This window comes from Polyodon spathula, chromosome 2, assembly GCF_017654505.1.
Source record: "Polyodon spathula isolate WHYD16114869_AA chromosome 2, ASM1765450v1, whole genome shotgun sequence".
Lineage (NCBI taxonomy): Eukaryota > Metazoa > Chordata > Actinopteri > Acipenseriformes > Polyodontidae > Polyodon > Polyodon spathula.
The window spans coordinates 52,701,625-52,773,713 of NC_054535.1; the positions used below are offsets into that span (position 1 = coordinate 52,701,625).

Here is a 72,089-nt window from a genome sequence, read left to right on the forward strand (position 1 = left end):
TCGCCCGGCCACGCAGCTTTTGAATGGCTGCACAAAATGTGACAATAAGTGGATTTGTGAGATGATAACACTGTGTAATAATTTTTTTTTTTGGTTCCTGGTTAGTAAGTGTTATTTCTTAATTGCTTATGCCTCAAAAGTATAGAAAATGGCTATTATTCCCCACAAACTTTGCTTTTGTGACAAGGACAGTGATATTTTGAAATGTACCTACTTTCCAGAACATTCCAGATAGATTCAGTGCCGAGTAAACTTGCAGTAACTTCTAGAACATTCTAGAACTTTCCAGTAATATAAATAGTAGTATAAATACAGGGGCCTTAAGCCCACCAGTTCAGTTTAGTTCCATCTGCTTAAGTGGATACATATCTGCATTTTTCTGAGATGGCATCAAGAGGCTGCAAGCATCCGGCAGATGCATTTTGCTATGTCTGCGGCCAATTTATTAAGACAAGAGCGAAAAAGTACTCCATGGAATCATCTGCTAAGATGTGTGAGGCCTACAAGGCATATTTCGGCATGCCTGTCGGGGATCAAGACAAACCCTGGGCACCTCGTTTCACCTGCGAGCACTGCAAAAAAACTCTGGAAGGTAAGATGGACAATTGTTGCTCGGAATTTTATGTTATAAAATTTGTTAAAATTTTTTAAATTGTAAAAGTTTTTAATTTTAAAATGTTTTACAATTTTCAATGTTACTGAAAAAATACATCATATATGAAAAATGTTGCGAGAATCTCTTACACATTAGTCATGGGTGAAATAAATGTATTTTTGTAGGATGGTACAGAGGGGAAAAGAGAGCCATGAAGTTCGCTATCCCAAGAATTTGGTGGGAACCCACTGACCACTCAAGCAACTGCTACTTCTCAATGGTGGACCCTTCCAAACGTCGGACTGGCAAGAATGCACCTGCTATCATGTATCCGAACCTTCCTTCATCCATCGCCCCGGTGCCACACTGCCATGAGCTCCTCGTACCCACTCCTCCGGAGAGAGAGCAGCCGTCTTTAGAAGAGAGCAGCAAGTCAGAGAGCGAGGAAGACGTTGTAGATCCAGATGACAATTTCAGAGGTGGAGCTGAGGAGAGAAACCCATACTACCCCAACCAAAAAGACCTCAACGACTTGATTAGAGATCTTGGTCTCACCAAGTCCAATGTCGAGCTTTTGACGTCTAGGCTCAAGCAGTGGAACTTGTTGGATGAAAGTGTGCAAGTCGCAGATCAGAGGAAGCGTCATCAATCTTTTTCCAGCTTCTTCACCCGTGAAGATGGGCTCTGTTTCTGCCACAATGTGACCAGTCTGTTTGAGGCAATTGGAATCGCCTGTAACCAGAATGAGTGGCACCTCTTCATTGACAGCTCATCCAGGAGCCTCAAAGCCGTGCTGCTCCATAATGGTAACAAGTACCTGTCTCTTCCCCTGGCTCACTCGGTGCACCTCAAAGAGGATTACAACAGCATCAAGACCTTGCTGGACGCCTTGAAGTATGAAGTACGGCTGGGAGGTCATAGGAGACTTCAAAATGGTGGCATTCCTGATGGGTCTCCAAGGCGGTTTTACCAAGTTTCCCTGCTATCTTTGCCTTTGGAACAGCAGGGACACCAAGGCGCATTACCACAGGCGGGACTGGCCACAGCGGACCGAGTTCTCTGTGGGGAGGAACAACGTCAAGTGGGAGCCACTGGTGGACCCCTGGAAGGTGCCGATGCCACCACATCACATCAAATTGGGCCTTATGAAACAATTTGTCAGAGCTCTAGATAAGGAGTCGTCAGCCTTCAAGTACCTTCAAGACTTCTTCCCTAAGCTGTCTGAGGCAAAGGTCAAAGCTGGTGTCTTTGTCGGACCACGGATAAAGAAGATCCTGGAGTGCAATAAATTCCCCAAGAAGCTCACTAGTAAGGAGAAAGATGCTTGGAACAGCTTTGTCACAGTGGTTGAGACTCTAGTGAAGAACTACAGGTTGAGACTCTAGTGAAGAACTACAGCACAATGGGCTGTAGGATGTCCCTCCAAGTCCATATCCTTGATGCTCATCTTGATAAATTCAAGGAGAACATGGGAGCGTACTCGAAGGAGCGAGGCGAGCACTTCCACCAGGATATACTGGACTTTGAACGTCGCTACCAAGGACAGTATAACGAGAACATGGTGGGAGACTACATTTGGGGGCTGATTCGTGAAAGTGATTTACAGTATAATCGTAAATCTCGAAAAACTACTCACTTCTAAATCTTTTGTAGTCATTTTTGTATTACTTTAGTATAAATACATGTTAATTTGGATTCATATGTTGTTTTTTTCTGAACGTAAAGACACAAATTCGCCCGTTTTCTCATTGGAAATAGGGAAATTTCAAATATCACTGTCCTGGTCACAAAAGCAAAGTTTGTGGGGAATAATAGCCATTTTCTGTACTTTTGAGGCATAAACAATTAGGAAATAACACTTACTACCCAGGAACAAAAATTGTGTTACATAGTGTAATGAGAGGTAATTTCTCAAAGAACCTATGGTGCATGGCAAGTGGTTTTTGTGATAATAAATGTGGTATGATATTAAGCAAGGTGAAATAAAATGGGTTCACCTGTATGTGAATTAAGCTTTGATGTATGTACTTCTACCACCTTTTTGCAGTCTGCTTAGAGATCCTGCTGGTGACATATGGTTACTGTCACAGTTCCTAACCTGACTGTGAGTCACCAATTAGCAACCGCTCCTGAAACAGTCCAGGTGCAGCAACGGTAGTCAGATGTTTTCTTATGTGTCTTTATTTTGATTATTTGGAGACGTTTATGAAAATCAGATATAAAGTGATTTTAGTGACAGACAGCAACACCCAGAATTTATTTTTTAAAATGTATAATAATAATAAATCATATTTTTTAAAACAACCAATTCTGACCCCTTTCCCCAAGTTAAAAAATTATCAGTATATGACAGATGCAAAATGTTATGAGGATTTCAAATATCTTCTACTATTGAGGAGCTACAAGATTTTGTCTGAGCCATGGTCTGTGTGCCAAAATTCCCCATGACATCCCAATTTTCAGAACTGTCAGCGATAGTAAAATATCACAAAGTACATTGCCAAATAAAATGTAAAACCTTTTATCATGGTAATGTATGAAAAAAAAAACAAGGGAAAATGAAGTAGTTTTTAAATTAGACCATTTATTACCTATCAAAAATGAACTGTGGGACAAATTAACAGTATAACTAAACATTTATAGCAACTATTTTATATAGCATCTTACCATATCTGCAAAGAAAATAAAAAACAAGATTAAAAACATGAATTAAAACACTGTGGTGGATACCTACTGTGTTTCATAAACAAGCCCAACTAACTTATCTTGGCTGTCTATTTCTTTTCATCACAATCCATCTCCTGCTGTTTTTTTTTTTTGATGATGTGTTAGCACTGTGATGTTTATCAGCATCCGAACAGTGCCAAATTTAGAAGCAAGACCGTTCGCGAATTATACATATTGATTTTCCGTTGCATTTGACAGTGAAAATGCAACAAATGTCTTATGTTCTATTTTAGTCGTTTGGTAACAAAACCAGCAGTTCTTATGCTTCTCTAGGTAGCAAGGATCATGTAACATTTGGAACAATGAGCGATACTGACTTAATTTGGCTGTTGGCTCATATAGCGGTACGTCATCATATATATCTATTCCCGCTAGCTGCCAGCAAAGATTTTCTCTAAAATGAAGATGAGAATATTTTCTACATCTTTCAAAGCCAACTCTTGGAAGAGAAGGAAACTACTGGTGATCGCTATGTCAGTGAAGTGGTTTATTATTATTATTATTATTATTATTATTATTATTATTATTATTATTATTATTATTATTATTATTATTATTTGGCTGATAAAGATTAAAACATGTGGCTTTTAGGTGATTGAGGAGGTAGCACAGTTTGCATAACTGATCAGTGTTATTTTCAGTAGCGGGATTGACGATATGTTGCACAGCAATTATCGTCCTAAATCGATCGCGTGTCATGAATGCCCCAGCCCATAAGTCGTGATGTAAAGAAGCCGTGCTCCAATACCAGTGAATGTCAGGTAACCGTACAATGCCCATGTAAATTATGCGGCCAATAAACCGCATTAACTCCTCTAGGGTAACTTCGTTGCAACCGCTTTGAATATTACCATAGCTAGGTTTTTTCTACAACTAAATGCCATCCATGGCACATTTGTAGATGTGCAGATATCAGCAATGTGTGAAAAAGAGGAGGAAAAAATCTATTTTGTGGGTAAACTTAGCTGTGGTGGATCGAAGAGCACGGGTAACCATAGGGATGTCAACTCCTACAGGAAGACTAGGTCTGAAAGGAACTGGTCTTGATGCCTCGTGGTCTGCGTCTTCATATGTGAAGAAACCTGGCTCTGAGTCCCTCTCCATCGACAAAGTGGACTGGAGCTGCTTCCACAGAAGCATCAGGTGTGGAGGCAGTAGTGTGGGCAAGTGTGTAGCGAGTGGGTGTATAGTGACCAGGTGCAGACCTGCCCGGTGACCAGCGATCCAGTGCGTTGCGACTATGTGTACTGCAGTGTTTGGTGGGCGAGGAGTGTGCACAGTCTGCATCTGTGGTAGCCATACTATAAAGAAAGAAAGACAAATAATTAGGAATACATAAAAATCAATTAGGAATACATACAAGGCTATTTGAATATGCAAAAACATATATCAAACATTGACTACTGTAAACAGTGCACTTACTTGACAGTGGAAGTGCTGGGCTGGGGCTCATCTGGAACGGCTTCTTCATCTCTATCATCTTCCATCATCAGCTCCTCATCCAGCTGGTCCTCCTCTAGAGGATCGATCCCCTCGTGGTCCTCAAGGAAAAGGGTGTTGATATAGTGAGAGCAAAGGGATTTCTGGTGGTCTTCAGAGATTCCATTAGTTTCTTGTAGCTTCTTCCAGCCATCTTTCCAACCTGAAGATTCCACACCCACACACACATAAAACAATTCAACAATCAATCTACCAATATATTTTTATATAGCACCTTCCATGCCAAAACACTTTACAGGAACAATACAAAAAATACAAATTACAACATCATAACAAAAACAAAAAACAGGATTACAAAATTACTTAAATATTAAAAAATTCAAATGAGGACACATTTCATTTTTGACATATAAATATATGTACTGTATATTACCGGACTTTCAATAATTTGGTATCATGGAGAAAATATTTATTTACAAAAGTTATAGAAGTCAGCAGCAGCGGAATAAATAAATAAAAAATAGTCTATAGAAAAACGAACGACATGGTGATAAAGCAGAGGTATCATGGAGTGTCTGATATGGTCATAAAGCAGTAAATGTAAAAATGCAATTAATGTGGCAACCACTTTTACCAAGCAAACAAATAAATAAAAAACAAATGAATAAATAAAGGTGTGTGCATACCGACAACAGCACAGACCTCTTGTCCTTTTCAAGCATCTGAAGAAAAAAAATGAAATACTATTCAAGTTCTTATTTTAGATATTAAATCTAAATGTGTTTTGAATTATAATTTCAGAGACAATTACCTTAAAAAGGGCCGTAGATCAGGCACCTGTTCTATTGTGGTTGGAGTTGTGTGACTCAATGAAAACTTCAAAATATGTGCTGGTAGACACGTTTCCTGTGCGTCACTTTGTTGACGTGTATCATGCAAATCTGCATGTAGGGATACAGTTTTTTTTTTCTTAGTACCTAGCCTTATTCAATGAAAAGGCTCAGAAACACTGATTTGTTTCTGGGAAACTAACTGATAGGAGAACTTAAATGTGGTTGCATATGTCCTTAGAATGTGGAATGAACTAATAAGGAATAAGAAGATGTCCGTGTTGGTTCATGAGATCTTGGCAAAGGCCCAACAGGCACAAAAAGCATGGTATGACAGAGCTGCCCGGGCTCTGACTTTTCAGCCAGAACAGAAAGTGTTGCTGCTGTTAACAACGACAGAAAACAAACTGCTTGCAAAGTGTCAGGGACCTTACAATGTCGTGAAAATGGGACCCCTCACCTATGAAACCGCCATGCCTGATTGGAGGAAGCTGTTGTGTGAAATTTAATTACTTTAAATTTAAAAGGAAATTGATGTGGAAGTAAATAAGGCAATTACTTCACAGAGTAATTTTAAAAGGTCCTTTATTATTTCACACACACACACACACGCAGTTACATACACAGATGCTATACTGCGAATAACGATATCCCTAATGGGACACAACCCAACAAGGTTACATACAAAGATTATATTAATCACAGAGCAATACAATCCATGAGACGCAACTGAACTAATTCTTACCCTTCCAAGCGGATCGGGAGAGCCCTTCGACCCTGGTAAGAGAAAGCAGCTGTCTCCAAGAAATTACCGAGCAGGACTGCGCGCTAATCCTCGCGGCTGACTCTCATCAGAGCAGAGGAGAACCCCGTCCTTTATAACTTACCAAGTTAGGCTTTTGCATGCGAGAGAGTAATTGGCCAGATCACTCCCTCGAGGCTCGGCCCTCTGAATAAACTATTCCTTTCCCTAGAACATTCTAACCAAAACAAGTTATATAAACGTGACAAAAACAAGTTATAAAAGATATGGGGTTATTATAGGGCAAGGGCAAAGATGAACTCGAACGCATTTCTAGAACTTTCTAAAACACACTTTTTTTTATTACAGAAGCCTAAACAGATATTCTATGTTAGTCTGCTTAAAGAATGGAGTCAATGGAAAGAGAGCACCAGACAGCAGCTATATGTGCAAGCTATAGATGAGGATGAGGAGACCCCTTTCCCTGTGACAATACCACTGGAAGTCTGGACTTGAGCCATCTTCCTAGTCAAAGGCAACAGGAGCTGAGAAATGTCTTGCCACAAGGATTATTTCAAGAAAAACCTGGCCGTAATGCTATCATGAAGCACTGCATCCAACTCAAATACGGCAATCCAGTGCGGCAAAGGCTATATCGAATTCCTGAAAGACTCCTGCCAGTGCTACGGGAGGAGACCAAGGTGATGCTAGCGATGGGTGTCATCGAGACCTCCTGTAGTGAATGGTGTAGCCCAGTGGTTTTAGTACTAAAGAAGGATGGTAGTAGCCACTTTTGTATTGCCTTTCGGGGTATTAACGGCAGGTCCAAATTTGACCCCCTCAGCTGGATAACTTAATAGAATGAGTGGGAGATGCACGATACATTACTACTCTCGACTTATGTAAAGGATACTGACAGGTTCATGTGATGGATAAATATCAAGAATACACAGCGTTCAGGACACATTGTGGTCTTTACCAGTTCACCGTGATGCCATTTGGACTCCATGGAGCATCAGTGACATTCCAAAGGTTAATGGACCGAGTGCTACAGTGGACTGAAGGTTTTGCATATTTGGATGACATAGTCATCGATAGTGAGTCCTGGGAAAAGCATTTTCAGCACTTAAATTGTGCTGGGGAAGATTAAAGCTGCAGGCCTCACTATCAATCCAAAAAAGTGTTCACTGGCCAAATACAAGACAAAGTATCTAGGATATATCCTGGGTTATGGGAAAATTCAACCTCAAAAGGATAAGGTGGAGGCCATATGGACTTGTCCTAGACCAATTACCAAGAAACAAGTAAGATCCTTTCTCGGTTTGATGGGGTGGTACCAACGATTCATACCGGCATTTGCAACTAAGGCAGCCCCATTAAGTGACTTAACAAGGAAATCTCGGCTCAATAAAGTATGCTGGACAGATTACTGTGAAGAAGCTTTTAAAGTTTTAAAGGAAGCTATGTGCCAGGAACTGGTCCTTTGTAGTCCTGACTTGAAAGAGACATTTGTGGTGCAAACTGATGCACCCAGAGTGGGTCTTGGCACACAGTTGCAGCCGGTGGCGTACATCACCCAGAAACTGTTTCCTAGTGAGACCAGATACTCAACAGTGGAAAAGGAATGTTTAGCCATTAAGTGGGCGTTAGACTCCTTCCAATACTACCTGCTGGGAAGAGAGTTCAGCCTGGAGACTGATCACCATGCATTGCAGTAGTTGAGGAAAATGCGGGACGCGAATGCGAGGATCACTTGTTGGTTCTTCGCTGTTTTACCATTCAGTATCAGGCTGGCAGTCAGAATAAAACAGGGGACTTCCTTTCTCACGTCTACGATAGCGGAGGGAAATGTGATGCAGAGAAACTCATTCTCCGTCACTAATCCTGAGCCCTGACATTTGAAATATGCGCATGACTTTCCTGTTCAAATGAAAGCTGATGATGTTAAAATATATTTGCCAGTGTTTTTAAATTAAAAAGCAAAACAAATAAAAGAAAAGAGAAAATTAATCACAGATATAGGTAGACATTGGTGTTTATTTTACAGAGTAGGTGCACATATTTTGTGATATAACTCGTTAGTCTATTGTAGCAACAGTGGTACCAGTTCTAAAATAACAAAACTAAAAGTAAAATAGAAAATGGTTACCTTTTCTCTAGCAGTTTGTTGGTGATTTTTGTTTTGGCTGGGTATGGGTGCCCGCATTTTGAAGTCACACGCACTACCATCAGTGACTAATGAATGCACTTAGTTTTGGTCAATGGGGGTAGCACAAATAGAGCTGGGATTGAAACTACTTAGCCCTATAAATACTTAATATGGCAAAAATAAGTTGAATATAACTATGCAAAAGTTAAAAGCATTTGTGGTAGTGAGTAACTCAGAGGTGAGAAAGTTACCAGGTGAGTGGGTTTGTTACCCCATCTTTTCTTTTTAGAAGCATCCAGGGAGGAGGGGCTAAATGATTTAAGATTATAAAAATGGGGAGGTAGCGCATATGTGAGAGAGAGACAGAATGAGCAAGGGTAGCAGTGTACCCACATTGTTAATAGCAATTAAAAGCAGGCTAACAATAAGGATAGCTGAGTATCCTGTGAATTCGGATTTTGTTTGAATTTATTTTTGTTTTTGTTATATTTTCTGTTCCTGTTCATTGTTAGTTTGAATTATTTTGCAAAATTTAAACAATAAATAAATAAATAAATAATCTGTTGTTTTTTCACATTACTTGGCTTCATCACTGCTTCTTGCGGAACACATTACCCTGACCCACCAAAAGGAACAATGTCATTTTGTGTTTTTTTCTTAGTACTGAATCACTGAGCTTTTTCATGGAGCACAGTAAAAGGGGTACTATCTTAGACTTTAAAATATCTTTCTTTACCTCATTAGCATAATAACATTTGTTTTTCTAGACTTTATTTTTACTTTCTGATGAAGTGATGAAGCCAATTATTAATAAAACGAAATTATCTATATTGATATTATAAGCAGCCTGCAAGAATGTTGTTATGCTAATATAGACAATGTTTTAAAGCCTTGGTCAGTACCACTTTAACTAGTCTCACCGATATATAACAGAAACCACAGGAGGAAGCTTGAAAACATTTAAAAAATACTAGTATATATTTTTATGTTTTAATTTACAGCTTTATTTTAAAATACTAGGAGTAATTTTCTTTTTCATTACCAGTAACTCAGTAAACAAAAGTTATCAGGGCCAGTTAAAATTACTTGCTAAAATGACACAACTGCAGTAGACCACAACATACTGCCATAAAAGATCTTTTGGATAAAATGCAATTCCCTAAATGTGTTGCATAAAACGTTGAGTCTAAATTCACTCCATTGTCATTACAGGTTTATATTAAACTGATAGACTGGTGTTGACTTGTGCAAATAATCATGGGGAGTGGTCAAGTGGTCAACCCCTTGCCCTAAGAGCAAGTCACTTGAAGATAGGCTGATGTGTTTATCTTAGTACTGTGCCAGTTGGGTGCCAGATGTAGACGCAGCTGAGGAAATTGTTTATTTAACCTTCTGATCCTCAAAAGTTGTTTGAAGAGGGTAGAAATCATGCTGTCTCAGCATTGACCTTTGTTCTATTCTATGTGACAGAGAAATTAAGAACTTGAACCAACTATAAATAAACATCCAATGAGGTCTAAGCAGATCATGTAAACCACTACAGGATCCCAGCTAGATTCAACACACACTGACTCAACACTCATGTACTGAACAAATAAATATGTCTTTCTCATCTATAGCTGTCACAATCTGGAATTAACTGGCTGCCAGTTTTAGAACCATCCCCACAGTCCAGTGTTAAACTTTTTGTTTGCAGTTGCATATAGAATTTCATTCCCTGACTTTTCAGTTATTTAAAGAAGTCACTGTTGTATGATACGTGGTCATTTACTGATTAGGTAAATCAGAATTATTTTACATGCTTGTGACTTTCATATACTCTTCATGCAACAGGTAGAAACAGAGGCATTGCTACATAATTCAGTGACATTTAAGGAAGAATTTTGTGAAAGTTGTCAGTAAGGTCCCTGAATTCAAAATGATGTTTCAAACATGTTTCAAATGCTATTCAAACACGGTATAGCATAAATGTATTTTAAGTTTAAATTTAAAGGCAACTCTCAGTTTCTATGCCTTTTTCTTGGGCTATCTGTTTGCACTTGTACTCCCTGGGTCATTTGGCTTCAACAGTGTCTTCAGGGTGAAAGCATGTTACTGGCTGAAAGCATGTCAGTAAATAGGGGGAAGCAGCTGAATGGTTATTGACAGGAAAGAAGCCAGTGAGGGTGTGGGGACAATTTCACTCACCAGGTGAAATGACCCAGAACAAACAGCATGGCTTCCAAACAGAGGTGTGTTCAATCAAGCGCAGTACCAGATACCATGTTTTGAAATGACAAAACCGTATAACAGGAAATTTTGGCAGGGAATTTATTTTGGCTTTATTGGTGGTTTTGATTGGCACGCCAATAATTCTTCCACCAATCAGAGGATTGCATACAGGGAGTGATACCAGCCTCTAACAGACTGGTATGCAGCACAGGTTAAAGAAGCGCTGGAATGTGTTGGATGTCAAAGTGAATATGAGAATAGCAGAGAGTGATGAAGCCAATTTGCCTGAAAAAATTAAAAACAGACCGAACATTTACATCAATGGATTTATGATGCGATCAGGAACTCCGAGAAAGTGTAAACTGCACCTGCTACAGTGGTATCTGTACGACTGTTCTTTTTATGTTAAGCAGTTTTGTTTGTTTGTTTGTTTGTTTTTTTTTTACAAGGGGTTAATTAAGTACTGTACCAGCCAAAATAGTTTATTCCAGATTTGTTAGAAAGTCTGTGACAAATGCAAATTTGCTTTGGATTGTTATTGTCGATTCGTTGTAGATATTACTATTAAGACACCCACTGTGCAGGTATCAGAACGTCCCTAAACAATATGCTAAAATAAATTACTTCTGCACCGTAGAATTGATTTTGCCAGTGCTTGCTAGTCTATTAACCAGTTTAAAATGTAAAGCGTTTTTGTTTCGGCTTTATTGTTAAAGTTTTCACACGTGGCAATACTGCCCTACAATTACTAAATTATATTGTAAATATTCCACTGTGTTATATTAGTAAACAAGAACTACGTTTTAAAACTGAGAGTTAGCAAATGCCTATCGTTCAAGTGTACTGCAGCCACTAATCCTTTCCAATTACTGGTATCTTAAAATTAAGGACTAAATAACGATAATGCTGTAAGTCATTTTTAGAAGGCCTGCTTTTTCTTATCCAAGACGCTGCAGTGACATTGTAGATGCTATAACGAGATACTGTTTTGGAAGACAGATTTATTAAGTAAACATGTATTTGAATCATTAAGTAAACATGTATTTGAATGTTTTTGAAATTTTTCTTTGTGAATATACTAAGTGAAAAACATCAATTCAAAAACCGTCAAAATCTACCAAGCAAATCCGCCAAATTTAGTAACAGCCAAAATCTCCTGTTATATGGTACATGTTTTCTATAACATGTTTCTTTCAAAAATGCACATTTGAGACCTATATAATGAATATATGTGCATCATAACATACATTTTATTAGCAACAATTACTTTATAGCAATTTGAAGATTGATTCCTGCCAACACTGGATATTGAAAGAATACATACAATCCGTGAACTTGCATATTTGTGTACAGATTTAAAAGGTTCTGAATATGCAGAGGACTTTGTAATAAACTTGAGCTTAAAACGTGAAGGCTGATTCGTGAGTATGCTATTTGAATGCACAGGCATATGCATTTTTTCTATCCATTAGGAACCTTTAAATGTAATATGATTTAAAAGGATGGCTTTAGAATTGCTAAAATAGGATTTTGTATATTCAATGTCTGAATAGCAATATTAATATTCAAGTGATCCTACATATACCCATCTATATGTAAAATCTTGGACACTATAACTGTAGTACTGTATTAGTAATACAGTAGAAAGCATGCAAAAAATCTAATTGTTATGAATGATAGAAACATGAATAGGGTAAAAATTGTAGGTGGCAAATAATATATAATGTATTTTTATTTTAAATTGTTATTTTTTTCATAACTTGGCAGTTTTAGCAATGGTGGGTATATCAAAACATGCTGGTTCTACTGTTAGATTTAAGATTAACAGCTCCTGCAGTATGAAAACCTAAGCATAACTCCCACTGTCCCAGTGAATACTGGCAGAAGAGAAACAAAAACATTTTCTTTTGTCAGCGAGTTTCGCCAAATAACAGAAGCCTACTTCCGTCTTGTGTCAAGCTGTGGTAACACAAGGACTGTTTGGCTTATCACACAACGTCAGTTTATTTTGGTATTTGGCTGAATTGACCACTGTGCAGAGGGCTCTTTCCAGTGGCTTCATCCAGCACACTCACCCAAAGTAATTTTATACCACTGTTTAGGGATGTTAAAATCCTAGAATTAAGGTGCATATTGCTAATGGAAATCATTTGGTAAAACTATGAAATCAAACCACTGCCTCAGCACAAACCAATGTGTTATGATCCAAATGTTGTACCACCAACATGGATGAATCTTTGGATTGTAAGTAGTAAGAGTCTTTGAGGAATGTGCACGTGTTTAACCATATCCCACAAGTCCTTAATTGTATGGCTGTGGATTGGTTTTGTGTTCTAAATTTTATTTTTACTTTGATTACGGTGAAAACCATTTATCATGTCATATGATAACACCACTCTAGTGGACATGTCACATGATAACACCCCTCTAGTGGACATGTCACATGATAACACCCCTCTGTAAATGGACATGCCACATCATAATACCACTCTGTAAGTGGACATGTCGCATGATAACACCACTCTGTAAGTGGACACACTCGAAGTTTAAATCAATCAGTTCTACTTCTATCACAGGAATGGTAAGGATTGGCCAGGTATTCTGTGATCTTGAGCTGGAGGTCAAAGGCTTCCCACAATCCTTGTATATCACTTAGCTTAAATGTGTGATAGTTAGGGTGACCAGATATTCAAAGCTCAAAACTTGGACACATTGATAAATAATTGATAAGACTAATTAAACATTTGTTTTTTTTAAATATCTCACTCTCCATATTAACTTTTTTTTTAAGCCACTAGCTAATTTCAGTACACGCCTGGATGTATAATTTGTGGCTAATTAGCTTAAGTTGCCATATTGTGTTATAGTATTGTGTACGTTTATACTGAGTTCAATAATAACACTATGTAACACAATTTTTGTTCCTGGGTAGTAAGTGTTATTTCCTAATTGCTTATGCCTCAAAAGTATAGAAAATGGCTATTATTTCCCACAAACTTTGCTTTTGTGAGCAGGACAGTGATATTTCAAGATATCACTATTTCCAATGGGAAAACGGGCAAATGTGTCTTTTTGTTCACATAAAAGTCAGAAAAAAAAAAACATATGAATTCAAATTAACATGTATTTTTACTAAAGTAATACAAAGATGACTACAAAAGATTTAGAAGCGAGTAGTTTTGAGATTTACGATTATACTGTAAATGCATTTGCTCTGGGAGTGGCGGCTCCCCCTCTGGGCGACGGCAGCGGCTCCACCCCCATTTCTTTAAGGTGGGTGATCTCCCCCATGGCTATTGCCACGTATGCCAGGACCATGACGAATATTTCCTGGAGGGACACCGGGTAATGCTCTCTCTCCCACTCCTCCCACCTCTCCATCTCGATGCCACAGCGTGTTGATGGCGATGGGAAGGTCGTGGAAGAGGTCCGCTCTGGGGTGCACCAACCACTCCCAGATCTCCCGTGATAGTGGTGAAGGCGGTGTTGGTGGGGTGGCTGCTGGGGACGGGGTTGGTAGCAGCTCCTGGTCCGGGCTGTGGGGGCATCCTGCCCAGCTGTGGCCATCCAGCTCACAGCGCCCACATCAGTCAGCTAGTGGCCTATCTGGACAGGACCTCTACCAGTGGTCTTCCTTCCAACACCAGGTGCGCCATGAGAACAAGCTTGCTGGGTCCTCCCACAGGGCTTGGGTTGGTGGTGGTGGCTGCTGCTTCCTCCTCTGCCTCTGCCTTTTCCCCATTCCGCTCTCCAATGAACAGAAAGAACCTCCAAAAATCAAAAAAAAAAAAATTCAAAAATTCCCCAAAAATACTACTCTGAGCCTCTAGGTGCGCTATCCCACATTTAACACCAAGTGTGACAGGATGACAGAGGGCTGAGGCTCAGAGACAATGTAAAGGCAAAAAAAATAAAATTCTTTATTAAACAAAATAATCAAATAAACAGGCACAAGGGCCAACAGAAAGAGATTCAAACACAAATAATCAAAGTGAACTTAAAAAAATCAACAGTCAGGATCCAAGCCTTTTAAAACAAGACACTCCTTTCTTCTAAACATAAAAACTCCAACACAAAGCAAACTCCCAAACAAAAAAAAAAAAAAACACCTCCCAGCCAGGCCCTCTCCCCTGGCTTTTATCCCCTGTGGCTAGAGCCCAATTAATCAATAATTACTGATCATTCAATTAGAGCTCCAGCCACATTCTCACATTTTTTCCTGGCAGGGAGGAATTTAACCCCCTCCCTGCCAGTTCCAAACACACTCATATAGACGGGGCAGTCCCCTGTCACACCCACTTAGTTTGTGAGATGCAGAAAGTGAAGGGCAGAAAGTCTCATTCAGAATACTGCGTCTTGGTTACCGTGACTATGGAAAATTACAATTATTATTTGTAGTGATGGTTATAATCTATTAAACTGTAAGACCACTTTACCAGTAAAACTGGGATCTAACCTAGACACACGTCTAGTTCTTGGATTACAGCCACACACACACACACGGCAAGATGCACGGTATTTTCTTAGGAAGGGGTTATCTTTAGTGGAAACAAAAATAATGAGAAACTAAGGCAGGTCCTCTGGTGTGCCCAACACTGTTGGCTGCAGATCAGAGGATAACATCAACTGTGTCTAAGCTGAGGCCTACACCAGACCTCAGACCTCAAGAAAAGTTCAATGTGCTCTTGAGCAAAATTGATATCTTGGAAGATTATCCAAATCAGAACCCTTGGACTGGATCTTTTGGTCATTGTTGGCAATACATCTCTGGGTATTTCAGTACAAAATATGCAGTGCTTGTGATTGACAGTAGTGGAATACTGGAGTATTGGACTTAACCTGGGACTCCTTGAGAGACTGCCTGCAAAGGTAGCAACTATGAAGAGCTTTTGTGACAAAGAATATCATTCCATCATTTTAACAGTATAACACAATATTTTACAAATTTTAGGAGAATTAGGGAAGTAAAGAGGTGGGTGTTACAGTAGCCATGTGCACAGTACAGGGGATGTGCCTTTTACACAGTGTGCAAGTTACAATAAAATAATTAGTTATACATGTACATTACTGCTTTTCAAAAAATACATTTCTCAGTCCATACTGGTAAATTTCCGTCAAACTGTAGTGTGGATGTCAAAGTATCATGAGGTTGTGGCAGTGTCAGTTTAGTGGTGGCTGCGTCAAACCAGAAGGCGGCACAGAATAAGACCAATAGACCACTGTTGGGGGTGAGGGGATGTACAGTATGTGATTCATGATATGTTTTATCAAGTCATGACAGGTCTTGAGTTAGGATTTGAGTCTGCTGTTAGTGAAAATGTGACAAGAATGGAACAATTTGCCACTGGCAGTGCAATGGTTAAAGTTAAGCAAGTAATTTGGTTTTATGTAAATTACTTCGATGTGCAGATTAAAACTTCATTGATACATGATTTTGGCTATAACTAAATATTATAATATCCAAATATCCAGTGTTCATGTTATCACATGCCTAAAAAATGAAAGAAATGCTTACTTGCGGAATATGCTGACTGAGGATAAAATCATTTACAGAAACAGGCAGTTCATGTTAAGTAAATTTATGTAACACAAGTTTGTTTTAATGAAAATTGACTGCACATAGTAGGCAATCAACTGTGGTATTTCTATACAATGTGTAGTACAAATGCATGCAATACAACATTTCAGACAGAAAGAAAAACCATAATGGTTGATGTCTTTAGTACATGGTGACTGTACTACACACAGAAAGTGTTATCTGATTTTGAGGTAAAAAGTTTACCAGTCTCATAAATTGAACCATAAAGTTAGACTAAACTTCATGAAAACATAACAATGAATACATTGTTATTGTGTCTAAAAGTAATATAACAATAAAGCATCATGTAGAACGTATATATTTTTTTCTAATAAATAAATACAACCAATGTTAACTTTATCTTACAAATTCCATGCAACTATGCAGCAGATTTTCTAGGGTACATGCCTAAGAATTTGGTAAAGTGGGGATTTTGTATCATCTGCATTCACACATAAATGAAAGAAAAAAAACATTTGAGAAATGCATAACTTTAAACCGTGGTCTCCCACGTTAAACTATGACTCAGAACTTAGACGCAAAAGCATCTAGTTTCAGTAATACTAGAGCTACTATCACAGACAAAATTGTGTTAGTTTGCAACAAAAACAAAGCTCTCTTGGCTTCTGACAACACAAGAGACAATACTGATGTGCAACTCCATACAAGAGACAATACTGATGTGCAACTCCATACAAGAGACAATACTGATGTGCAACTCCATTAATGATTGGCAGGTAGATTACTGGGTAGCCTTTAAAATGAATATTGGTTCCTGACTACAGTGGCTGACCAAACACCTAATCACAAGCTTTGAGCATGACAGTCTTCTCAGTTCTCCATGATCACTTTGGAAAGTCGGCTTGCACATTCTCCTAGTGGACCCTTTTTTCCTTGAATCCTACCTAGGAACCAAGACATGTCTAATAATAATAATAATAATAATAATACAGCAGGGTGTCTCTGAGCCAGTTAAGTGCTAAAATTGGCAGTAGAAGGATGTTTTTTTTTTTTTTGTACAACTGGCTTAATCTTAACATGGAGCTATACTCATATCCATCAAACCACACAGATTCTCTAAAAGTGCTTTCACTGGCTATTATATGGTTGTTTCTGAATTTTTTTTTATTCAAAAACTTCTTTGTATTTTACACAGGTGAGACTGAGTACAGCCTCTATATTACTTTTAGTTGTAATGTTGTCAATAGTGTATTTGCAACACTGTACCAGAAATATGTCATTAAAGGAAAAAAAAAACAGTGTAAGCGTATTACAAAAGTAAACCCATTCCATACATAAAGTTTTAGTACCATCTTCTGTTCATGTTTGGAAGTACACTCTGCAAGTTGTACAAAGAGAAAAAGCAAGAAAACAAATAGGAAAAAAAGAACTTTAGAAAGCAGAGAAAAACATGTCAATATCACTGAAAAGTTACCTACATCACTTTAAGCGTTGCTAAAGCGATGCCTGCACGTTTAACATTAGCAGCAACAGCAGTGTGTGTAACGTATTGCATTTGCGTAATGGGGTCTACTTGTATGCTCTAACAGTAACAGAGCTCATTTATTTTCATAAACCTTTTCCAATATTAATTTCACTGTAGTTTCTTGTCTTTAGTTCCGCTGATAGGGGGTCAATAAATCACTCCTGGAGGAAACACGGGTGGGATTTCTACAATGAACTAATGTGAGATCATTATAGACCTCAATATGTTTATTCTGTAAGTAAGTTGTATGACATCAAACACTTTATATATATATATATATATAGAGAGAGAGAGAGAGAGAGAGAGAGAGAGAGAGAGAGAGAGAGAGAGAGGGGGAGAGGGGGAGATATCTTCATCCTTTTTTCAATCCACTGTTGGATGAAGGCCTCCCCATCCCTCATCCACGATGCTCCAGCGTGTTTTCTAATTTCATCTTGTCATCTGCCAGGAGGTCGTCTTCTTGGTAGCTTTATATCTCTTGGAATCCAGTCTAGTATAATCTCCTTGGTACAGCAATGGTCTGTTCTTCTTGCTACATGTCCAGCCCACTGTCATTTCAGTTTTTTCGCTCTTATAACATTGCATACTTTTGTTTACGCTCTTATCCATTCCTTCCTTTTCGTATCTCTTCGTGTTATTCCCAGCATGCGTCTTTCCATACTCTGTTGAGTCATTTGTAATTTGTGAGTCATTTTTGCATTGAAGGTCCAGGTCTCGCATCCGTAAGTTAGCACTGGCAGCACGCACTGGTCAAAGACTTTACTCTTGGGGCATATGGGTAGTTTCCCTTTCAGAACCATGCTTAATCTTCCAAAGGTAGTACAGCCCATTTTTGCTGTTCTGTTGGTTTTGTACATTTGGTTCTCCGTTGCCAAAACTAACTGTCCTAATTATAGGTAGTTAAATTGGCTTCTTCAAGCTTGATCCCATTGACTTCAATTGTCTGTGAAGTGTTATAATTTTTAAACATGACGAGTCTTCAGGTTCATTTTCAAACCCACTTTTGCCTCGTGTAGTTCTAGTTGGTGAAATTATGAAAACCTTCGCCACCTGCATGTAGCAGGAGAAAACTTGGTATAGCATAGAACATGAAACATTCATTTGATTTGACTTTATACTGTCACTTAATGTAGAGTCATATGTGTACTTATATATTAAATTGATTTCCTTCTGTTGCAATTCCCTCTTGATCCTGTGTTTTATTTATTTATTTTAAATACCATTGTAAAAACGTAATTCCTGACTGAACTTCAAATTAACGTGTAAGTAGGAACACTTAATACTGAGCTGTGCTGTGCGATGCCTGTCGGATGCCTCACGCTGAACACTCAATAAAAGCTCTCTGAATGTTTGTGTTTAGTTATTGATGCGGTTTGATTGGTTTTCTGTTTCCTTTTTTTACTGCGCTGTGTTCACAATTTCGCTGCGAAAGTCGGTAGATTTAGTCAGTCTCGGATTTATAACTTATTTCAAGATATTATCCAGTACGGATAAACTAAGAGCAATTGCCAGCGACCAGCATTAGTTCATGATTGTGATGTTCCAAAAAGGTACAGCTTTCCACTGGCTGATTGATTGATGACAGAAGCAGTGACGTGGGGTTTAGCGTTGTACCATAACTTGCAATTGTGTCCAATATTATAAATTATAGTGCAGAAAAAACACATTATTTGAAACCGTATTTATTCACGTGTACTAAAATGTGTAGGCTTCTTTTTCAAAAACTATTTTTCCCCTAAATACTGCAGTGCTGAAAACTGAAACAAAGCACTGCAATTCTAATTCAAACTGTACTTTTACTTTTTAAAGCTGGCTGCTGAAGTATAATATTAGAACTGTCTACTTCGCGGTCGCAAAGCGTAATCATTCATAGTACAAAAGGATCAGATTCAGTTTGTATAAACAGGAAATAAACAAATAAATAAATAAACAAATAAATTATCTGACAAAGCTTTAGAATGTCTACTTTCTATTAAATAAATAAATAAAGTAAAACGACTCCAAATATGTTCCAGGTTTTTAAAATGTTCTGAATTTCTGACCATTCCTCATAGATTACCTCCTGTAACTCCTTCACGGTTGAGGATGCAAATTTGCACGAAAGGCGGCCCACAGAGCCATAACATTTGATACTGCTCCTCGTGCATGAAATTTATCCACCTGCCAACTGAGATCCCACCGACTGAGGCGTTTCTACTGTGTATGCCACGTTGCCCATTCTGAATACAACGGATTTACAACAACTGTGTTATGTTTGGGAAAGTTTAGACAAATACGCGTGTTTCAGATGAGGGGTGTTTAATTTTTTGTCTTCGTCCACCAATAATAAACTATTTTGGGGAGTCTATCAAAAAATGTAAATGCCCCCCCCTTAAACAGAAAGACACAGTTGTAGTGTATCGATTTAAAGCAAATCCACCTGTGCCTAGCTGCCACATAAGTCAACAAATCTTGAACTAGCATCGCAGAATCCTTAAAGTGTGGCGTTTTGTACGAACCAGGAAACAATTCATAACTATTTAGCACCAGGCAGCAATACAGTAGTGCTGAAACTAACCAAAATATTCCATCATCTTGTTGTAACCGATCAGCTTTAGGATTTGCAATGGCTTCTCGTTTAGTTCCTTTTACAAGTCTCGACCTAACTTAAAACCAGAATCCGTGACGCAATGTGATTGACGACACACTTAACTAATCGCAGCACAGTACAGTAAGCTGTCATGCTTTTGTCTGAAAGTCAATGGCTGAAAAAATAAAGGGGGTGGGAAAAGAATTCTGATCGGCGTGTCGGAAGCAGCACGTTAGGAAGCGCAGGCAGTCCGGTTAGTTTTGAGCAGACAGAGGGGGTTAAACAGTAATGGGTATCTAGAGTAAAATATCGCTGTTCATTCCTACTTTATTGTAGCCATTTTTTTTCTAATTTTAGGACAGTATTTTAATTTTTTTTAAAAATGTTTTATAAAACTGTCAGGCATGGAGGTAATTTCGCCTTTGCCCTGCTGGTTATCTTTTTGTTGTCGGCCAGAGTCGGCGGTATTCAGGAAGACAAACCACAAGAGCAGCCTCAGCATCTGCAACAAGAGGTAAAAGCAGCCTGCACCAGACCCTTTAAAATGTGTTCAGTCACTATTATAATTGTGGCGCATCGTTTTATTGTAACGCAGAAACTGCTTCATAAGCTGAAGATGACTTCCTCCTTCTGTTACACAACCTGTGTTAACTTTCCTCATGATAAGGACTCGCGTGTCGTTTAAAGCTACAGCACAGCCTTTATTCCTTATGATTATTAATGCTGCGTCCAAATGGTGTGCAATGTTAGATTATATTCAACAGACTAGTTCAAAAGTTAAGAATTATGTACATTTGTACTAATCTAGTAAAGTAATCGTTTTTTTTTATTTATTTATTTTGGATAGTATAAACATACATAACAAATGGTTAATTCATTTGCCAGCTGTCCACATGAAACCAAAGTACAGTGTCAGGTTTGTAGTATGACCAGGAACAAACTAACCCTGGACATGCATATTGTGCCATTATGTTGTAGTGATGTGATCTGTGCCCCTACTGTTAACGCAAACTATACTGAACCCAGGGGTTCCGGTACAGATGTGATGTGACAGATTTGAAAACTGAGAGATCTATAAACTTTTTTTTTTAAATTGCTATTGACAAAACTATGATCAAGACTGGTACATATTCATCGACGTGGAAATTATGAGTGACTTCTCTGATCGTATTTCAACATATATGGCAATAAATAGTACATACCACCAGGCTTATCCAGTTCGTTCGAAATTGACTCCCATGTGTTATCTTTCATATCTGTACCTTTATAGTTGCGATAATCTTTGTCATAAAACTCTGGGTATTTTTCAACGGCAAGTATTATTTTTTCATATGTCCTTTTGGATACTGCTTCACCCTGTAGTGGGTCTAGTCACACGACAAATTGCATCCAACCCTATTTATTTTGCGTCGCTCCAGTGTCGCCTCTTGTGTAAAAGATACTTATCAAAAGTACAGGTTCTGTTCATTTTGATTTAGAAGTGAGTAGTTTTTCGAGATTTGCAATTATACTGGTGATGTGTTGTCTGGGAAAGGTACAGTATAATTGTAAATCTCGAAAAACTACTCGCTTCTAAATCTTTTGTAGTCATCTTTGTATTACTTTGGTATAAATACATGTTAATTTGGATTCATATGTTGTTTTTTTCTGACTTTATGTGAACGAAAAGACACACATTTGCCCATTTTCCCATTGGAAATAGTGATATTTTGAAATATCACTGTCCTGGTCACAAAAGCAAAGTTTGTGGGGAATAATAGCCGTTTTCTATACTTTTGAGGCATAAGCAATTAGGAAATAACACTTACTACCCAGGAACAAAAATTGTGTTACATAGTGTTATTACATTTTGGCCCATTCCAACCCCTGTCTGTCCCTTGTGTTTTTTCCATAGAAAATTTTTATAGTGTTTAAAATAAGTAGGCTTCCATTTAGATATACTGTTTTGGTTTTGTTGGTACAGTGCTATATTTTCAACAGAATGATCTTAATTAAGAACGATATGATTCTGGAAATATCACTTGCCAAAAAGAGACGACACGTGGACTGAAGTACAGTACATACTTTTAAATCCGGTACATATTGTAGCAATATGTAAAATTCCCTGTCAACGACCCAACAGCAAAATTAAATCAAAGTGTTACCCATGCCCAAAACTGCGTACAACATTAAAGCTAATGCAATTTAGAAAAAGATTTAAAAAAAAAAAAAAAAAAGTTTCCAGAATTAAAACAGTATCCAAAGTCAGTATTCAAAATTGAAGAATGTAGTGCACGATAAGGCACACGGTTCATTTGCAAATGAAAATGCACAAAAACTGCTAAAGATCAGAGATTTAAAAAAAACACATCACACTATCTAAAATGTGTTTAATGATTACCTGTTGCATTACCGTAGCTTGTCAGTATATATAAAATGGGGTTTGACAAGGGAGGTAAAACGCAACTGACGTGTATCTGGGTGGGTAATGTATTAATTTATTCCTGAAAACCCTTTCTATGGTGGCGTGAGACCTGTGTATAATAACATAACCTGTGTATAATTAAGTTGATGATAAAACTACTAACCTCAGTTTTTAAAAACAAACACACAAACACTGCCTTCAGTAAGTAGTACATGAACACAACAATGCAACAAAACACCACCAATGGCAACAATGGTCAGTGAGAAATTTGTGGGACAGAAAATTAAGCAAGTACATGAAGAAGATTCTCATTGTTTGAGCCACCCAGCTTTGGCCCTGTATGCGTGTGTATAGCCCCTGGACCACTTCTTGCTTCAAGACATTTCCCCTCCACAAAACACAGGTGCGATCTGTTTAAATGAACAGCAAGCCTGTCATTTGTGTCACTTGTCTATTTCTATTTCAAGGTGGTCATTCCATGCTAATTAAGATTTAATTTTGCCATCAGAAATGGAGTGAAGCATTGGAAGCTTGCATATCTTTACTGTCTTCTTGTCAGACTCCTCTCATTTAAATAACACCTGTTTCTTTACATTTCCACTTCTAAAGTGTCTTCTTCAGGGGTATGTGGGCGTTTTAAAGAAACAGGTATTATTGTTTACATTTACAAATCAGTCTGACAACTCTTCTTTTATGTAAATGTAATTTATGGAACTAAATAATACTAATGTGTGTCATACAAAAAAAAATCATGCAATACCCTTGAACGTAAAGTGATAATACTATCATTCAGACCCAATAATACCATCGTTGGGCTTATCATTTAAACGCATCAGAATGTGTGGCTTGTGCAGAGCCCAGCCGGCTTTCAGGTCTAGGCAGCGGTTAGCCGCGGTTCCCCGCTCGAGGAAAACCAACAACATGAAGTAGTGGCTCTCTCAAAGGAAACATAGACTGGAGTTTGTCCAAAAGCAAGAGAATCCGAACACATTCGTCTACTGCAGTCAAAAATTGGTGAGTCAAGGGCAATAGAAACTATACCCACCACATAGCTCGACAGTATAATAGCAGACTTTCTGTCAATTTCAAAAAACAAGATGGCTCTGAATACGAACCGAGATCCATATATTCCGAAAAATAATAGCTGGTTCAGTGTGTATAATCAGGGTTAATATCATCTCTATCTTCGCTCTCGAGGTTCCACTGTCTCGATGGCATTACTGTCCAGTAAACAGTAACTCCCATTCATTTCCTTACCCTTGAAAATGACACATTTCCTATTCAAAAGCCAAACTAATTTGTTTAGTAGCTAAAAAGAAGCTTCTGCGACTTTCAATTCTGTACGTTCTCCCCCCAGAACTTTAGTTTGTTTACCATTAGAACGCATCACAATGCTGTCAGTTACACCATTTTAAAAACCAAGCCTTTCATAAATGAAAAGTTTTCCTTCTAGTGGGCGAAGACAGTCCTTAGTTTAAAAGTGAAGTGCTTTTGGACCAGAAGCTAGTGCTTATACATATATTCACATCACAGCACTTACTCCGATACACTCTGATACACTAAAGCCTATATATTTAAATTGATTAAACTTACCCACGCTTGCAGCTTTATTTTTCAAACTGTATAATTGTTAATGCACTGATTCTTATAATTAAACATGTGCTATATGCGGGTCTAAAAGCTTGTTACTTTTATTTAAAGGACTATTTGCCCAGTGAAGGAAACCTTTAATTTTCTTACCGACTTTACTGTAATTATTTGTTTAATTGTAGGTAGAGGTGCCCACAAAACTGAACATTTCCTCATAATAATACATATCAAAATACAATCACAGATTACATTTGTGGATATGTGTGAAAAATAATATTTCTGACAAAGGCATGTTTCACATTGATCCCACATGAATTATTGAATGTCTTTTCACATTGTAGCACAAATATAAAAGTCTGTTTGTATTTTGGAATCCTCTCTGACATTTTGGAATGTCAAATATATTTTTTAGTTCTGTTGTCAGAGTAACAATGCCAACTTCTTCACATGCCCTGCATGGGATGTTCAGCAGTGTAGACTGATGGCCTTCAGAAAGCAGAGGCTCATAAATGACGAGGGAATCCTCCAACTCCATTCAAAAAAGCAGTGAATAATACATGTCATTTTCCAGCACTGTGTCTAATAAGGCTGTAATTCTATCTCGGGTCTCTTGTGACATTAATAAATCACTTGAGTTAGCACTCGTCATTTATGTCACCAGAAACCCTCAAAAGAATTACAGTCTTACTATGCACAGTTGGGTGTACACAATTATTATTATTATTATTATTATTATTATTATTATTATTATTCACTCTTTTCAATTACGCATCAATGCAGAGACTCAAACAGCAACATGTCCTGCAAGAGTGCCTTGTGGTGGTACTTTTAAAAGGGTTCCTCAACCTGTGGTCCGCAAACAACTTCAAAAATTCGGTTACACAGTTCTTGCAAAAACCCATTTCTACACAATCAGATCTTTTGCTACTACAACATGTATTATTTAGCAACACAACAAACTGCTTTAACCACATTATTTGTCAGGTGGTTTTGTCATAAAAACTCCTAAACTTGCAAAATTGTGACCATTTATCTACAAGGAGTTCAGATGTGAAAATATATATATTTTTTTTAAACAAAAGAAATGGGAACTTTGCCATCAGCAACTTTCAGTGTGCAAAATAAAATTCTCTGATGAACTGGTAGCGAAGATTCAAGCCCAGGAATCTCATTAAGTTAAGTACGTTATATAAATACTTTACTTTCTACATGTACTTATACATAGACACATAAACAGTTGTTTCAAAATGCTGTTGTGAAAAAAATGCGTGGTCCGTGGGAAAAATCCAAACGCCAAGGTGGACCATATATTAAAAAAGGTTGGGAAAGCACTGCTTTAAAACAGTAGATGCAATGCAATGACTCTTAAATTCTAAAGTTCTGGGTCAAGGCTGTGGTGTTATACATTAAGGGGTCAGACAGTTTACACCCACAATCCATGTCTCTTCAAATTGTCTCCCATTAATTAAGCCAAAATAAGCTGGTCCGCCTTTAAACAAATAGAAGCATCAACTTGACATCAGTCGTGAGGCTCACGGTATTAATAATAATACTGTTTGTAACTTTTCTTTGTTGTTGCTAACCTTTAGTCCTCATGGTAACGCTGTTTGTGCATAACCACTGTTTGTGTGCTTGCACTTTCCAATTATTTTCACACAGTTCGTCACCTCTGACCTTTTGTATTAGGTACCAATAGTAAATAATGCATTGGCTGGTATACATGCAGTATAGTATAGCCATGCTAGCTTTTGCATTTGTAACTGCAGTTGTAACAGTCTACATAAGGATTTATGGAAGAAATTATTTAATAGTTGTGCTTGTGTTGTTTTCTGTTAGGCTTTGTGTCTGAAACAAGCATGTTTGATGCACATTGTTATTTACGTCTTCTTTTGAGCAGCCATACAATGTTTCAAACTAAAAACACTTTCAAGGTTAGCTTGTCTTTATTTTAATAAAATTATTATTTCATGTTTGCAATGTTATACTGTGCAGTACGAATACTGCAGTACAATTTATAAATACATTTTAAGCTTAGCGAGGATTTTTAAATGTATGTGCTTATATTAAATGCAGGTTTTAGTGTAGCGTGACCTCTGAATACCACTTATTTAGCAAATCCACGCATCAATGCTGTATAATTTTTTTTAAACATTCAGTAAACATATCACATGCAATTTGATTTATCAGTGTTACTAAATTCACTTCTGGCAGAAAGTACTACCTGTCAAAATACATACAGCAAGTAAAGTGTTTTAGGCTTGTGTTCATGTTAAACCTAACCTAAACCTAAACAATATCTACAAGGGATTGAGATCATTTACCTGCCGTGGATTTCATTCAATTACCTTTTTTTAAATTAATTAATTAATTTTTTTAATTGCTAAAATTGGACAAAATCTATCTGTGACAGGATAGCGTCACGGCCCAAGCTGTTACCGGCAGGAAGAGAGACTGATGGGAGACAGAAGCTGCAGTGAAGCGCTGATGCGCACATTAACAAAAATAGAAACAAAACACGGGAACAGGCTCAAGGGCCAAAATAAAAGGTTAAACCAAACGCAGAAATGCACACAACTGCTGCAGGCTGGGCGTTCAACTTCTCCAAATAGGCCCCCAAACACAGTACACACCGATCAAAAACTCACCAAACAAAGGATTTCTGGTGCCTTTTATATATGTGGCCACTCCCCAGTTAGAAACTGTTACCTAATTGGGGAATGGCCACACCTGTGATTGCTGTCAGGGACAGATTTAACCCCATCACTGCCAACCTTGCATTCCCCCACACATATTTACAGGGGCAGGGCTGCTGCCTGTCAGTGTTAATTATTCTGTTTGTTTACTATATTATACAGGGGTGTGCAGTTTGTATCGCCCGATGCCTGGAACAACAATGTTTGTGTTATACTTTGCTCATCGGACAACTATTTTTTATTTATTTATTTTTCCTATGTTCTTTCCGTTGCTAATAAGGCACTCTGGGTATATTTATAGAGCCACGCAAGTTTCTGAAAACTTAATTGCTTCCCAACCATATCACTTCTGATTGGCTAGCTGAGGAAAAAGCTGAGCTTCTGTTGGTTACAAAAAAAACCCAGAAATGACTGCCTGAGAGCTTCTTACAGCACATAGACTAATCTTTTGATCTTAAGGTATTATTTATGTTTTTTTGTAAATTCGCTAATTGCTTTTTTAATACATGAACCTGATATTTAAATGCAGCAATCTAGTACATAATAAAAAAAAAAGGTCAAACTTTCCCTGGCAAAATCTTTTATTTATTTTCTTTCAATTTTAGTGTTGCTAACCTAGTTTGCTATTTACCATATTTATAAAAAAAAAAAAAAAAAAAACTTTTTTTTTACTAGCTTTGAACAGAACCGATATTACGTATTTATTGGACATACACAGTCCAACGATTTGTGAAACTATTAAAACATGAAGTTTGACAAATATGTTTGCAATGATATAAATTAAATGCTTATGTGAGAGTATCTGTATAATATTTTATTTTAAAATAAAATACAGACTAAATCTCATGGCAGTGTGTTTATGTATTAATTCATGTATGTATTTATTTTTCATTGAGCAGTGCAGGGAAAGAATGTTGCCCTCACGACCCACCCACTCACCCAATAAAAAAAAAAAAAAATTAAAAAAACATGAATCCAGGATCATCCTGCTGCAGCAAACCAGCTGTAAAATTTTGTGCACTGTTTAAAAAAAAACTATATAATGGAATTAAACAAAAGAAAAAATCTATTTTGTCTTGGCAGAATTTGATGGAGCCTACTGTAAATATTGTGTGTATTTTGGTAGAAAAAAAAATGCAGAGAAACTTGACCGGTTATATATAAAAAAAATCTAGGGTTCAGCAGTTATAAAATTGAAAGAACCTCAAGAAAAATCAGAATTCCACAAAGCAGCAGTAATAGTTGGCAATTATTTTGTATCTGTGATATAACAAACTAAAACACCCGTACATCAGTTGTATTCAGCTTATAGAGAGAGTGGGGAAAAAAAAAAAAAACAGGCAGAAGCTATTTTTATATTTCAATAACTCCCAAGTATTGCTTATTATAGTTGTACTCTTAGTATGTTACTTAAATTTACAAGCAAATGTGTTCCAAACTGCACTGAAAGGAACATTTCCTTAAAGTATGTTATACAATTGTTGAGGTGGGGTGGGGTCACATTGTGTATCTTCAAGAATTTAGTGAACCAGTCAAGCTACAAGGCTAGATCTACTGCTATTAATCACTAATTGATTGATTGTGTTCATTGCTAAATAAAAAGCAAACTAATACACGATATATTCTGTTTTTTTGTGTTTGATTTTTGCGACGGGGAGGGGGCAAGTAGATTTTTGTAGCAGTTTGTCCCTTTGACAACCCTTTTTTTTTTTTAATTGCACATCCGTTATATAATTTATCTAAAAAGTATTAATTATAGTGTTGATGACATGTTAACAAAATAAAACTAACACCACAGGTTGGCCCGTTTTAAAGTGCTATATAATTCCTGCAATTTCAAATGCGTTGAAAATATTTTGTATTGCTAACTGTTGAACCAGTGGAAATGTGCTCTTGTGTTTGTGCTCAACCAAGTTTCCATTTATAATAAGGAACTACTGATTAGCAAAAATAATAGTCTTCATTGTACAGTTTGCTTGGTTCTAGTTGTATTTTGCAACAAACTGTATTATTATATGTCTGTTTTATGTTTCTTTGCAGAAGTTGCCTACCCAGCGTCTTCTAGGTCCTGCAGTGGGTGAGGATGCTGCCACCAAAGGGAACCTGGGGTTTATTCATGCCTTTGTGGCTGCAATATCTGTTATCATCGTCTCCGAGCTGGGTGATAAGACCTTCTTTATTGCAGCTATCATGGCCATGCGCTACAATCGCTTGACTGTGCTGGCAGGAGCAATGCTTGCACTAGGGGTGATGACCTGTTTGTCAGGTTAGTAAAGTTTTAAGGGGGGGTGGTGTTATAGTCAAATCAGTTTTACCGGTTGTTTCAATGTGGTTTGCAGTGCGCAGATGTAGAGGTGATGTGATATTTAACAGAAGACAGACAACAAAGTTCACGGTCCAAACAGATCTTTATTATGAATCTGTGGTCGTTGCGACCGTAAATAATAATCCCATGCAATACACAGCAATGTGCATTGCACTGTTTTAAACAATGGGTTACAGTCCTAAAATACTAAACACAGTATGAACACACACACGATCACAAGTCCAGAGTGAGTGCCAACATGCAAGTGGTGAAATATTTATCTATGTACTGTTGTGAAATGCTGTCTGGGTTGTTGATGGCCTTAAGAAACAGCTCCCAGTACATGTTAACATTCTAATAACAAGAAACAAGTATAATTAGACATGACAAAACAAACAAATACTAAACATTCATGGCACGTTTTTAGTTCTCCTTTAGCGGTTCACATAAAACCATAACAAAGGAACAGATCGCTTTGCCACGACTCCCTTTGTTAGCAAGTGCAACCGTTTCTCCTCCGCAGTTGCCACATCGCTTCCCTTCTGGGGCGATGACTTGGTGTACCCCCCCCCCCCCCCCCCTTTTCTAGATGGCTGACTTCCACCATTCCCTGGAATGAATTGTCAAACTATCCAGTCAGGGGCACACTGTTCCCTTTACACGGCGCCCTCACAGGTCGGGAGGGAGATTTATAACCAAGATTCATTCTTTCTCTGTCACACAGATGCATGCAGCTTAAGGATATAAAAGCTTTACAACAGGTCAGACCAGAAAAGTTTTTTGATTTGAATTAATTGGAACACAGTGTATCTGTACTGTACAATTATACAGCACTGTGCTGATTAGCACACACAAATAAAGCATAGAGCTGTGCTTGTTGTTTAACAATCCAAAGTTCTGCAGGCTTATACTGAAAGTAATACTCTCTGTGGTGAAGTTACAGCTTCATCATGACAACTGTTATTTCTATGTATACAACTTCTCCTATAATGTAGCTTTGTTACTCTGCTTCACCCACTGCAATAATTTTAGGTGTGATTTATTTATTTTGTTTAAAAGTAGTTTTATTTAAGTAATGGTATTCCAGATTCCTTTATCATATGAAGGGCAAGTTTCCAAAAGTTTGAAAATGAAGCTGATACAGTACTCTAGTTTTATTATTAAATTGTAATGTGTTAATTATGTTCGGACATTTGGTATAATATTGAGGACAGAGCTCGCATTTGATGTAGAAAACTATTCCAAAAGCAAGAAAATTAAATATAAACATTTTTCATCAAAACATATGCCTACATTTTAAGGAGAGAAAGACACTAGCATCCGTGAATGACATACGAGAACTAATGTTTTAAAACTAATGTATTTTACAGTTCTGTTTGGGTATGCCACCACTATCATCCCCAGAATATATACCTACTACGTGTCAACAGCATTGTTTGCCATCTTTGGAATCCGGATGCTTCGAGAGGGGTATAAAATGAGTCCTGATGAAGGACAGGAAGAGCTGGAGGAAGTTCAAGCAGAAATTAAGAAAAAAGATGAAGAAGTAAGTGTGTCTAGGCTAATTGTGAGAATTCTAACATTGAGGGCCGACCTGAGATGACTTAACTCTAGAGCATGTGTCAGTCCAAATATCTACTTAAAGTATACACTATTATACATTTCTACAAAGCTGCTGCAGATTAATAAATAAATAATGATTTAATTCTGTAGTCAAGTACACCCACACTGACCTAGTTCGAATGCGACTCAAAAGTTTCTAAAGAGTGTAATTTACTGATCTACTGTAAAGTTATCAGTGGTAGCCGTACATCACAGGAAGTAGAATCTGAAATATTTTTTTAAATATCATGTATGGTCTTGATTGTATTCAAAATTGTTTGACAGGTGTGCATTTTTACCTTTTTGAGAAGTGATTGGCAGGGTTTCAGCTTATTATGTGAGTTAATATATATATATATATATATATATATATATATATATATATATATATATATATATATATATATATATATATCCATTTATAAAGCATCTCAGAGGAAAAAATCTTTCCTTTTTGAAAAGCTGAGTGTCTGGAGAACCAGGACAGACCAAGGGTTATGCTCTGACATTAAGTAATTTGCCCAACTAGAAAGCAAAACAAATGTAGAAAAAGCATGCACAGCGTTGTCATTTCTTTTATTTATTTTTTATTGCTTTAAAAATATTTTTAATTCATAACAAATATTGTCTGTATACTTATGTTCATACACAGGTTAGAATATGAATAATGCCTGAGCAACAGCAAACATTAAAAAAAAAAAAAAAAATTATAATTTTAACAACTTTTGTTTCAGAAAAATACTTAGTGCGCTTTGTCTGTAAAATTGAAAAAACAACACATTTTCAATATAAAAAATAAATACATACTAAATTATAATAACTAATTAATAGCAATACAAGTAATATACTACATTGAACCAAATTCATAAATCACAAAATGAAAAAGGACCCAATAATGTAAAAAAATTAATGAAATAAAGAGTAACACTAATAACAACATTTCATGTAACATTGTAAGCGTAACACATTAGTCTATTTATAACCCGGGCTTATTTCACATAACAAACGTCTATTGAAAACTAAACAAGCAGAACTGGAACCTTCTGAATCTTCATATCAGTGTGAAGAATTATGTAAATCAGGGGATAGTCTTCTTGTGGCATTTATTCCATCAACATTTTCTATAAAAATGTAGTCTACCGTATTTGTTTTGGATCAGTAAGCATTTTGGGTCTTGCAAAATGATTTAGAAACCCCTCTTGCGCTTTGATGCGGTGGTCTATGGTAATCTCAAGTAAACACTGCAACCATACCTACTGAAATGCTGCACTGCGTCCTCTATTGGTTAGGGGCTTTATTGAAATATATTTTGATTGGTTTGTCATGCCTGAAGTTTGTCACACAGATATTTCACTACAATACATGTTTTGTTTGTTTATAAACATGTTGGGTGATTTAGTATGCTGTCAGGTAGTTTTTTGTACTTGTAGAATGCGTTGTGGTGGCGGAATCATGAAATAAAAAATATTGATCTTGAACTACAGACCGGACTAACTGTTGTTTGTTTGGTTGATTGTCTGAAGTCTGACGAAGGTTTTTATGCTAATTTGAAAAAAAAAAAAAAAACCCACACACACACTTGTCACCGCGTAGTAAGCAATTACGTCATTGATGGAATTCAGTCGAAATTAAAATGGGCTGTCTGCAAAGGGTTAAAGGGTCATTTGTAAGTAATTTGTTACGAGAATTCTGGTAAGATTCTAATGGTGACAGCCTTTGCTTTGATACAAAATATACTGTGTTGAAGACTGGAAAGCAGTTTTGCCATTGCCAGTAGGCTTTTAAGGCGGCAGCATTTGGATAAACCACTGAAAATCCTCAAACAGTCATATTTACAAAAGTTTTACCTTTGGTAACCATTCTATTTGTCCAACACTAAAATAACACGATTGGAAAAACAGTAGCAGAAACAGTCAAGAATAATGAGTAGACTTAAACTGCGTAATGACTTTCAATCTATATAATGAAGAAATATCTGTTCTGCATTTTAGTATGTATCTCGCTTAGCCCTGTTTTTATTTTCAATTCTGTGCATGATAAATCAGGACTTAGCATCATACTTTAAAATATAGAGCAGATAAGATTAAACCTCAGGTTACAACTAGAAGATTACAAGGATTTAAATAACATGATGTGGTGATAACTTATTTGATATGTTGCAGCTCCAGAGATCCAAGTTGGTAAACAGCAGCCCAGATGTTGAAGCAGGGGCAGGAAACAAGGTGCCACAGAAGAGCTGGCACAATATCATTTCTCCAATCTTCGTTCAGGCGTTTACACTCACGTTCCTTGCAGAATGGGGAGACCGGTCTCAGCTAACAACAATTGTCCTGGCAGCAAGGGAGGCATGTGGAGTCTTCTATTTGGTTGCATGTCTGCATTTAGCTAACCAAGAACTGGACAGATGCGTGCTTGAGCATGCTTTTTCTAAGCTAATTTGGCTTTGGTGCTAAATTAAATTGTAGAATAAGTAGCTTTAAAAAAAAAAAAAAGAGTTAATTTGTTTACTGTTCCCTTACGTTTTTACGATGTTTACCATCATTTTAAGTCGTTCTTACTGCAATTACTCAGGTGCTATGTTTTATTTAATAAAAAAAAAAAAAAAAAAAAAAAAAAACACATTTAAAGTCTGAGGTGCTTTCACCTGAATTCAGGAGCTCCTCTTTAGTTTAAGCTGTCTGTCACCGATACATGTAACACAGACCAGCAAAGTGTCTTTATAGAAGTAACTGAGCACCATCTAGTGCTCTGCCACTGTGGATCAAGTCTTTTCTTATGCTGGCAGTACACTAGGGGGTGCCGTTTTAGTAATTACAATAAGAGACAGTCGGAGAAAATGCAAACACTTATGTTGCTTGGTTCCTTGCAGAAAGCAGTCCACTGCAATTTCAGCAGCTCTGCTAGGAAAAACTATTGCCTGAATCAGTGACGGCTAACTAAAGTGTGAACGGTCACAACACAAAACGTTATTGTCATTTCTATCTGTCCACTCTTAAAGCGATACACATAAACCACAGTTATGGAGAAAAAATAGTCCTATGAGAAAAAAATCGTTATTTTTTGTTTTAAAAAATGTAACAATTATATTTGCTTAATTTCCTATTGAAATATTTTACATACGTTCTTCGCCTAACTGAAAACTGTAGGTGTAATATCAGCATGATTTTTTATTTTTTTTTTACTGAAAAGATGAGGGTGTGTAGACTTGCGTAAGATGAGACTGACATGCATGTATCTAGACTAGAGATAATGTAAAATCCATATAAAAAATAAACTGCATTTGCTTTATGCTTTCATTTCAACAAACACACAAGGCACAGTCAATCAGAATCATGGATGAAAATGAAATAAACAAATCATCCCCTCCAGAAGGACCGAAAGGGTTAAATCAGGATGTCAGTGATTTGCTTTGTGAACAGGCATGTGCCAAAGCAGGAAGTCCCAGTTTACTCACTCATTCGATCGACTTTGCCATTGTGTAGTCTAGAGGCGCACTCATTCGCGTTTGTTAGTGATGGTCAGTGTTTCTAGCTGCCCGTCGCAGACCTTTTGCTGCCACTCAAACAGACGAGCGGCTTCAATCTCTGCCCGCCAACTAGCTTTTGAAACCATCTGACGGGTATTTACCAGTTAACGGAAATCCTGAATTTTCCACACTTGCAGACCATGCTCAAAACTGGAGTTGATAGGTTAGCTTGGCTATTGGATAAATCTGGAGTTTGTTACCTATACTGCTGGCTTTGTCATAGCCTGTAAATCCACAGTTTATTATGTCATAGCTGTTATAAAGCTCAAACAGATTCATATTATGAATAAAATGTTTTGTTAAAGTCTTTTACATTTCATTTGTTTCCTTAGGATCCATTTGGAGTGGCAGTTGGTGGAACACTTGGGCATTGCTTATGTACAGGACTTGCAGTGATTGGAGGAAGAATGATAGCACAGAAAATATCTGTCAGAACTGGTAGGTTATTATTATTACTATATTATTATTTGAATGGGAGTACATTAAACCATAGTTGATCATTGCAGTACCTTGATAAAAACCCTGGTAGTCTGGAAAAGGGAAACAATTTCCTGTGATATTTACAGTACCCTTTTCATCTGGAATAAACCACTAGGTATAATTATCAATTGAAGAAATCATATTTTTTTGTTTTATATAATGTGTGTGTGTGTGTGTGTGTGTGTGTGTGTGTGTGTGTGTGTGTGTGTGTGTTTATTCTTAACATTCAAAGCTTGTATGAATGTAGTACCATTTTCTTTGTATAAATATAATGTCTATATTTAACTTGCCGTTATGTTTTATTGGTATTCCAAGCCATTTCTTCTTGGAATTGTATTATGTAAGATTTTTGTGGTGTGTTTTTTTTTTTTTTTTTAATCGCTGTATATTTATTATACCATAGAAGTTAAACCTAGTAATATGACTGTAATTATGATACAAATCTTTGGCCTCCTCTGAAACCTTTATTATTATCCCATTAAGTGTCATTGTTCTCATTGGAGGTCAGGCTACTTTGCAGTTCAGAACGTTTTAGCTGGCATCTACCCTGTTTTAATGTTATCTTTAACTATGTTGTTATGACTTACTTATTTTGTTAAAGGCAAGTGTTAAGTCTAAATGTAATTTGGTACATAATGAGTTAATATGTGTAACACCGTAATGGGTATGCAGCTCTAAATGTAATGTTTGTTTCTTGTCTTTTTCAGTTACGATTATAGGTGGCATTGTGTTCTTGGCATTTGCATTCTCTGCACTTTTCATCAAACCAGATGCTGGATTTTAATCTTAAACCTTCATCCCCAATGTCTTGGGTGAATACAGAAGACAGTTAGGTAATTTTGTCTTGTATATATGTACAATTGTTCTACTCCGGAAACAGCAGGCTATACATCCTGTCAAAGGTCTGACTGTATAGTACAGTTATAGTTTCAATGTGTTTTTTGTGAGTTTGCAACCCATTCACTGAATCAGTGTGCTAATTGAGGATAACAAAAAGTAGTAGCAAAATAAATTTAGCCACCAACATTTTAAGTTTTAAACCCTGAGTACAGTATAATTTCCAGGTGTATTCCTTCAAAGCATTTTTTGTTTAAAATATTTAGACCAGTGTAAAGGATTTTTGTTTTTCTCCCAACTTGATTGTGTTTTCTTCTTTTTTTTTTTTTTTAAATTAAGTACTGCATGTCAGGGAATTTTTACATTGGTGGGTTGAAAACTTACAAGGTACAGTGACTACATTGTCAATATTTGACAAACTGCAGCAAACTAAGAAAATGATTATTGTAATCCTGCAGAAAAGATTGTACAGCCTGATCCATGTAAATAATGGTTAAAAGGCAAGTGTATCACAATAAAGTTGATGTGTTTGAATTGGTGGTATTTGCATAGCCTTTTTTTTTTTTTTACATTTTATTTTAGAAAGTAAATCTCAAACATAATTACTGTATTAAAAGATGAATACCGTAAAACCATTTTTACAGTATTTGCCAGCAGACCCGGTGCATATTGGAGACTGGCATTTATATGAGCTCTCTAGCTTGACATGCTTCATGCAGTCATTGATAAGCTGCTAACGCACAACCTTGTAGCAACATCGTAACTCAATTTAAACATTCCAGCAACTTTGTTAAAAGGTTATGTATCAGTGGGAACTAAGTAACAGTTTTGTTTTATAACAAAATAGCATTGTATTGCACACCCTCAAGTATAAAGTGAAAGTATTATTGCAGTCTTTTTATATATGCATTGGTTAACAAGTATACGCTATGCAAAACATTGGAAAATGAACAAGCAGAAGTATGAATTTATATTTAAAAACGGAATTAGAGCTACCATTGTTGTTAATAATAACAACAGTTAAATCCACTAAAACACAGCCCTGTAGATATCAGAACATAGGCGTGTAGGCTACACTTACAGCACAAATAAAAATAATACACACTTCTAAATTGTTTTTTTAACAATAAGAGCAATAAGTATTATTGTCAAAAAATGTGTACATTGTTAATACAACAAAACACGTTAAAAGAGGTTTGTATCAGGCCTACTTTCAGCACGCTTAAAAAGATCAAAACTTTTAATAATGTAATAACTGCATGTGACAGAAAGACAGTGATTCTTAGTGGTAAATCTCCCTCCCGACCTGTGAGGGTGTAAGTAACGGGAACAGAGTACTCTGGACTACTTGGCCTGACACTTCGTTCCAATGGTTAAAAGTCTGTCATGTAGAAAAGAGACGGAGCTTTGGTACATTAACTCATTGACCCCGGAAGGGAAATGATGTGACAGCAGTGGATTGGAGGAGCGGCTGTAATAGTTTACAAAGGGGTAATAAATTACAGTATAGATAGGGGTCGAAGCAATGTTATCTGTTCCTTCATTTTAGGAGGCTGTGTGGTCCAGTGGTTAAAGAAATGGGATTGTAACCAGCAGGTACCTGGTTTAAATCCCAGCTCAGCCACTGACTCATTGTGTGACCCTGAGCAAGTCACTTCCTTGTGCTCCTTCTTTGGGGTGAGATGTTGTAAGTGACTCTGCAGCTGATGCATAGTTCACACACCCTAGTCTCAGATCTTGTAAAGTGCTTTGTGATGGTGGTCCACTATGAAAGGTGCTAAATAAAGATTATTATTATTATTATTATATTATTATTATTATTATTATTATAATATTAATAATAATAATAATAATAATAATAATAATAGTAAATGACCCAGAAAGACCTGTGTTTTTGTGAATTATCATGAGTGTTTGTTTTGTTCTGTCTGTTTGCTTACTATCACTAGACAGCTAACACTTTCCGGAGCTGTTGCCAGAGGCCAGCCCAAACCCGGAACAGCACTGCACTTGTATCACAAGTAACCGTATTTGCACCACTAGCACTAATTCACTCACTAACAGACTTGTGTATGTGTTTTGTGTGGGTGTATAATAAAAATAGGACTATTTGCGGGGCAAACCCAGGGATTGTCAATTAAGTAATACACACTGCTGTATTACTTACCTTCATTATTGTTTACTGTTTGTTTTGATGTCAGGCACTGGACACAAAAATATCATTAAACAAACTTTGCACCTGGACTATAATTGTCTGTCTGTTCATTGGTCACCTGCACTTGCACACTGCTAACCACTTTGCCACACTGCATTAAACAAATATACATTAGGCCTAGATGTAGGCTTACCTTAAATTATGTTTTCTATTATTATTTATTAATCCTGAAAGTTACTTTCATCGCTATCACTTATAAGCACTTCATTATGCTCAATCTCCTCTCGAGACCCTGCATTTATTTACAATATTTGCCAGTAGACCCAGCGCTTATTGGAGACAGGTGATTATTTGAGACCCAGCAATTATTTAAAGTTTTACGGTACATACTAGTAAAGTATACATGGTACTTTACTATAAATATACAAAATAAACAGCAGCATATTTGCAATTTGTCTTTTTTTTTTTTTTTACAATTCTTTTTATTTGTTTTTAGGTTTTCACAAGCAGACAAAATCAAATACAAAACATGTGCATATACATGGATCTATGCAGTACAAAATATACCATCCATCCATTATCTGCTTAATCCTTTACAGGGTTGCAGTGAGCTAGAGTCTAATCTGGCAGGCATGGAGGAAGGTAGACTACACCCTGGATGGGCCACCAGTCCATTGCAGTGTGCCACAAACACACACAGACCCCTAAGCTGGAATTGAACCCAGGACGCTGCTGCTGTGAGGCAGCAGTACTAATCACCACGCCACCATGCTGCCCACAAAAAATACCAAGATATATAAATCATAACTAAATTAAAGGGAGGAAGAGAAGAGACAGTAGTAGGAACAAAGATAGTCATGTCACGCTTAGCACCCAGAAGGCGTTGTGGAGAGTTAAGGAGAGGGAAATCCTGAGCTCTTCAAAGTGGGATAGGAAAGGCTGCCAGGGACAGTAAAATTTGTCAGTGGATTTAATGTTCTCCAATTGGAGTATCTGCAGGAGATCCCAAATCCAGTGGACATGCAGAGGAGGGGTTGCCTGTTTCCAACAGTATTGCATTCGATGTCTAGCTGTTAAAGTTGCAAAGATCAGTGTCAGACTTCCTCCTAGACAGACAAGTTCCTTCGGGTACAACTCCAAAGAGTGGTGAGGGATCAATAGGTGTGTCTAATACTTGAGAAAAGACCAGAAAGGTGTCCGCTCGGGACAGCACCAAAACATGAAAATAGAGAGTTCTGGTTTGCTTCTGTCACAAGTAGGGCCCAATCCAGGATAGATTATGGTTAGTTTTAGAAAAGTGAAGATAATGTAAAACTTTTAATTGGATTAGCCCATGACGAGCACAGAATAAAGAATGCATTCTGGACAGAATAGGACCTTCCCAGATGCTTTCCGAGATGTCAGCCCCAATATCCTGTTCCCATAAAGTTTTTAATGTATTTGGTGAAAGACAACTTAGTGTTAAAATATGGCTGTAGATGGTAGCCTTAATGCCTTTGGATGAAGGATTTAGTGCTTTAGAATCAATGAGATGAAGGGTCAGAGAGGGAAACTACACAACTATATTACGTACGAAATTACAAATTTGCAAGTACCGAAAAGAAATGGGTTAGAGGTAATCCAAACTTCTGTGACATCTGTTCAAATGAGGCAAAATTGTCATCAATATATGTCTAAGATTCGAAATGCCATTATTACACCAAATATGGAAACCGGAATCTTGCATTGAAGGGGAAAATAGGCGATTTGAGTCTATAGGGCAAAAATCGAGTAAGACCTGAAATGCTATTTAAACTCTGGCCAGATCCAGAGAGAATAACAAGCAAGTTGATTCTTACTAAATTTAGATACACATAATGGAAGTGGGGCACATAAGAGCAGCAAATGCAAAAAAAACCACAATGCAAAACACTGCGGATATTGACAGACCAGAAATATAGCTGCAAATTTGGAAGAGCCAATCCCCCTGTAGGCTTTAATCTCTGGTAGGATTCTCTGCGAATATGGGGCATCTTATTATTCCAAATAAATCAAGAGATTGAATGGTTGAAGATATGGAAAAAGATTTTGGAATAAAAATAGAAATACATTGGAAGAGGTATAAAAAATTTTACAAAGTTTATTCTGACAATAAGTGAAATATGTAAGGATGACCAACATTTGAAGTCTAGTTTAGTACATTCTAAAAGGGGGTTAAAGTTATCACAAAAAAGATTATTATGACTAAGTCACAGATATCCCAAAGTAGACAAACTTATCATAGGCGATTTTAAAAGGAAAAGTATTAAAGTTACAATGTCTAGCAGCCAATTTGATATTGGTTTTGTGTAAATTAATTTTATAGCCTGAGAATTTGCCAAATAATTCTAGGGTTGAAAGTGCTTGTGGGAGGGAGGAAGCAGGATCAGAAATTTACAAAAGATCAGCAGCATACAACGAGACCTTCTGCATCCACCCCTCTGACTACACCCTGTATGTCATGGTTGCTGTGCAGTGCAATAGACAAGAGGTTCAATTGCGATGGCAAATAAAAGCAGAGAGAGAGGGCACCCCTGCCTGGTTCCACAGTGGAGAGGAAAATATTCTGAATGTGTGTTATTGTTACGTTTTGAGACGAGAAGATGCATATAGTAGTTTTATCCAGTTAGTAAATTTGTCTAAGGTCATAAAAAGATAACCCCACTCAACATGATCGAAAACCTTCTCTGCTTCAAGAGAGAGAAGGATCTCAGGCACAGGTGAGTCTGAGGAGGAATATAGAATATTAAAGAGATGCCTATGGTTAAACTATGACCGTCTACCCTCAACAAAGCCTGTTTGGTATAGAGAGATTATGGAGGTGAGAACCAATTCGACACATCAAGCTGAAGCCTTGGCAAGTGCTTTAACATCTGCGTTAAGGAGGAAAATGGGGCGGTAAGAGCTACAGTCATGGTGGTATTGAAACTTTATACAGTGTAGGAGATAAAACTGGATTAGAGAAAGATTCAGCAAACATAAAACTTAATAAGGGAGAGAGCTGAGAACTGAATTTTTTATAAAACTCTTTAGGGAAACCTGTCCGGACCCGGTGATTTACCAATTTGAATCGCCCCTATTGCAGAAGAAATTTCATCATTGATGAATGGTTCTTCCAAGCTAGCCTTTGAATGTGGATGGTTACATTTTCAAAAAACGTATTAATTAGATTATTATAAAGAGACGAGTAACATTTTTAAAACTGAATGTTGATCTCCTGTTGATCGACAGTAAACGTGCCTGATTCAGTACAAATTTCACTGATGAACCAAGTTTACTGGCTTTGTCACTATGTTCATAGACATTGTAGAGTGATTTAGTCAGGACCTGCTTTGCCTGCTTTGTAGTCAGGAGGCTGAATTCCGTCTGCAGAACCAATTGCTTTTTGTAAGGATCAGGAGTTGGAGAAACAGTATATTGCTGATCAACTTGAAGAATAAGGTCAGTTAACTCGGTGACATGACAGGTATGCTGCTTTTTAATTTTCGCACTGTAAGAAATAATTCAGGGTCTACCATAGTGTGGCAGATGAAATCCCTGTAGTTGTGTTAATGTCAAGAAATAAAGCGATATGGTTGGAAAGAAAATCCTTTTGTGATAGTAACAGTGGGTCAAAACGCCAGGGGCACCGAGATGGAGCTTTATTAGGGAACATCAGTTCCATAATCATAGGGACGTAGTCAGAAATCACTATACCCTGGTAGGCACAGGACCAAATGAAGAGTAATAGTTTGTTAACAATAAAAAAAGTTGATGTAACGCAGGTCTCAAGGGACAAGCAATATGAGCATTGTAACCGAAGAGCGTTATGAAGGGGGGAGGGGGTGGGGTGCGCCTCGGGACGCGTAACACACATCTCACTAAAATAAAAAATAAAATAACTCCCTTCTATAAAGGACATATAGTGGAACAAAAATATAAATATTTCCTTTAATTAACCGTGCATAAAGCACCATGTAATCAACGCTATATTTTTTACAAAAAAAAAAAAAAAAAAAAAGGTAACATTCCCACTCGTGGATAATTTTAATTAGCAGTTTTTAAACTATAAATAGCCTTACTAAATGGCATACCAAGTGCAAGAAGGAATGAAGAGAGAAGGAGGGGAAGAGGGAATGGGCTTGCCCCAGGTTCGGCTGCCAGAGCGGGGCTGAAGCATCTTGTCTCCTGGGGAAATCTGCAGCTCCTCTCTCAGCAAAAAAGTTATTACATTAGGAAAGATAACGTTAGGTTACTTACCGTAACCCTGGTTCTCTAAAAGAGAAGACGACCACCACTTACATTGGTATGGGATATTCCTGCCCTTCGGGTAGGTATTGCTAAGCTCTCTACACCAGAGCTGCCGAAAGGCCCCTTCCTGGGATGATGCAGTTGGTGCCCAGACAAAGAGCTGGTCAGATTGACGCAGAGCTCTTGTCCTATGCACGTACCATTGGGCTACCACATTGGGCAGAGGAAATTCAATCTCTCATCCTCCATAGAATGTGGAAGGCTGTAATCACCTTAGGGAGGAAAGTGGGGTTGGTGTGATTGGTGGGCAAGTTGGTGCGCATGACGAGCAAGATGAAGGCAGCAGGAGAAAAAGACCAGCGCCAAGGTGGAGACGCAGCACAACGAGAAGACCATCACCAAGGAGGGACTAAGGAAGCAGCTCCACAGATACACAGCCACCACCGCCACCGCCACCCCCCCCCCACCCCTGCTGCTCCCCAGCTCCCACCTCCATCCCTGTACCCAACCCCAACCCCAAACCCGGCCCCGCTACCCCCCGGGGGTTCATGTACAGAGACTGTACACCTTTAAGAAGAAAAGCATGATGGGATACCAGCTGAACACTGAGGGATGATGGGATATCAGCTGATATGCAAATACTTAAGTGCAGAGGTGCTGGATTATTACACACGGGTTTCATGCAAGTTATGGTGACCAAACGTGTGCGAGCACTGTTGTGTAAAAACAGTGGTTAATATGAACAGCTGCATTCAAACATGTAGAACAGCGAAAACAAAATAGACATGCGTTAACAAAATGCCCTGAAAACTTAAAGAAAACAATTTAAATGAAGCAGTAAGCTCAATAATTAAGCTAAAAGAGGAAGTGAAAGGGTTACCGTTTCTTTTTTTGTGAACTCCAGTAAACCTACGTTATCTTTCCCCAGTCAAATCGTAGAGTAGCTAAATAAGCTCAGTAATTTACTATAATAAAAAACAGAAAATGAAAATGTGGAACATAAAAAAGAGCAACCAGAGATAGTCAATGAAATACAACACATTATTCAAATTCTTTGTCATATTATATATTTAAGGTAAGGCAAGTTTATTTTTCCGTTAAAAGTGCTCCTGGATATAATGTTCTGCCACCCGGCTGTACAGAACATATATATATATATATATATATATATATATATATATATATATATATATATATGTGTGTGTGTGTGTGTGTGTGTGTGTGTGTGTGTGTGTGTGTGTGTGTATATATTATATACATGTACACACATTACAAGAAAAAAAAACTCAAATAAATAATAAATAATGATATTATTATATTCATATATACATCCTTTACCGTTTAAATGAAACTTAAAATGATAAAAGTCTATGTTATTGTTACACATTTTGTTCCACTAAGAACAATATTACAATAGTTTAATAACATGGGTTCATTTTCAGACAGCTTTTGGAACATTCAGGGCCTGTATTCCTCGGCTTTCGGGCTGAAGAGCAGAATTTATTAAAAATACAAATTATTTAGATGTCATAGTTGTGTTAGAGACATGGTGCCATGCAGATGTGCCCACACACTGAATGGGAGAGAGTTAGTGCATCTCTGTCAAGCCCTGGGTCTGCACATCCTTAATGGCAGGATCAGAGGGGACTCTTTAGGGAGGTTTACTTACTGCTCAGCTCTTGGGACAAGTGTAGTCAACTATGCCATACCTGGCATGGACACCTCCTCTCTTAATGCATTCACTGTCAGGCAACAAACCCCCCTGTCGGACCACAACCAAATCACTGTGTTCCTGAAAAGAAGAGGTCAGCCTAACAACACACAGACACAGCCCAGTAAGCTGTACAATCTTAATCAAACATACAGATGGGCTCCAAACAGCACAGAGGACTTTAACAAAGCAATCAGTTCTATGGAAAATATTAACCTCATTAACACTTTCCTCAACTCACACAAAAATGGTTTGATGACGAATGTAGATCCATACGAACAAATCTAAGACATTTATCTAATCAAAAACACCATTAACCACAAAACCCAGATTTACTCCTGAGGTACTGTGAGACCCTACAACACTGCAAACACACACTCAAAGAGAGAAAAAAAAAAAAAAAAAACACACAAACAAAAACCCTCACAGACATAGAAAAATGTATCGACCAAAACCAGTTCTGGGAAATGTGGATTAATTTAAACTCAACAAAACAACAAGAATTAGCAATACAAAATGGAACAATTTGGAAAAATTATTTTGAAACCCTTTATAAAGATATACAACAAAAAGATCTAATAAATAAACAATTTAACTAGAGAAAAACTGAAATTTCTAGAACAATCAATTAAAGATAACCAAAATACAATTCATGCTCCAATCACCCTACAAGAGTTACCTGAGAAGCTCCCAGCACTTAAACCCAGAAAAGCCTGTGGCCCTGACAGCATCAGTACTGAGATGCTCAAACACAGCAGTCCTAAGTTACAACAGGTAATGCTTAAATTATTCTGCATGGAACTAAGTACTGGTTACTTCTGTGACATCTGGAACCGAGGGCTTATATCCCCAATTTACGAGTGGAGACAAATTCGACCCCAGTAACTACCAAGGCATCTGTGCGAGCAGTAATTTGGTTAAGGTTTCTGTAGTATAATCAATGCCTGCATAATAGCCTTCCTTACCGAACAGTGTCTTGAGTAAGAGTCAAATTGACTTTCTGCCAAATCATTGCATCTCTGACCATATCTACACCTTAATCGACAAACATGTACACCAAAAAAGTAAAGGCAAAATCTTTTGACTTCAAAAAAGCATTTGACAAAATCAATGTACACAGAAAACAAGTGCGCTGTAACAATTGGCAACAAAAGAACAGAATACTTCACCCAGGAGTGGGGTGAGACAGGGCTGCAGTCTGAGCCCAACACTGTTCAATATTTACATCAATGAGTTAGCAATGATGCTGGACCAGTCTGCAGCGCCTGGCCTCACTCTGCATGACACAGAAGTTCCTGCTGTCGCCCACAGAGCAGGGGCTGTAGCAGAACCTGGCTCTGCTGGAGCAGTACTGTCAGTCCTGGGCCTTGGCAGTAAACCTTAAAAAGATCAATATAATGATTTTTTAAAAAAAGGCCAGATCTCAGGGAAACAGACACCACTTCACCCTAGGCAACACCACCTTAGAACACACCACAAACTACACTTACCTGGGCCTGACTATCAGTGCGGCAGGGAACTTAACCTAGCAGTAAATGCACTAAAGGAAAAAGCCAGAAGAGGTTTTAATGCCGTCAAAAGAAGATTCCATAAAATTAGCAGAGGTCGAGACAGAGATGCACGTTCTCGTACACTGCAAGAAATACAACCAAACAAGGGAAGTATTCTTTAATAAAATAGTAAATGTCCATCCACTTTTTCCAAACATGGCAGACCCAGAAAAACTGTCTGTACTAATAGCAGAGGGACAAACACTGGCTGCCCAATACGAATCTCCACTGTATTTTTTATATATATATATATATATATCTATATATATATATATATAAATGTATTTATATATATATATATATATATATATTATATATATATATTTGATGTATTCTTTCTTTATTATTTATTTCTCATTAACAGTACTTTTTTCTTTTGCTCTTTAATTTGTTTCCAACCTCCCCTTAATCCTCGAATTTATTTGTCTTACTGTATTTTATAAATCAGTTTGTTTATGAATATATGTATTTATGATGCAACGTATATATACATGAATATATTGTATAATTGCTTTGGCAACACCTGCTATTGTAAGTCATGCCAATGAAGCACCATTGAATTGAATTGGAGACAGACACAGACTCCTCCGTTTCTGTTTAAAACTGACTGTGATAGTGCAAGACTTGGTTGAGGGAGTTTCTGTCCATTATTTGTGGTGTGCAAATTATTATTTTTTTTATTTTTTATTTAGGCTCTGTGAGCTGTTTTTTGTTTGCAATATTTCTTTGTAAAATAAGAACAACTGCAGCTCTTCAGCTCCAAGTCTCCTTCCTACTGACCACCTTAGACACCTGGCTATCCTGTCGCAGGCTGTTATGGGCTGTTTGGTTTAGGGTGCAGCCATGGCTATACCTGGTTAAGGCTTTGATGCCTTCATTTTGTGGTTTTACTAATATATAAATAAACAATGTGGTACATGTATTTTAAGCGACAGACAAGTGATGATTTTTAGAGGTAAGGATATGCTACAAAATACTACCAGAACAGTAAAAGATATTCCTACAAGATATTTTTAAACCCGATTAAACCATATTGATTGATTAGCCTGATATCAGTTATTAGCTGTTATCTAACTATGAAATGCATTCCATAAAATATATTGATTGATTGATATAGGAACCTTTAAATATAATAGGACTTAAAGGGATGTCCTACAGGATTTCACCAGGGGAACATGATTGATTATTCCCTTGTGCTCATCTGAGGTATAGCAATTTAATGCCCTTGTTGACGATGCAGTAAAATTTAAATAATAAAAAAGGACAGTGTAAATAAAAACAAAACACCAGCACACTGAAAGGGACTATGTTTTCTAAGTTTAGTTTTTTTTTTTTTTTTATGTAACCACTTTGCTGCAAAGCCAAGTGTAAGGAACTGTAAATAAAAACAATAATTTGGAGGTTTATTTTGAAATTGCCACATATGCTAAAATATTCTACACTTTTTGTGTTTCATTGACTCAATCTGTGTGCATGAGTAACCTTCATCTCACACTGGGTTACATAAAGGAGATTTCTAACTTGGTAAACAGCAGAAAGTTTGTTCTTTATGAAAAGTAGAAGAATAGTAGGAATAAATACTGAACGTTTTTTATATCTTCTGGCGTTTTTAATAAAACCTGTGAGCCCTTGATAAACAAACTAGACTTAAAATATACTTATATTTATACAGGCTAGTTTATACTGTATGAACTATTTCAGCTTCTTTATTGTCTATTTTGAACTATACAGTTATTGTAATTTTATCAATTTGTGTTTCTTAAATTTTAAATTGTGTGTTTATTATAATTATAAAAATAATGAATAATTACTTGTAGCTAAAGTGAATCGCTGCTAGCAGCTCCTGAGGACTTTTCAAAATGTTCTTTTTTTTGTTTAATCAAATATATATATAATTTCCCCACTGTTGTTATATAGTTCAATGTACTAAGAACATGGGCATTTGTGTATCTGATAATTTTAAAACATTATTATTTTCAGTTTTAACTTGCTGGTACAATACAGTAGGGGTGTACATTGAAATTATAGGGTTGAACCCCAACTGGAGACAACTTTACAAATCATAAACTTTCACCAATACTAGGAATATAAAGTCATCAGCATTTAGATACATTAAATAATTATCTGACATGTATTCTTACTGAGATCAGTAACCCCACTCACAAAATGACATACAGTGCCTTGCAAAAGTATTCAAACCCCTGACCAATGCTCTCATATTACTGAATTACAAATGGTACATTGAAATTTCATTCTGTTCGATATTTTATTTTAAAACACTGAAACTCAAAATCAGTTATTATAAAGTGACATTGGTTTTATGTTGGAGAACATTTTTAAGAAAAATAAAAAAACTGAAATATCTTGCTTGCATAAGTATTCAACCCCACACGTTAATATTTGGTAGAGCCACCTTTCACTGCAATAACAGCTTTAAGTCTTTTGGGATAAGTATGTACCAGCTTTGCACACAGTGTCGGAGTGATTTTGGCCCATTCTTCTTGGCAGATTTGTTCCAGGTTGTTCAGGTTGGTTGGACGACGCTTGTGGACCACAATTTTCAAATAGTGCCACAGATTCTCAATGGGATTGAGATCAGGACTTTGACTGGACCACTGTAGGTCATTCACCTTTTTGTTCTTGAGCCACTCCAATGTTGCTTTGGCCTTGTGCTTGGGATCATTGTCTTGCTGAAAGGTAAATTTCCTTCCAAGCTTCAGTTTTTTAGCAGACTGAAGCAGATTCTCTTGCAGTATTTTCCTGTATTTTGCTCCCTCCATTTTTCTTTCAATTGTAACAAGAAGCCCAGTCCCTGCTGATGAGAAGCATCACCACAGCATGATGCTGCCACCACCATACTTCACTGTAGGGATGGTATGTCTTGAGGCATGGGCAGTGTTAGGTTTGCGCCACACATAGCGCTTTGAGTTTTGGCCAAAAAGCTCTATCTTGGTCTCGTCTGACCACAAAACCTTTTCCCACATCGCAGCTGGGTCACTCTCATGCTTTCTGCCAAACTCCAGTCGTGCTTTCAGTTGGTACTTTTTGAGTAATGGCTTCTTTCTTGCCACCCTCCCATACAGGCCAGTGTTATGCAGAGCTCTTGATATGGCTGACTGCTGCACCATTACTCCACTCCCAGCCACTGAACTCTATAACTCCTTCAAAGTGATTGTTGGCCTCTCTGTGGCTTCTCTCACAAGTATCCTTCTTGTTTGAGCGCTGAGTTTTGGGGGACGGCCTTTTCTTGGCAGTGCCTGGGTGATGTGATGCAGCTTCCACTTTCTGATTATTGATCCAACTGTGCTCACTGGGATGTCCAAACACTTGGATATTATTTTGTACCCTTTCCCTAATCTATGCATTTGTATTACTTTATCTCTAACTTCTGTAGAATGCTCTTTGGTCTTGTGACAGCAACTTTAATGGTTCACAGGTGGAGGCCAATGGTAAGGTAATTGTGTCCTCGTTAGGGCAATTTCTTTCATAGGTGCAAACTGGGAGCTTCCACAGCACAGGGGTTGAATACTTATGCAAGCAAGATATTTCAGTTTTTTATTTTTCTTTAAAATATTTCCCAACATAAAACCAATGGCACCTTAAAATAATTGATTCTGAGTTTGTGTTTAAAAATAAAATATCAAACAGAACGAAATTTCAATGTACCATTTGTAATTCAGTAATATGAGAGAATTGGTCAGGGGTCTGAATACTTTTGCAAGGCACTGTGTGTGTATGTTATATATATATATATATATATATACACACATATATATATATATATATATATTATATATATATATATATATATATATATATATATATATATATATACACATATATACATACATACATACATACATATATATATCTCTATATATATATATATAATATATATATATACATATATATATATTATATGTATACGTATATATATATATATAATATATATATATTATATATATATATATAATATATATGTACACAATATATATATATTACATATATATATATATGTCTATTATGATATATATATACATATATATTATATGATATATGTATATATGATAATATATATATATATATATATATATGTATATATATATATATAATATATATATATATATATATAGTATATATATATATACATATATATATATATTTATATATATATATTGTATATATTATATATATAGATATATATATAGAGTATATATATATATATATATATATATATATATATATATATATATATATATATATATATATATATATATATATATATATATATATATATATATATATATATATATATATATTATACATATCTATATATCATATATATTATTATATATATATATATATTAATTAGTCTATAAATCACCAAACGTTTAAAAGTGTAAACAACCGTGAGTTGGCACCTGAGCGTACGCTGACGCTTTCAAATTAGACTTTACATGTAGAATCTACACAAACTACTCCATATTGATAAAGTAAAAAAAAAAGAAAATGCATATAGAATATAAATACATAAGATTCACAGAGAAAAACAGATTAATCCTAGTTGCACAAGTATTCAACCCCTTTGCTACTGCAACCCTAAATCAGCTCTGCTACAAATGATTTGTTTGAAAGGTTACAAAATTAGTGAAATGGTTTCAGCCTGTGTGTACTCAAAGTGGTTTTACTTGTAGATATTTTCCCTCAGGTATATAAAGACTGCAACTCACATAGTGATCCAACAAAGGAACCATGAAGACCAAGGAGCTTTCCAAACAAGTCAAGGATAAAGTGGTAGTAGAGAGGCACAGAGCAGACGAAGGGTACAAGAATATTTTAAAGGCGCTGATTATAGTCAGTGTTCACACATCAACAATAAGCCAGTCCCTACACAAAGCTGGCCTGTATGGATGGGTGGCAAGAAAGAAGCCATACTCAAAAATCTTCATCTTAAAGCATGTATAGAGTTTGCAAAAAAACATGTAGATGATACTGCAGACATGTGGAAAAAGGTTTTGTGGTCAGACAAAAATTGAACTGCACATCACCCAGCCAGCACCATCCCTACTGTCAAGCATGGCAGCAGGGACTGGGAAGCTTGTCAGGATAGATGGGAGAGTGGATGGTGCAAAGTACAGGCAACTCCTTGAGGAAAACCTGTATGAGTCAGCCAAGACTCTGAAACTGGGGAGGAAATTCACATTTCAGCAGGACAATGACCCGAAGCACAAAGCCAAAGCCACACTGGAGTGGTTGAAGGTATTAATGTTCTTTAGTGGCCCTGTCAAAGTCCTGACTTGAATCCAATCGAAAATATATGGCGAGGCTTGAAAATTGCAGTCCATTGATGATCCCAAACAAACTTATCAGAACTGGAGGAATTTTCCCATCAATAATGGGCAAAAATGTCACCATCCTACTGTGCAAAGCTAGTAGAGACCTATCCAAAAAGCTTCTACCAAGTACTGACTTAAGGGGCTGAATACTTATGCAACCACTAAATTTCATTCTGTACATTTTTTTGCAAGTTTTGCTGACATTTATCCTCCTCCTAATATAACAGTGTTCAGTTTAACCACTACAGCTTTGAATAAAAAAAAAAAGGTTTGTCTGAAAAACTGCACAGATTATTTGTAATTCAACAAAATGTGACATTATTGGTAGGTGGTGGATACTTCTGCAAACCACTGTGTGTATGTATATTTTATATATATACGCACAAATAAATGAATCCAGTTGCTTCCCTTTCATGAAGATGTGACAGCATGCATTTCAGACAATATACATTCCACAGATGAGTATGATGCATAAATATATATATTTTTTTTATTTAGACCCTTATTATATACATAATGTATTTTATAATTATATTTTCTTTTTTTTTTTTTTTTTTTGTTTAAACACTTGGACAGCGCACAGCAGCGGTTAAGGAAAACTATATACATATATAACAACATATCAACCATGCACTGCTGAGTTAAAACAATTATAAAGGTAAAACATTTCTTTAAAAAAAAATGAAAAGAAAAAAGAAACAAATGAGTTAAATTAAATTAAATTACATGTAGAGATACTGGACAGTTTGAAGGTGCTCTAGGAGTAGAGGCCTAATCCAGCTAATTAACAGCCGGTATAACAGTGTGTGTGTGGAATTGGGTCAGGTTATTTTATTTTATCATTCACATCCAGACAATTCCTATTCCCCTAAGAAGGAAAAATATTCATTACAATTTATACCAACACCCTCTGCATCAGAGCACTACCAGCTAAATTATCTGAAATGGTTTTGAGGAATCTATACTCAGCATCAATAAGTACCAAGTTACCTGGCTTTAGAACATCAAGGACTGGGGCTAGTCAGGAGAATGGATCATATCTAATCAGCAATAGGCAATGGTATGGGAAAGCCCATGGCTATCATGATCTTGCTTTACCCGTTAGTTATTTGATTAGCAGACTGTTTGTATGCTTCCCAGGTTCTTGTTTTACAGGGGTGGGGGTCAAAATTGATCCGTTAAACACAGACATGTTCATCTACAGTAAGTACGGTATACAGTACCAGTCAAAAGTTTGAGTACACCTGCTTGAAACCAGGTTTTTCATGATTATCTGTGCTTGTAACGGTATAAACTTGTCTATAAACACTTAGTATTTCATTATATGATACGTGTACTTGTATAAGCTGATAATCATAAAATTTATTATTTTTAAATGAAAATGTAAATCTTGTCAATTTCAGTAAGAACATAAGAAAATAAGAAAGTTTACAAACGAGAGGAGGCCATTCGGCCCATCTTGCTCATTTGGTTGTTAGTAGCTTATTGATCCCAAAATCTCATCAAGCAGCTTCTTGAAGGATCCCAGGGTGTCAGCTTCAACAACATTACTGGGGAGTTGATTCCAGACCCTCACAATTCTCTGTGTAAAAAAGTGTTCCTATTTTCTGTTCTGAATGCCCATTTGTCTAATCTCCATTTGTGACCCCTGAAAAAAGAAACAAGGACCAGGTCGAAAAAGAACCTTGGGTCGACATTGTCAATTCCTTTAAGAATTTTGAATGCTTGAATTAGGTCGCCACGTAGTCTTCTTTGTTCAAGACTGAACAGATTCAATTATGGCTAGTTGACCAGTCCTTAATTTTTCAGCAAGATAATGACCTGAAACACACCTCAAAGTTGTGCAAGAACTATCTGGTGAAGGAGGAAAGTGAAGGACAACTCAATCTAATGACCTGGCCTGCCCAGTCTCCAGACCTCAATCCCATAGAACTTGTATGGGACGAACTGGACAGAAGAGTCAAAGCAAAGCTACCCACAAGTGCCCTACATCTCTGGGAATTGCTGCAGAAGAGCTGGGAAGACATGTCGGGTGACTTCCTGTTAAAAATTGATAATCGAATGCCTTGTGTTTGTGAGGCTGTTATTAAGGCAAAGGGTGGCTATTTTGAGGAATCCAAGATTTAGAGACAATTTTCAATTTTCTTGAACATTGCTTTGATACTCCTTATGTTTTGTTTTGTATATTGTAACATGTGTTTTCATTTTCAAGTATTTACAGAAACATATACGCCGTAAAACATTATCAGTTATGAAAAAAACCTAGTTTCCAGCAAGTGTACTTAAAGCTTAGAATTTCTCCAAAACAAATAATTATAGGAAAAATCTTTTGTAGCAAAAGTTTTGCTTTTGTGGATGAGGTAAAAAAAAGTTACAAGTTACAAGAAATATTTGTATTCATACCCTGACAAGGAAAATTTAATTAATATCTAGTTGAGGCATATTTAGCAATAATAACCTCTTTTAAACAATTAGGATATTTACCAATGAGCTTTTGGCATGATTCCTTAGTGATTTTTGACCATTCTTCAATGCAAAATTATTCCAGTTCATTCAAATTCTAAGGACTTCTCTTGTACACAGCCTTCTTCAACTCATTCCAAAGATACTCAAATCGGGGTTAGATCGGTACTGACTAGGCAATTCCAGAACCTTGATTTTATTCTTATTTAACCTTTCTGAAGTCAATTTTGATGTGTGCTTTGGGTCTTTGTCGTGCTGGAAAGTCCAGTTGCGCTTTAAACCAAGTTTTGCAGCAGATGGTTTCAGATGATTTGCCAGTATCTTTTGGTATGCTATGGAATCAATTTTACCACATATTGAAACTAAATGTTCTGTGCCACTACAGGAAAAACAGCCCCACAGAATATTACCACCTCAATGCTTGACAGTAGGCATGGTGTTCTTATCTTTGTAAGCCTCACCAGACTTTCTCCAAACGTTACGACTATCAGCGTGACCAAATAGCTCAATTTTTGTTTCATCACTCCACAAAACCTTTGACCAGAACTTATATCCATCATTTAAATGGTGTTTTGCAAAATTTAAATCTATTGTCCTTGTGACGTTTTGTTAAATGGCTTTTTCCTTGGCCTGTGACCATTGAGACCTTCACCATGCAATACTTGACCTATGGTTGAATTTAGAAACACTCTTCCCACTTGCAACCAGTTCACTTTGAATATCTTTGCAAGTCAATGGCAGTAAATCTCGGATTGCTTTAACCTTCCTCACAATTATTCTACTAGTTCTTAGTGAAAGAACCTTCTTTCTTCCAGAACGAGGGAGAGTTGTGACAGACTTGTACTTCTTGATAATAGAAACAATAGTTAAAATTGGGATACTAAGATCTCTAAGAATCTTCACCTACAATCCAGCATTTTCTAGACTTTTATAGAATTAGGTTCTGCATTATCATATTGAAATTTCTAGCACCTTGTAGACAATACTATCATAGCAACAAAGGGTATGAATACTTTTGAATTAGCATGAAATAAATCATTGTAGACATCTATTTCTTTTAACTTTTTTCCCTCATCTCCAAAAGCAAAACTTGCTACAAAAGATTTTTCCTAAAATTCATTGTTTGAGAAATTATAAATTTCCATTGGGGCAGGTAAGCTTTGGACTACACACACACATATATATATATATATATATATATATATATATATATATATATATATATATATATATATATATATATATATATATATTTTTTTTTTTTTTTACCAGGATAAATTCGGAAAATGTTAAGACTTTCTTCTATAAACCTCTGGATAGCTCTTATAAAACTAATGAAAAGTATAATGACAATATTTATTTCTTGGCACTGATTAATAAATTCAAAAACTGCATGCAATATTTCAAAATCTAATTATTTACATATTAGAATATAATTGTCACATGACCTTGATCCTTGATTTAAAATGTAAGATACATTTCGTCTTATTGTGCATCTTTGGAACACAATTTCACAGAAATTATTTATTTTAAATAATTTCTCTCAATTTCACAAAACAGGATACTATGACACCACCTACTTGAAGCACAAACAAAGGTGCTAAAGTTAAGCAGATGCAACACATCTGAAGGGAAAGGAGGCCGATGAAAATATTAGCTTTAGCTTCTTGTCAGAATACTAGAAAAAATATATATTCAAACCTACAAACAGATTACACTTTCATGCATCATATAAAATATTTGTTACTTTTATCCAGATATTTACACATTATTTTACAGGTGTCTGTACAATAATCCACATGAAATTCAGAAAAAATATTTCCTAAATTTGACAAACAAAAATATCCTTTGGACATTTCTAAAGCATTATCAAAGAAAAAAAAAAAGCAGCAGCACTTCTGCTTGAACACACTACATAAATTAAAACAACTGCTTAAAAATGCAATTGCAAACGAGAAGGAATAACTGTTAGTGCTGATTTCCTGTTGCCATAATTAATATTTCTGCTTGGCAGAGCATTTCACTGAGATGGGGACCGTACACACTGCTTGCTTATTGGGGTCGTCTTGCCTCTTGGATCGTCTCGTGTTTAAACCAAATGCACATTGTAGTAATGTTATTTTTTTCTTTTAGCCTAAAATACTTCTAAGTACTTTAGAAGTACAGACTGAATACTGCATTAATCCTCCTGGAATACTGTTTTGTTCAGTGCAATTACTTGATTGGAAAGCACCAATGCTTGTCTTATGAACTCTGCCCAGGTCACTGAGGCTGCACGCTGGAAGAGTCAGACATGCTGTCAGTTCTACGCCGAGAAAGTTGCGTTTGCTGTTGCGACTGTTGCTGCTGGTAGTGGTGGTGGTGGTGTGCTTCAGTAAAAGTGCTCTGTTGCTGTAATGGGAAAGCAGCTGACAGGATGAGCTGAGTGGACTGGTTGCCATGAAGCAATCGAGGGCCCTGAATATATATTAAAAAAAAAAAAAAAAAAAAAAAAAACCTCAATATAGTCAATATAAAAAACAAAAAAAACACTTGAATGTTTGTCACAATTAACTTTATCTACATGGTGCTGAACAGAATTTGTATATGCAGAAATAATTGCCTTTAAAATATGCGTTTCAGTGGCATCTAGTGGTTAGGTGAAACACATTACAGTCGCCCTGCCCTCAAACGTTCTCTCAATACATATAATGTATTTTTCTGCTACCTCAACAATTTGCAACGTTGATCACACAGACCATGCTGTGGAAAAAGCTACAAAAAATATTTAAAAGTACTTACCTGCAAGAACTGCTGTGATTGCTGAGTTATCTGAGTCTGTGCTTGGGATGGTTGCTGAGCTGTGTTTTGTTGCTGTTGCTGCTCTTGCTGGCTCTGTTGCTGCTGTGTTATTGATACTGTCTGTGGCTGCTGCTGCTGTGATGCAAAAGTAGGATATGCTGTCACCACCTGACTCATGAACATGGTAGTGGGTACCATGACTGTCCCACAAGCCATTGGGGCCGTCACCAACTTGGTCACAAGCTGCTGTCCTTGAGGAAACCTGTGAAGAAAGAGAACAATGAAACCGACATGCATCTAGAGTTACTTCGGTGACATTTAATAGATATATAAGCACCAGGCCATTCCACAAGCTGGGCTTACTTCGCGCTACAGACATTAGATAAATAAAAAGAATAATTTCAATCATCTTGATTATATTTTTTTCAATAAATGCTAAAGAGGGGACAACACATTTAGCAGTCATAAGACATACTCACTTTTTATTTCATATCCCATCAATAACTCAATTTTATTCAACCTTTATATTTAAATGAAAAAAATACAGACAAAAGTATTGGCACGACAAACTTATTATACCGTTAATCATGGTAACAGATTAACCACGTTTTGATAAAACAAAAAAGCTAAATACACAACTTCAATTTAACAAATAATCTTTAACAAAAAACAAACAAATTAATTTAATTTCAGGTATTCGTTCATGACAAAAGTATTGGCACCCCTGCTTTAGTATTTATCCTCTTTTTGCTTTTATTATGGCTTTCAGACGTTTATGTTAATTCTTAACCAGTATGTTACATCTTGTTGGTGAAATCTGAGCCCATTCTATCTTGCATATTTCCTTCAGCTCAGATTAGATACACAATGCTTGGCTACAGCTTTTTTTTCAGATCAGTCCAAAGCCTTTCTATTGATTGAGATCTGGTGATTGCGAAAGACATTCCAGAACATTTATCTTTGTTTTCTTCAAGAATTCCTGAGTTGGCTTAGCCCTATGCTTTGGATCGTCATGTTGGAAGATAAACTGACTTCCTATTAGCCTATGAGCGGATGGTATCATTGAACTTTGTAGAATGTTTTGATACATGGTTACATTCATTCGATCTTCAATCACGTGAATGTCTCCAGTTCCTGAACTGCTATAAACACCCCCAAATATCATGATCGAACCACCTCCATGTTTAACTGTAGGTACAAGGTTTTCTTCATTGAAGGAATTCCCTTTTTTCCTCCAAACATACTGTGGTTCATTTTTGGAGGAAAAGTCCTATTTTAGTCTCACTGGACCAGAAAATTCTGTTGAAGAATTCCTGTTCATATTTCTTGGCAAATTGTACAGTTTGTTTTATGAATTTTCCTTAAAAGTGGCTTGCAGCAAAGTCTACGTGGTCTTCTGTGTTCAGGTGTTTTTTTTGCAGTTCTTTCGTGCACTATTATGCCTGATGCTTCTAAATCTTTCTTTAAATGCTTGGATTTTTTTTTGATGTTTGGATGACTCTCCTACCTGCTTACCCATAATTTTCTTTGGACACCTGCTTCTTTCAAGTGTTTCAGTTGGATTTGTTCTGTGGTACTTATTGTTATTGCTCTGATTGTGAATTCTGGTATTTCATTTTTTTTTTTTTTTATGTACTGTCATGTAGCTATTTCCTTTGTTGTAGTTTACTATGAGTGCTTTTCCAAAACATGAATCCAACTCCTTTGTCTTGACATCTGGTTAAAACATGTTGGAAATAATGACATATTTTTCTGACATTTGACTTTATATTGCAGCTTAATTACTGGGTAATGGTTTTAAATCAATGAGGATATTGTCCAATTAGTTCTGATACATTTTTACATACTTTTAATGTAAAGGTTCCAATATTTTTGTCATGAACAAATATTAGAAATTGCTTAAGTGCTCTTGTTTTTTTATATTTTATAAAGATTGATGGTTACACTACCAGAAATTTAGTACTTTGGTCTTTGTCATATTAGTTAAAGTTTAATTCTTATATTAGGATGCCAAAAAGATTGCAGTAGTGTGTTTGTTTGTACATAACATGTAAATGAGTGCAAATGAGAATCTTAAATTATGATTATTGGTATTTATAAATTTTGATCACACGGATAGCATAATTAATTTACTTCAAATCTAGTATCTTGTGTGCCTTACTTACCGTATTGGTCTGTCCTGAGTGAAAGTGGCCACTGCCCCACTTTGGTTGGTGTTTTGGGGTAAACTGGATGCAATCTGTACCATGTTTGCAGATCCCGGCTGAGAGATCATCATAGTGTTATACAGTGAGGGGGGGAATGTGTTTTGAGGCTGGCTGGGCAGGGAAGTCTGCTGGCTGTGTGCTGTTCTCAGAGACTGCTGAGACTGTTGCTATATAGAGAAAAATTAAAATTTTAATTTAAAAGCGCTTTATATAAATAATAATAATAATAAATAATAATAATAATAATAATAATAATAACAACAATAATAATAATAATCTTTATTTTATATAGCGTGTATAAAAGCAACCTCTCAAAACCTTTACAAACAAACAAAACAGAAAATAAAAACAGTCAAACAGTCAGTCATAAAAATAGGTCTTTAAGCTACATTTAAAAGTATTAAAAGTGGCGGAATGCCTGATCTCTTTAGGAATGATGTTCCAAAGTTTTGGGGCATAACAAAAAGTGTTGCCCTGTCGCCCACAGAATGTAGTTGAACAGAGGGAGCACATAATAATCCAAGATCAGTTGAGCAATGGTTGCGTGAAGGGGTGTAGACTGATAAGAGATCAGATAAGTGGAGCCAAACCATGTAAATCCTTAATAGTAAGACGCATTTTAAAATCAACACGAAGCCTGACAGGCAACCAGTGCAGGGACTCTAGAACAGGAGTGATATTATCCCTTGCACGTGACTTTGTCAGGATATGAGCTGCCGAGTTCTGAACTTGTTGTAATTTGGACAGTGTGCTTTTGGAAACGCCTGCAAGGAGAGCGTTAAAATAATCAATCCTCGAAAAAACAAAACAAATGCATGAACCAGCTTTTCAGCTACAGAAGCAGAAAGCATAGGTCGCACCCTAGCGATGTTTCTAAGGTGGAAAAATGATGCCTTAACAGTATTCTGCACATCAGGTTCAAAAATTAATCCTGGATCAAAAATAACTCCCAACTTTCTCATTTTGGATCCAAACTCAAGCACAGTACCATCAACTGACAAGTTAACAGCACTGGTTTTACGTAACTGATGGGCAGTGCCTAGCAACATAACCCCTGTCTTGCCACAGTTAAGATGCAAAAAGTTTTGTGACATCCAATTCTTAGTATCAGAAATGCAATCAGCAAGCACAGAGACAGCAACATCAACATCAGATTTAGTATGCACATACATTTGGGTGTCATCTGCATAAAAAATATAATTCAGACCATGTAATGTTAGTATGTGACCAACGGGAAACATCTAAATATGAAATTGTAGAGGGCCCAAAATTGATCCTTGTGGGACCAGCCCAACCTCAGAACTAAAACTACCAAGAGAGACAAAGTGTTGACGCCCAGTAAGACTGAAACCATTTAGTGCAATGCCAGAAATGCCAAACAAACTTATCAAGTAGGACAGTATGATTTACAGTGTTGAACACAGCAGTAAGATCCAAAATAATTAAAATTAATAACACACCCGAGTCAGCTGCCATAAGAAGATCGTATGTAACTTTAACAAGGGCAGTTTTAGTACTGTGTAGTTTTCAAAAACCAGATTCCAAAGGTTCATTTGCAGTTAGATGGCAATTTAATTGCAAAGTGACAGCTCACCCTAATATTTATATATATATATATATATATATATATATATATATATATATATATATATATATATATATATATATATATATATATATATATATTATGTGTGCTGATGAGCCAAGTTGATATTGTAATATTGATTACTAGTAATTTCATTACAAAAAATGTACTAAAAAAAATATAAAAGCACTTTTTATTTAATGAAAAGTACAGTTGTATAATATTTTGTTGTAGGAAAAAAATTACATATTTTTGGTTTTACAACTTAAATAAAACAATATGGGACAATATTTGAAAATGAGTGCCATAATTAGTCCCCAAACGTCACAGTACGACCGCAACTCGTTTTTCCCACTGACACCGAACGTCTCATCTGTGTGTTTTGGCACTCCAGGAAATCTCAATAAAATGACAAAGAAGCATATGACTCCTTAGACATGCATACATTTTTAATCCAGTCATTTGGAAAACACTCAAGTCATTCCCATCACCCTTCTGGGTCGGAAGACCGCCCAAATGTTTCGATCTACCATCATGGTACTGCAGATCGTCACCACTGTATTTAGTAGTGCAGAAAAGCAAAACGGCATCTCTGCTGGTTTTGCAGAAAAGAGTATAGCAGAAAAGAGTAAAGAGTATACAAGCTCTCGATCGATTACGTACAGTAAGGTAAGCAGTATAAAACAAAAATGAGAGGACCCAGCAAAACCAGGCAAACTAAAAGACTGTACAGAAGCACGAGAGGAGGTAAGAATGTGCCAGCAAATGTTATCAATCTTGGTTTTAAAATATCATAATAAACTGTTGTATTACTGACGTGAAGCTGGTAAAGTAATGGAACAGTTGGCTTTAACCAATAACTTGCACAATGACTGTAGATAAAGCATTCCTTTTGGAAGCCACACAGTTATTAATGGGTGTTACCACTGACAAACAGGATGTTGTTTTCTTTCCGATTTAGTTCCTGAAAAGAATGTCGCCAGAGTTCCTATTATTGAGGTGTACTTGCCGCTCGCTGTGTGTTATTGTTTTCTGTAAAACATTGATATCCTGTCAGTTAAGAAAAGGCTTAATGCAAAAGCTTGTTTTAACATTGTCTTTATTTCATCGGCCAGAGACCCACGCTTACAACTGTATTGCCATATTGCTACATTTTCTTTAAATTCTCAAATAAATAAATCAATACCTAGTTAATAATTTAAAACCGGATGGGTACCTCGGTTTTTTCACACACACACACACACATATATAGGTGTAACCAATACCCTTCAAAAATCACACACCAAGTGGCCTTGTCATGGAAATCCTAATAAAAGGAAGATAAACTGCGAGTTCCAAATAACAGGCCTTTATTTCTTAAGTTTGCAAACTGAAAACACTCTCAACACACAGGGTGCTAGATAATCATTGAGCAGTGTTCTAACATACAAAATATGTTTATACCTTTAACAATAGTAAGTTACTAACATTATACATATACATTAGCCAATCATAACAGAACAACTGAGTATAAGAGCATCCCATAATAATGTGTAATTATGTCTATGTTGTCACTGGGACAAAAGTAAGCTTAATCACGGGTTAGATGGTTGGGTGTTCGTGTAGCACGTACACTCACCCTATTGTTCTATTTTAATAGCTACAGTTCCCTAAAACTGCAGCGTTGGCAGCTTGCGGTTACTTCTCCTTTTTACTAGACAACTAGACAATTCTTTATATAGTAATTGTTTTGCTAAAGCCTATATGGTAGAAAAAACAACAGGTCTTGGAAAAGTACAAGTAACTTGTACTTTTTCATTATGCAAGTGGCTAATACTCTGCCATGTGCCATTTTCTACTACAGCCTCCACCTGTGTTAAATTGTAGTGATTCACATGCTTTCAGGATAAATTCCGCAGTTCCTGTAGGTTCCCTCTGCTGGGTAGTGTATTTCAAAGCAAAGACTCAACCATGAGCACCAACGTGCTTTCAAAAGAACTCCGGGACAAAGTTGTTCAAAGGCATCGATCGGGATGGGTATAAAATAAAAATCAAAAAGGCCTTTAATATCCCTTGGAGCACGGTCAAGACAATTATTAAGAAGTGGAAGGTGTATGGCACCACCAAGACCCTGCCTAGACCAGGTTGTCTCTCCAAACTGGATGACTGAGCAATAAAGGAGACTGATCAGAGAGGCTACCAAGAGGCCAATAGCAACCTTGCAAGCGTTACAGGCTTTTATAGGCAAGACTGGTCAAAGTGTGCATGTGACAACAATATCCTAAGTACTCCACAAATCTGGCCTGTATGGTAGAGTGGCAAGAAGGAAGCCATTACTCAAGAAAGCCCACCTTCAATTCCATTTGAAGTACGCAAAAAAAAAAGGAGATTCTGTAGCCATGTGGCAAAAAGTTTTGTGATCTGACGAAACTAAAATGGAACTTTTGGCCTAAATGCAAAGCTGTTTGGCATAAACCCAACACAGCGCATCACCCAAAGAACATCATCTCTACTGTGAAGCATGGTGGTGGTAGCATCATGTTATGGGGGTGTTTCTCATCGGCCGGGACTGGGGCACTTGTCAGGATAGAAGAAAAAATGAATGGAGCAAAGTACAGGGAAGTCCTTGAGGAAAACCTGTTACCCTCTGCAAGCTGAAACTGGGACGGAAGTTCACCTTTCAGGATGACAACGAGCCAAAGCTACACTGGAGAGGCTAAGGAACAAAAAAGTAAATGTCCTTTAGTGGCCCAGTCAGAGCCCCGACCTAAATCCAATCAAAAATGTGTGGCATGACTTGAAAGACTGCTGTCCATCAACGCTCCCCAAGGAACTTGACAGAGCTTGAACAGTTTTGTAAAGAAGAATGGTCAAACATTGCCAAATCTAGGTGTGAATCTAAGTGGGGAAAAAAAAAAAATCCTCATTTAAATGCATGAAACTCTGAAGTACTGACACAACAAAATGTGAAAAAAGTTCAAGGGGGTGTAGACTTTCTATATGCACTGTGTGTGTGTGTGTGTGTGTGTGTGTGTGTGTATGTATGTATATATGTGTGTGTATGTGTGTGTGTGTATATATATATATATATATATATATATATATATATATATATATATATATATATATTTAATAAAAGGTGTATGTACATATTTGTGTAACACTGTATTTTGTTCAATTTAAACAAGTTAAATAAAACAGAAAAATTTTTTTGCATTTGAAAGTTACGGTAAATTAAAAAAGCACATTTTATTTTCGTTTCAAAGGTAGGATAAATGGTTTCCTTATTACCACAATCAAAATGTAAACATTTTCACGGGGGTAAAAGTGACCTGATATATATATATATATATATATATATATATATATATATATATATATATATATATATATATATATATATATATATATATAGAGGCAATTATTTCGTATTTTAATCTGTAGATGATACATAAAGAGACATAAAATTCATGATACCCTAAAAAAAGAACAATTTCCGTAGAACATCTTCGTGACACACTACTGTGTGAGGTGGGTACTTTCCGCGATATTATTTATAATAAAGATTGATTGATTGATTGATTGATTGAAAGTAACCCTTGCCAAAAAAAAAAAAAGTTGCATATATCAAAAACATATCTTCCTCAATATTTAATAAAAGGTGTATAATATTTGTGCATGCTGTATTTTTGTTCAGTTTATTTATTTAAAAAAATTAAAAAAAACTTTACAGCCATTTAAAAGTTACTGTTAAATTAAAAAGCAACATTTTCAGAACTTTCATACATTTTAATCAGGTAGAATTATTTAATGAAAAAATCCGGTGAAATTGGGTGGATTTTTTATATACAATCAAGAATAAATAAATATTCAGGTAGAAATCGGGTTTTAATTTAGAAAGAAATAAACAAATGCTTAAGCACAAAGTGTTGACAACAAAGTTGTCATCAACAGTTTGAATCCCCAAAGCGTGTATATTACCACACATTAGGGTATGCAAACTCTTTCTCTCTCACACACAGTATATGGAGGCATTTCTCCATTCCAATCAAGTTGTACTTTGCAGTGGAGTTGCAGGTATAATTGTAAAAACTAAAACAACTTTACTCCATGCTGTTTTACAAAGAGGAACAATCAGCTATTACATCTAAATGCTCGTGGCTTAAACACACACTCATAAAAAAAAATTTTTACACTAAGCAGCCACACTTTTCTAATAGGTAATCAGCTTACCGTCATCAGCGCCAGTTCTGCTCGGTTGCATTTGAATCACAGACATCTGCGCATGCATTTATTAATATACAGTATATGTGCCTATTTGGGGAGTTTCTGGGTAAGACCCGAAAATCAGATGCCCTAGTTAAAGCCCTTACAAAAAAAGTACTATAGTATTACTATAAAAAATATACTATAGTACTAAAGTAAAATGAGAATACTATAGTAATAAAGTACTATAATACTGTACTACAATTACTGGGCTACAATTACTATTGTACTGTGCAACATACAGTACAGTATTGCTTGCCCTAATGGTTTATTACAAATAAAAGAAACTCTCAAAAAGAGTTTATGAAAAATTGTGTTCAAAAATTTGTTTATTAATGTATTAATAACGTGACACTCCTTGCAAGCTGTTTCTCTTCATTAATCAGCTTTGTCCTGATAGCTGCATTTACTTCCTTTGCCTTGCATGCAAAAAAAAAACTCCAGAAAAGTACAACTTACAACAATTATTTCCGTGTGCTCAGCTGTCTGTTAAAAAAAAAAAAAAAAAAAAAAAAAAACACATTTGTTTTCTAAACAAGGATTCACATTCTAATAGGGTTATTAAATGTGGCTAACACATGTTAATCCACCTCCCTGAGTTAGCTAAATGCTTTCATGCATCATTTTGAAACTTGAATTATTATTTTGACTTTTTTTTTTTTTTGGTTAATTTTTGTTTTGATCCTAGATCATCAAAACCTTATTCTTTATGTAGATTACAGGTATGTTATAGTCTTAATACTTAAAATCTTGTCTTGATGACTGAATTTCCAGTTTTAACATTGAAACCTTTATCAACTTAAGAGTTGCACACCTAGGAAAATACAGTTAAATATTTTATTTAACAATTTGTGTCAAATTATAACTATAAAACAGTGTTAACTGTCTAATATTTATCTGAATCATTAATTTTTGGAAATAAAAGGACTAGAGACTAGCAAAACCTGATTTCTGAATGATAGTCTATAATCGTCGCGACACTTTATGATTTATAAAAACTTTCAAAATAGATGTTATAATGTTAATTGGAGGAATGTTAATATGAATTCCTTTAGAAAACAACAAAACCAATAGTTGAGCAAGGGTGCGATACAGTTGCGCAACTCGGATGCCACGCTGTGTGTTCCTGTTTATTATACACACAAGGACAAATAATATTGTACATTTCTGTTGGTTTACATGTAATATCAACAAATGTAATTGTATAGAATGACACATCAGAGTGTGTGTGTGTGTGTGTGTGATGTGTTAAAATATTGCTGGTATTATGGACCTTGGCTATAACGATATTGGCCCCGGGACCCCGAATTAAAAAATATAAAAATGTTACATATAAAAACACAAACACTGTCAAGTCCCGGTTTGTACGCACGGGATGCCCTACCTTGTCGTGAACGTCCACCTCTTTTGTCTTAATAAATATTTATACTGTTTTACTTTAAGTTTCAGATCTCCCAGACTGCATGCGATTTTCAAGTGGACACATGTTTAATCTATTAGATTTTGTTATCAGTTAAATGGACCCGTTTTAAATTACCTGACCCAGACCACTCTTGTATAGAAAAAATGGGTATCGTTATTAATTTGGATAGAATTTAAAGACCCAAAGGTCAAAAAAGTTCTTTGACAATTTTATTCTGTTACTGGGTCTCTGGTCGGCATAATAAAGACAATGTTAAAACAAGCTTTGCATTGAGCCTTTTCTTATCTGACAGGATATCAAGGTTTTACAGAAAACAACAACACAGCGAGCGGCAAGTGTACCTCAATAATAAGAACTGTGGCAGCTACAGTGCCATGAAAAAATATTTGTCCCCTGTCTGATTTTCTGCATTTTTGCATATTTGTGATACTGAATGTTATCAGATCTTCAACCAAAATCTAATATTAGATAAAAGGGACCCTGATAACACATTATTTTTTATACTTATTTTGTGAATTTATTAAAGAAATTATTATTAAATTATTAAAGAAAGTTATGCAACACTTAATGCCCCCGTGTGAAAAAGTAATTGCCCCCTTAAACTCAATAACTGGTTATGCTACCTTTAGCATCAATTACTGCAACCAAACACTTCCTGTAGTTATTGATCAGTCTCTTACAGCGCCGTGGAGGAATTGTGGCCCACTCCTTCATTCAGAACTGCTTCAACTCAGTGACATTTGTGGGTATAACCTTGCCAAGCACAAACTCTCGTTTCAGGTCCTGCCACAACATCTCGATGGGGTTTAGGTATGGACTTTGACTAGACCATTCCAAAACTTTAAATTTCTTGTTCTTCAACCATTCTGATGTAGACTTGCTTGTGTGTTTTATTGTCTTGCTGCATGACCCAGCTGTGCTTCAGCTTCAGCTCACGGACGGATGGCCTGACATTCTTCTATAGAATTCTCTGATACAGAGCAGAATTCATGGTTCCTTCAATGCTGTCAAGTAGTCCAGGTCCTGAAGCAAAGCATCCACAAATCATGACACTACCACCACCATGCTTGATCGCTGGTATGAAGTTCTTACTGTGAAATGCAGCGTTTGGTTTTCGCCAGACATAGCAGGGCCCATGTTGGCCAAAAAGTTCCACTTTTGACTCATCTGTCCATAGAACATTGTTCTAGAACTCTTGAGGATCATCCAGGTGCTTTTTTGGCAAACTTGAGACGAGCATTCATGTTCTTCTTAGTGAGCAGTGGTTTCCGCCTTGCTACTCTGACATGAATCCCATTTTTGCCCAGTGTCTTTCTGATGGTGGAGTCATGAACACTGACCTTAGCCAAGGCCTGCAGATACCTATGTGTTGTTGTAGGGTTCTTTGTGACTTCCTGGACGATTTTACGCCTTGCTCTTGGAGAAATTTTGGCAGGACGGCTACTCCTGGGAAGATTCACTACTATCCCAAACTTTCTCCATTTGGTCAATTTGGACTGTGGTTTAGTGGAGCCCCAGAGCCTTAGAAACCCTTTCCAGACTGATAGGCATCAACAACTTTTTTTCCCGGAGGTCTTCAGGAATTTCTTTTAATTGTGGCATGATGTGCCTCTAGAACCTGTGTACTGACAACTTCACTCTGATGGTAAGGGCCAAAGTTAGTCAGATTTATATTGGGCAGGGCTGGCCCAAATCAGGCCTGATTGTTAACCAAAGTATTCAAACAGCTGACCTTAATTATCCCTTTAATTGGGTTGAATTATCTAGGAGACAATGGCTTTTTCACACCTAAAGATTGCATGTTTGATTACCTTGTACACCAAACAAATGAAAGCACCACCAAATTTTGGTGTCATTGTTTTCTCTCAGACTCCCTCTATATACTACTACAACCCAGAAAAAGATCTGACCAAATTCAATGTGAAAAATGTGCAAAAATGCAGAAAATCAGACAGGGGGCAAATACTTTTTCACTGCACTGTATTTTCAGGAACTAAATAGGAAAGAAAACAATAGCCTGTTGGGCTTATGTCAGTGATAACACTGTGATCCATTAATAATAACCATGTGTTTTCCAATACGGAATGCACACACACTCCAAGGTGCAAAGTACACAATTAAATCAGTATGAGAAAAAAATTACTCACACACTATACCTATTTTCTTTTGGGTTAAATAAAGAAGAATTGTGGAGCACATTAAGCAAGTGTGCTAGTGCTTCCTCCTTTGAATGAAATATTTTCTTGGCAGAGTTTGCAGATTCCGTTTTCTCCTACTTTTGCAAAGAAATTTTACACAATGCTGTTTTGCTTAGATGCCATGTTTTAAAACAGCAACAACAGCGGAATATAGCCAATAGATGTCGCAAAGAATTCCGCAGCATGAAGAGAGATGTTTATTATTATTATTTGTATGTGTAATATATAGCATTTAAATATGTATCACGCACTTAAAACATTAATATGTGGATTTTTTTTTTTTTTTTTTTTTTAAATCATTACCCGAAAAAGACACAGGTATCCAGGTATTTTTCACAGAGGGTTCCCGGTTCCATTTTTTCTACCCGTGCCGACTTCTCTCTCTCTCTATAGGTTAAACTGGCCAAAAGAGCACTGCGAAAAAATCTTCTACTTACCAAAGAACTGTCAAGAAACTTTAAAAAAGTTCCCTAATGAAGTTTTACTTGAGTGATGGTCATTGAGACACGTTCCTGGAAACTCACCGGTGTTAGTGTGGTGTTTTGCTCTCTTAGTAAAGGCTGCTGCTGTATGACATGCTGTGTGGCAATATGACCCGTGCCCATGCCTCCTTGGATTGGACTTGCTGGAATGACTTGTCCCTGCATTGCGATGGAGTTGACCTGCTGCACTGTAGGTGGATTTCCACTAGAAAGCTGCACAGAACCAAAGTTTAGCCCACCAGCAGGCTGCTGCAGAAACATCTTAAAAGATATTAAAAAAAAAAAAAAAAAAAAAAAAAAAGATAAAACAAGTTTTAACTAAGCCATACATACAACAGCAAGTGAGGATGGTTTGTAAAGTCATCCAGATCAATATAATGCGTAGCACGCCAAGAAACTCTACAGTACATCATATACTGTGACAGCTGTGCGATTTACATAAAAATAAAAAATTGGTTCCAATGAATGTGTTCAACTTTAGTTTGTTATTTATCATTCTTATAGGTTTATATTGGAATAAAATCAACTGTCTCCTCATGTTAAACCTCTGGTACCATCAATAGAAAGGCACAAAATAAAAAAGGAACTTAATCACCTTGTCAACCTGTTTCTCAGAAAAAAAAAATCATTTGAATCAATACAGCCAGTAAGCAAAAAAGAAAGGAACCAATTACATGATAACCTGGGACAATCACTTTGTACCTATGCCAAAACTGGGGGGCTGGCCAACAGTCAGTATATTATGACTCACCTGTAGTCCTTGTCCCTGAACCATTTGGAGCTGCTCCTGAATCTTTCGTAACTCGTCTTGCTGTCTCTGTATGTTTGCTTCGATCATCCGTGTCCTCTGTTCCAGTTGATCTTTGAGATGCTGCATTGCTCCAAGCTGGGCGGAGAACTGCAACATAGGCTAAACACAAGTTAATGTAAGGTCACATAATGATGTAGGTTATGTTTTGTGCGTATTATTTAATACCAGTTTTGCCTAGCAGAAAACATAAAATCATAAAGTTCTAAAAAAAAAAAAAAAAAAAAAAAGTTAGTTAATGTAGCCATAGGCAGCAGAAATAGTAGTCACAGCCACTTAAAGTACCATACATGTTAAAAGTATTGACAAAGAATACACAAACATATTCCTTATCAAGACTGAAGGCTAGTGACATAAAATGTAAAGTCTTTCTTTTCAGTGAACCCCGTGGGTATGAATCCCCCTATTGTGCTGACCAGTGTATAAATACATGCCATGTACTCACCTGTGAAATGCTGGGTGGAATCTGTAGAGTTGCAGGCTGCTGGGTCATCATGGGTGGGGCCATAGCCTGGCCAGTGCTTTGAGAACTCATTGACTGCTGGTGAAAGAGAAAAAAAGGAAGGAACAGATTTTAAAGACGTGAAGTACAATGGTCTACTTTAAGTAATTGTCTTCCTAGGGACATTCTGTGATCAAACACTTATTACAAAATACAGTCATTAAAAAAGTAAATATGCTGCAGGTTTCGTAACATTCTTTAAACTCCACTATAACAGTATTTTGAATGTTTTAAATTATTTAAACACCACTATATCTGTATTATAAATGTATTACATTTGCAGATATATACAGAACTCACTCATTGTATTCTTCACTAATAATTAAAGAAATATACGCTATATGTTATCAGTACGATTGTTATCTTTTTTCTTTATATACAGCCCAAAGAAAGCAGTTAACCCAGATAACATACACTGTCCATATTAATTGTATTGAACAGTGAAGTACAGCTAAAACTCACAGAACATAATTTTTTTGGAGAAATGAAGGATGAGCCTTGATTAGTATCATTCCCAACATTTCTTATGTTCCTGTAAAGATGATGTGCAAAATGTAACAGCTTTGATCCTTACCTGGCTGCTTACTGATGACCTTCTCTGTGAAGTCATTTCAACTGCTGAAGCCATAGACTGCCGTGGGGGTGTGCTGGTTTCTGTTTGTAGCTTTGTGGGGGTTGCTTAATCAAAAAAAAAAAAAAAAAAACACACATTAGTCTTGTCAATGCAGAATACAACCTTATGGTGTTAAGTGCTTATATATGTACTAAGATGAAAATGTTTTTTGTACACAACATATTCTTTTATTAGAAGTAACCTACATGTAAACTTTTACATATTCATTAAATCAAATTAAACAGATTACAGTACTGTTTTTAATAAAACATTCTATGAACATCCATGCGGCAAGTCTACAATACTTACAAATCGGGTCAGACACTGCAGTGTGTGATGAGGACTTCCGTGAACTCCTTGAGGAGGCTGAAGGAGTCCTACTGTGATCAAACCTTTCCAGAGCCTCCTTTAGACTGACAGTGTTCAGCTGGGAATCTTGACACTGTACACACATACAATAATTTCTTTATAAGTGTCTGTGTCTTAACTATTAGTTACCAATTTGTTCAAGCATATGTAAAAGCAAACATTTTTTTGAAGAATAAAACTAGCAACAACTGACTTACAATAATTGCAGTACAGTTATTCAGTAGATTATTGCTGAACACATTAATATTTTATTCTTCTTGAAAAATGTCTTTACCTTTGCATACAATTACCTTTACATTATTCTAATACAGTAACAGTTGTAACACCTTGACCAGTAAAATTCATTGAATAACGACAGCAAGTCCTTGTGACCATGTCAATAAAGACCAACACTAAGAAAAACAATTAAGTCTTTTTGTATTTCTATTGTATTCCATCTATTTGAGAGCATTTTACTCGCATGTGATCGTAACAGAGGGATTTCACCAGAATAATGAAACTCATACTGCTGTTTTGAGCTGAAGACTACATTGAAATGCAAGTTACAAAAGCAAGTCTAAAACTGGGTCACCTTATCTGCAGCCACCTCCTGTGGAGTCTCTTCAATCCCAAGCTCTCTTCTTCGTTCTGCTCTTACCTCATCATAGCTGTACAACACATAGAAAATGTGGCTCAGATCATTATGTGCCTTCAAAAATGGTTCTGGGAAGTATTCCTGAGGCTTATTGAGAGGAAGTGAGATGGGGAAAGTTTTTGCTGTGCAATGAAGGCCTTAGGACAAGCATCTGAAACTGTAGACTGTGCAGCGGTATTACAGTATGCTTATCACACCAGTTCCTTAAAATCAGCTGTAAAATCTGTCAAAAGCAGAGGTTTGCTTAAAATAGTTAGCTCCTGCCAAAGTGCTTCAGAGCACAAAATAGTAACTCATTCCATCTATATTCTCTAAAACATTGGCAACTAAAATATGAGAAGGTCAACCATATTCACTCTGTCAATTGACAAAAAATGACTAAAGTATTAAAAGGGTATTTCTGAATTTTGAAGAGGTGTACAAAGTATAATTACAATTGTATTATATAGTTCCCTTTACCTTACTACAGTGTGTGTACAGACAATGAACTCAGGTCTGGAGTTCCACTGGTGGTAAGTGATATAGTAGTGGGTCTGAAGCCAAATCCACTGCTGTCCTTTGGTCAAGAATCTGTAGTAACATGATTTCCCCTTCCCATACTGCATTACTAGAAAACAAAAAGAATGGCCACAGTCAATTTGGTATACTATCTAGACATTGCTGGGAACCAATTGTCCTGAAAGATTACACTACTTGTACACGACTGGCACAACATCTCTTATGCCATGGGCATTGCAAGATCCTACAGTATTTTCAGTCACACGGCAATGGATATCGCAAGAAAATTGAAGCATTAACTGTAACAGTAAATAACAAATACACAGTAATAAACATTATTAGATGTCAAAAGAGAAATAACACAAATTAAAAGATTGATGGGGTTGTAGGATGCTTTGAGGAGGACGGAGGCAGGGATTGAGAGCCTGTATAATTTTTATAATATTAAGGGAAAACTACCAAATTTCATCAGAAAACATTATCTACCTATGAATAACAGTGGTGAGAATAAAGTGTC

At 36.5% G+C, this 72,089-nt stretch overlaps 2 protein-coding genes across 4 annotated transcripts in view; one reads left to right on the plus strand and one right to left on the minus strand.

The window, feature by feature from the left end:
- Nucleotides 1–20,547: 20,547 nt before the first annotated feature.
- Nucleotides 20,548–36,298, plus strand: LOC121298173 (transmembrane protein 165-like). Its single transcript, XM_041225096.1, has 6 exons — nt 20,548–20,841; nt 29,055–29,280; nt 30,690–30,865; nt 33,084–33,266; nt 34,780–34,885; nt 35,635–36,298. The coding sequence occupies exons 1-6, from the start codon at nt 20,710–20,712 to the stop codon at nt 35,709–35,711; spliced, it is 900 nt and encodes a 299-aa protein (XP_041081030.1). The 5' UTR covers nt 20,548–20,709; the 3' UTR covers nt 35,712–36,298.
- An 18,256-nt stretch (nt 36,299–54,554) lies between these two features.
- Nucleotides 54,555–72,089, minus strand: part of LOC121298178 (circadian locomoter output cycles protein kaput-like) — a 72,228-nt gene continuing 54,693 nt past the window's right edge. For 2 of the 3 annotated variants that reach the window (XM_041225110.1, XM_041225119.1), the window contains 10 exons: nt 71,534–71,681; nt 71,012–71,087; nt 70,381–70,513; nt 70,033–70,136; nt 69,402–69,497; nt 68,900–69,058; nt 68,191–68,409; nt 58,174–58,382; nt 56,009–56,270; nt 54,556–55,684 (listed from right to left, as the gene is read on the minus strand). In XM_041225110.1, coding sequence (XP_041081044.1) covers nt 55,490–55,684; nt 56,009–56,270; nt 58,174–58,382; nt 68,191–68,409; nt 68,900–69,058; nt 69,402–69,497; nt 70,033–70,136; nt 70,381–70,513; nt 71,012–71,087; nt 71,534–71,681 — 1,601 coding nt within the window. In that variant the 3' untranslated portion in view covers nt 54,556–55,489. Of the gene's footprint in view, nt 55,685–56,008; nt 56,271–58,173; nt 58,383–68,190; nt 68,410–68,899; nt 69,059–69,401; nt 69,498–70,032; nt 70,137–70,380; nt 70,514–71,011; nt 71,088–71,533; nt 71,682–72,089 lie in introns of all 3 variants that reach the window. The other variant, XM_041225128.1, reaches the window with a different exon arrangement.

What these genes read in the sequence shown, in the direction of transcription:
- LOC121298173 (XM_041225096.1), top strand. Translation starts at nt 20,710, where the DNA reads ATGTTTTATAAAACTGTCAGGCATGGAGGTAATTTCGCCTTTGCCCTG. An exon ending in GGTGATGACCTGTTTGTCAG is followed by an intron (nt 29,281 to 30,689) that starts GTTAGTAAAGTT and finishes TGTATTTTACAG; the next exon opens with TTCTGTTTGGGTATGCCACC. An exon ending in GAAAATATCTGTCAGAACTG is followed by an intron (nt 34,886 to 35,634) that starts GTAGGTTATTAT and finishes TGTCTTTTTCAG; the next exon opens with TTACGATTATAGGTGGCATT.